Genomic DNA, 72,089 nt, shown 5'->3' on the forward strand with positions numbered 1-72,089 from the left:
CGGAGGAGGGTTTTGTTTGGGTGGTGGAGCTTGGGGATTATAGGAAGTTTCCCCTTGATAGTATTGGGTAATGGGGAAGCTCATTGATGGACCAGTGGGAGGGTGTTCCGGAGTCCGAGCCGGTGAGAGGGTAGGAGTAGGGGGAAGGATTGGTGATGTTTGTCCCCTAGCCCAGGCTAGGTGCATCCCAGCTATCTCTTGTCTCAACCTGTCTACTTCCTCCTTCATCATTTGCATCTCCATCTTTTTCTCCTCAACACTTTTGTCCGAACCAGACATGCTTTTTGGAATGGGCCCTTTAGATCTTGTGTGGTAATGATAATCTGCCAGAACGTTCTAACGAGCTAACTGTTTCGAAATCTTTCTCTGGATAAACAACAAACTTGTTAGCATTAGAGTTTAACACATATTGCAATTTCACGTTGGGGAATGCAATGTTCCTAGGCAGTTTAACCATTTCTAACATGTCTTTGCTTCGACTGCATGCGTCATTCCGGCTTACTTTCTTTATCTCTCTTTTTATGTCCCTTTTTTTTCCTTTTCTTTTATTCACTTTGCCTTTTCTTTTCTTTTTTTCTTTTTAGTGGTGGTCGAATCTTATGTGGATTTCCTACGTATCATGTCCCTGCATGAATCAGACCGGGCGTAGTTCTGCCCTATAAGTGCAAAAAGCAAAAAGATAAATTTTTGGAAATTTTCGATTTTTCATTAACAAACATTCTATTACAAACCAGACGCTTCTTAGAAAGGAAAATAACATACTCGAAACCAAACCAAGTACAAACTCAATAACTACCGACAGACTCTGATGCGAAATAAAGACAGACTCTAAGAGAAAGAAAATGCAGATTCAAACTATGAACTCATTAAGGTTTTGAATTTGGGTGCCCGCGGGGCGTCATTCGGCCTCGCTGCAGGTTTAGGGGTAAGGTTCCTTTCCAGCTGCTCCAATTCATGCATGATTTGCTTCACAAATATCATCACCGCCGAGAAAAAGGTAGTGCGGGTCATGTTTTCACACACTCGACATTTCTTGGTGATAGCACGAACAATAGTCAGAATCTTGTTCCTGGTCCGGTGTTTCTCTAGGAGTAGGCGTTCTATCTGATCCCCTCTAGCCTTCAAAACCCGAGAATCATACAGATGTTGTTTCCGTAACTGCTGTATTTCATCTTCCATTGAGGCCATCAGATAACAGCAGTGTTTACTCTCGGTTTCAAAAGCCTTGGCTTGTTGAGCCGCCTTGCTCTCTAGGGTGGTCACCTTCCCTTTTAGACTGACAATGGTCTTTTCATGATCTTTCCTTGCTTGCTGTAAGCACTGTGTGCACTCTTTCGTTCTCTTTGCCTATTGTGCCCCGAGTTGTGCTATGGTATCCTCAGATTGCTTCAAATCATCTCGGCACCCACCAATTTCCTTTTTCAACCCTTTTATTAACCGCTCATCCGACCGACTCCTTTGTTGTTTGTCAGCATCTCTCCTCATTTGTTGGATTTGGGCTTTTAGCGCCTCGTTTTCTTGGGCCAATTTGCTCTTTTTTTCTCCCCGATCGGCATCTACTTGCAGACTATTTTCAAATTCTAGGTCTCTAATCTGCTGCCTCAGCTTGCCTACTTCGGCCCTGTAACTCTCTTCTTTAGCCAACCAATCCCACTGTTCTTGTGACGCCTGGACGAACTCTTGGAGATGGGGCCTTTTGGCCGGTCTCCCAAACTCGATTTATTTCCTAAACCAAGCAAGGTATCTTGGTGAAACTTCACCCTTGGACTGATCACGTACACATGTATTGGCTGTTAAGTATTGACACTCACTCCAGATTTGTCGGACGACTGCTTCAAGAAACTGTCCGTTGGGCCCGATCTCGACTACTCGGCCACTAAGATCTTCATCTTTTGGAACTATTTGGCATCTCCCCAACTGTCTCAAGACTCGATACGGGGCATAGGGCTGAATACTCCGGAGTCCCATCAAAAGGAAATGGGGTCCAATGGCTGGCATATGTATGATTTCATCCGTAGGCAACCATCCAAATGTCCATTCTATTTGGCCCGCAGTGACAGAACGGAGGCGTGCTATCCATTATGCGACCCCTTCTGGTAAGTTGATTCCGTCAATCCTTGTGGAAAATTCCTCTATGCATGTTTTCTCTGTCGACCCATAGCTCATAAATTGAGGACGACGACATAGGTGTTCAATCATCCACATCTGCAGCAACACATTACATCCCTCAAAAAGGTTTCCCCCGGCTTTGCAGGCTGTGAGAGCGCGGAAGATTTCAGCTACTATCATGGGTGCGAGGGTGTTGTTGGCCTGAGTGAGTAAAGTGCCGACAACCCCGGATACTCGTATGTCAATGTTCCTGTCTTTTCTAGGAAACACCAGGAGTCCCAGAAAGGCTACCATGAATGCAAAACACCTATGTTCTTCCCACTTAAGGCGGTTTCCTTTGCTACAGATTTTGTTTTCCGGCTTGTTGAACCCCCTATGTGGCCATACCTGTTGTATATAAACCGCATAGTACAAAAACCAGTTGCCAAGTCTGGATTGTGGACCCCCTGCTTATTTTCAAAGAGTCTAGGAACCTGTGTACGGCTACGGCCCTTGGAGCAATCAGGTACTGGTGTCTCAAAGGAATTTTGGGAGATGTATCCGGCTATTTCTTCCAATGTTGGGGTAAGTTCAAAATCGGAGAAGTGAAATACGTTGCGAGCCGGGTCCCAGAACGCGGCCAAGGCCTTTATGATATCCCCTCTAGGATTAATCTTCAGCAACCCAGTGAGGCCTCCCAGGTATAGATTGAATGTGTCGTGCCCTAATTCGCCCAAGTCTTCCCACCACATGTGCAACTCCAAAGGGATCTTGTTCACAATTATTACGTGCAAATTCTGACTTGTGCTGATTCTGCACATTTATTAGGGTGGTTAAGCAAAATTGACTCAAAGATAACATGGACACTTTTCTCTTTTTTTTCATTTAAACTAAGAGATGGTCTTGCCAATACGGCCTTTCATCACCTCGGGATCGAAGATTTTAAGGTTGTGTCAACTAACCAGTGAAAGCCTAAAACATGACCACAGGCGGCTGTTCTTGCAAAAATAGCCTTCCGGCGCCCTTTTAGGGACATTCGGCTATTCCTAACAAGAATGGCACCATCCTAATTATTATTAATTTTTTTAAAAAAAAAAACTTTGTTCTTTTGGCTATTTTCACAAAAAGTGGAGTTGGACCTGATGGGAGTTGCCTACGTATCTCACACACTGTGAGAATCAAACTGTCGTAGTTCGGGCCGATAAAACAAACTTCTTTTGAAAACGAAACTCCTTTTTATTGGCAAATAAAACTATTTTTCTCTTTTTGTCTTTTCTTTTCATTTTCTCAAAAATTCGACAGAGTTTCGACACGATTAATTCTCTTTAACCCTCGTACCTCTATCTCTCTTTCCTCAAAATATTCAAAAGCCGGTCAGCATGCAAGTCCGAAGCAAACAAATGCACAAGTAGCAAATAAGATGCATCAGGATGGTCTTTTGTCATTTTTTGGTACACCTGTCCTAGACAGACCCAACCCCTGTGTTGAGCCTCCAAAGTCAAATGCGCGTGATGCAAACAAACGTTCCTACTAGGGATCCGGCATGAAGCTGAGTTATTCTAGGTTTATAACCTGGGTATTTGTTCTAGACTGTGTACCTGAGCGGACAACTCGAGTTGAGGAGGGGGGCTACGTACCAGGAACCAAAAGACCATCCGGCTTAGTAACTTGTCCGGCCTCTTTCTTATTTCAGGGTATGACACTAATAGAATAGGGAGTCTCAACTAGTAAGCACATCCCCGGAGGTAAGAAGAGAAAGGTTCGGCACAGTTTATACACAGTTTGGATAATATCAAAGCGGTAAAAGCATCATTTAGCACAATAGGCCCAAACATGTAACAAAATCAGATAAAGCCAAATATAACAATTTATCTAAGCTCGAATTTTGAACCCTGAACCAGAGATTCTGGGTTCGGTCCCCAGCAGAGTCGCCAGAGCTGTCACACCTCCTTTTTATCCGCGCCCGCAGGGGCGCAGAGGGGGTTTTTCCAATTAAAGGACAATCGAAACGGGATTTATTTATTAAGATTCAGAGTCGCCACTTGGGAGATTTATGGTGTCCCAAGTCACCGGTTTAGAATCCCGAATCGAGGAAAAGAATGACTCTGTTTAACAGTCCACGAACCAGAAATCTGAGTAAGGAATTCTGTTAACCTGGGAGAAAGTGTTAGGCATTCCTGAGTTCCGTGGTTCTAGCACGGTCGTTCAACTGTCATATTCGGCTTGATTATCTGATTTTATACAATTATGAACCTACGTGTAAATTTTAACTGTTTACCGCTTTTGTTATTATTTATTCAATGAATTGCAACATCGTGAGAATGCATCTCGATTTGCACCACATAAATGTACCTGCAATTTTCGATACGTTCCAACTTCATTGAGATTTGGATTTGGGTCACATAAATGTGCACCCGAGTTTGGGAAGATAATATTATTAAATACACGCCTAAAGATACTAACGTGTTGTTATTTTGAGAAAAGCCGTAAAGTTCGTTATGCGGCCTGTCTCGAAATCTAAGCATTTGAAATAACTGTCCGTTGAGGGCCCCGCAGTTTGTGTATTTTTGTTTGTCGAGGCTCGTCTCATTCATTATTTTTTTAAAAGGAATTTGCAACCTCATGGAAATGCATCTCAAACCATGTCACAATTAATGTACCCGTGATTAACGACACATTTCGACTTCGTTGAGATTTGGACTTGGGTCACATAAATGTGCACCCGAGTTTAAGAAAGTAATGTTATTAAAGTACGCGCCTAACCGTGACTAACACGTTATTACTTTGGGGAAGGCCGTGAAATTTGCTAAACGGCCCATTCCGAATTCTATGCATTCATGATATCCATTTGTTGAGGGCCCCGCAGCTTGTGCGTTTTATTTGGCGAGGCTCGTCTCATTTTATTTTATTTTAAAGGGTAAACCTAAAGCAACTATGATTTGCTATTTTTATTGTCTCTAAAGTAAAAGAAGAACCTAATTAATTACAAGCGTGCAATGTCCCAACTTTTGTTGTTCGAACCAACAACTTAACGGTGACGCACCTCAACGACAATACATACCTTTATTTTAATTGACAGACGTGAACTCCCAAACTTCCTAAACTAATTTATCATACTCATTAACTATCACGAACTATGGGTTTTAATGAACCGATTTAGTGTAAATGATCCTTTCTTTTCCTGACTTTTCACTGTTTTCAACACTAATCTACCAACAATTTTTCAGGTTTTGCTTACTATCGAATTCAGAAACTATTATTCAACGAAGACATCCTAATACACTGGCATGATTAATGATAAAATTACTAGCGAGTAGGGTGAATATTACTAGATCAACTCATGAATTGGAATCCTATTACAAGTTCATTACCCTTTAAACTGACCTTAATCTAGGCCCGCTTATTACTGATGACACTCGAGTTCCTCCAAACTGACTCAACAATACCATTTTTACAAACCTGTTGAACTGACTACACTTTATGCCATTCCAAGGATTCAATTTAACATTTCAATGTTATACAATGCTTAACAGATAACCCACCTTAAAACAGTTTTGATTATACATATAACTACTATCTATATAACAAGAAAACATCTAAACTAACATCAATTAAAATGCAGACAGTCCTCAGTTGATCAATAAATGTGTTCACACATTTCCTTTCAAACTTCAACGAGCTTACATCAATGTGGTTCAGGGTAGTGTACCTGGTATTGGAATACAAGAAGAAGAAGATCAGCAAAGTAGTATGTAACCCAGCAACAACAACAACCAGCAACAATCAGTAAACAGAATGCCCAGTGACAGATTTTAAAACCAACAGTGGAGTCCCAAGATTACTCAATGAAACAATACCAATACAAAACAATGCAGACCGGAAATAACCACTCAAGAAACCACTTCAAACCTTAGTGAAACCCCAGAAATACCCAACAATCAGAACAGAACCAGAATGTATTCAGAAGTGCAAAAGATGCAAGGAACAGTCCTGATTTTTTTTTCAACACTCAAAATAGAACATTCTCAAACAAACTCTCAAACTACTGGTCTCAGGACAAAGACAGCCTGTTTTCGCTCTCTAAAACTGAACTTTTTTTTTTTTTATTCCAAAAGCCCCTCTCCTCTGTCCAAAACTCAGCCCCCGCTAATACTAAACAATTCATTAGTTTAGTGGTACATTACTATTTTACTGACAGCCCACTTAACTACCCATTTCTTCCTGTTTTCAATTTCCAAATTACCCCCTAAAGTCCTGAAATTACTGCTATAGCCAATTCTCCTAAGTTCTGAATGCAACTTTATGACTCACTACTATCTAGTTGACATTATCATACTAACACTGAATTCAAACCAATTGTCAGATTCATTTCAGACCCTAAACAGTAGGATTCGATTCATCAATTGCTTAAGCTTGAATCAAATAGCAACAAAATAAAGGCCAAGGCTATTAATGACTCAGAACACCCTTACAGGGCATGACACAGCAGGTTTAGGTGACAACCAAAATAGCAGTTGTGATGAAGTAGTTCGATTGACCAAGCAATTCAGAACATTTCAAATGACCAAGCAAAACAATGTGATGAACTGAATATACCCACAGGCTCAGTACTAAGTTCAACTATACCAACAGGCTCATTTCAACACAACATTTAGGACAGAAACGAAGCAGGAGGGGAAACAGACTAGAATGAACCATGAAATCAAAACCAACATTACACTACTATCATGTTAAACTAACACTCAAACCTACCGGACTAATCGACGACGCTTATACAAATTATAACATATAACAATCGACAATAAACAAAAGCAATGATGAAATTGGACCAAATAAAAGGTCTGATGAAGAAGGACAGAATCAATCGACAAAAACTGAAAAGTCAATAAAGCTACATTTAAACAAAGTAAACTGAACAAACAAACACAAAAAGGGAAACAAACAGGAAAAGGGAAAATACCTCAAGAACTCAGAAACTGGACGAACCTGACTTGGACTCTGACTCGGACCTTTAATTAAGGTCAAACAGACCTTAATCGAATGTTCTCAACTGAGAACACTTCGACTAAGGTCCACTAGACACCCAACTTCCTTTGATTTGGACAGATTTAAACCTTTGATTTTCTAGGGTTCTTGGGGTTTCGATTTGGGGTTCGAATGGTTCTGGTCAGATTCAAACCAAACCAAGTGTGTTTTAGGCAAGAGAGAGGTCAGGGGTGCCAGGGTGTGAGTTCAAAGATGATTGGGGTAGGTCCAGGTTTTGCTCGAATCTTCAAATGAAGATTCGATGAGTTTGAGGATGATTCAAAGCAAACGGGTACTGGATTTGCAATGAGGGTGGTCAGATGGCTTAGGGGTGTTAATTTGGTAGTCATCGGAGGAGGTGAGGTTTTAGGCTGATTCTTCGATTGAAGATTCGAGATGTTGGGTACTGATTCAAGGGAAACCGATATAGGATTTGGAAAGAGGATGTCGTGGGGAGGCTATGGTGTAATTTTGGGGCTGTTTGGACCATTGGAACCGCCGTGAGGCGATTTCCGGTGGGCGGCGGACATGTTTGGTCTCTAAAGCTCAGAGACGAAGGTGGAAGGGGGGTTTGGTCTAGGGGGCGTGGGTAAGGAATTAAGGCTATATATACGGGGGGAGGGGGTATTTTAATCTCGGCCGTTAGATCAATTAAGATCAACGACCAGGATCAAGGAAGTTAAATCATACGGCGTCGTTTGGTTTAAGTAGGGGGTCGGTCTGAACCGGGTAATGGGTCGGGCCAAGGGATGGGTAAGGAGATTGAATCTCAGCCGTTGGATCGATTTAATTCAACGGCCTTGATTAAAAGTGACCAAATGACGTCGTTTTAAGACGCCTCTGGCCAGGCCAGACTGGACCTGGTCCATGGGTGATTTGGGCTTGATTTTTTGCACAGGAAACCGGCGCAAATTTCACTTCTTTCTTCTTTTCTTTTATTTTTCTTTTAATTCCTTTTCAACTAAAAATCCTAATTAAATTATAGAATTGACAATTAACTAAAACATTAACTCCTAACAATAGCTACCACGCAAAATTAAACATCAAATAAAGATAAAATTACACAATTCGGACACTAAGTGCTAAAAATGCAAAGCATATATTTTTTGTGATTTTTCTATTTTTGTAAAACAAACTTGCTTAATTAAATCCTAAATTGTAAAATTAAATCCTAATTTGCAAAATCAAATCCTAAATGCACATGCAACACATATACATTTTTTTTCCAGTAGTAAACATAGAATAAACATACACAGACAAATACAAATAAATCACAAGTAACACACAACTATTTTATTTTGAATTTTTGTGGGAGTAGTTCTTGTAGGGCAAAAATCACGTGCTCACAGGGGTTGATGCAACTTTTTTTGCACTGTTGTGTATCACAATTCTAGTTTCTGGAATTTGACTGGGAAGAAACTTGTCGTCCAACTCAAATTGAGATACATAGTAATCTGTAGATACACCCTCTTGGCCTATAGGTGGTAAGTTGCACGGCACCTCTGATGTAGTATTCCCCTCCACTCTTGTCTCCATACAAGGAGCATTAACCACTACATTATGTTAGTCATATGCAGCATTGTTAGAAGTATGTTCAAAGACAACAGAATACAGCTGAATACAATTGAATAATACAGATAAATACAGAAAAATACATCTGAATTTGATGTACTACAACAGAAATTACAACAAAAAACATATGCATATATGATTAATATAATTTAAAATACTGAATTATTCTGTATATACTTGTATTTCACAATGTTAAAAAATTGTTTTATATATGATTAATCAGAACAAGAGCAAACAGGAGATCTAAATATATACTAAAGAGGTTAAAAAATGTTAAACCTCAATATTATCGCCGACTAGTGTATCAGTCTATTTGTGACCTTTTGGAATATCTTGCAAGTTGGCTTCATATGACATTTTAATACCATCATCACGTGTCCCTGTGGTTTCCTTTCTCTGGTGTAAGCTTTCTTTTTGTTGATTGTGTTGAAGATGGTCAGCAAGCATTTAAAACTTATCACTGATCAGTGATCTCAGAGACTTGAACTCGCCCACAACCTTAGCAAGACAGAAATAATTAGAAGGGTGCATTTGTACACACACGAATGTTAAGCACTAAACTATAATGTTTAATATGATAAAAAACTCACATATTCTTTAAATGAATTTAGGTCTTTCCTCAAAGAAGATACTTCATCATTTTTGGAATCTGCTAGCTGATTGTGATGCAAAACATTTTGTGCAATTTCAGATACACCAACTGGAGCTGTATTTGAGGGATGAATATTCTGTTCCTTGCGCTTTTATGGGGCGGTGATAAAGATGGACCAACACTTGTAGCATGTTTCTTCTTACACTGGAGATCAGGTTTAGGAGAAAAGTCATCTTAATCCTCTGTCGACTTGTCTGAATGAGTAGGAGTAGGATTGTTCTCAACAGCAACGCCTAGTGAAGGAATCTAAATAACGGCAAGCTCTATATCGGTTGGATGTATGCCCTTGTAAACAATCTGGAAAATGAAATACAATCAAAGTTTTACTACAGTGGATGTATTTTAATACTGGAATCAAAATGTAATTTGTATTCAAATGAAGGCAGCAATAATGATTAGTAAATCATATGCAACTGTATTCAACTGTATTAATGAAGGCAACAACAACTGTATTGAAGTTTCAATTAACCAAATATGCAGCAGTATTAATGAGAATAACAGCAACTGTATTCAGCTGTATGCAGATGTTGTAGCAACTGTATGCAACTGTATGCAGCATTAATGATTAGTAAATTGTAAAGTAGCCACGACAAATTGTATATACCATGTTTCTCTTGTCATTGAACATGTTGTTCATCAGATAAGCAAAGTTTGGTTGATTTTCGGTGGTTGTCCAATTGAGTATTCTGGGGACCACGTTATCAACTCGGAGTGCAATTTTGGGATCAACATTTGAACAGCACTTATAAAACCACACTTGCATAGCTAGGGGCATCCCAGCTATCCTGTAATACTTCTTCTGAGCAACCATCTTCTTGCTACTAGATTTTGTCAGCGTTTCAAATGTTTTTAAACCCCATGGATATTTAGAATAGCGCCCACTCTCGACCAAGTCAAAATGTAGCCTGGGTATGGTTGTGATGTTCTTCTCGGATGAAAAAAATGAAGGTGTGTATGAAATACAACAAAGCTATATTCAATGCATCACCATCGTTGTCGTGACCCCAGTTCTTGTCAGCAAAGCATTTCATCAAATATTTCTTCTTGACAAGATTTGCACCTCCAAAGTAAGTCTAAATAAGCCAGTTAGGAACATCTTCACTGAACTCAAAATCAGCATTGTTACCAACACATTTGAGGCCAGTCACAAGCGCAAACTCCCTTATTGAGAAAGATAATGAAGTACTATTGACGTGTATAGCAAATACATTGTCAGGAGTTCCTTCTAACTGGAGAGCCATGAAGCATCTGAAGAGTTGATGTTGGACTTCACAACACTTCATTTGAAGGAAATTTCCAAAACAAGTATTACCCAATTGGTTGTACTGCTCTGGAGAAAGATTTTCTTTTAGCTCAGAGAATATGTCAGTGTTAGTATATACACTGATATGCGGTGTAAATATAGGTTGTTTTTCACAAACAACTTAATTCCCTGCATTAAACAAATGTAAAATACATATAAATACAACATATATTTCATATATACAACTGACATGAATAGATATGAATAGAACTAAAATCAACTTAATACAACACATATTTTCATAGTAAACTGAATACAACACATATGTCATAATACAACTGAAATGAATACAACACATTTTTCATAAGCCAACTTACATGAATACATCTGAATACAACTGACAACTATAAATATATATGAATATAACTGACAACTATAAATACATATGAATACAATTGACAACTATAAATACATATGAATACAACTAACATGAAAATCCTTATAAATACAACTATAAGAATACATCATAATAGAATTGACAAATCTGTATTATTAATTTCTATAAGTACAAAAATACATTGAATACTCTTTTTGAATAGAGAACTCAACCGTTGTATACATATAAATACATATGAATACATCAATAATACAGATGAATACTTCATAAAATACCTTTTTTCAAGTGTATCCGAGCTTTTACTTGCTTCAACCTCCTTCCCCTTGACAGATAAAGCTGGAGAAATATGTTTTTTCCTCTTTTCCGCAATGCGAAGTCTTGTTTCCTTCAATGATTTCTCGACTTGGATTTGTTTGAAATTGTCATGTCGAGATTTTGTTCTCTTCTCCAATGCCAAATTTTTTGGCTATACCTGCATCCAATTCCCCTTGAGTGATTTTCAAGGAGAAAGAGGGCCCATCGAAATTGAGAATTTTAGTGGGTATACCTCTAGTAATCAACTTGCTGGGTGTATTCTCAAACATTGTGAGAATACGCTTGGATACTGTTGATTAGAGAAAATTTGGTGAGTAGAGATGTGAAAAAGCAAACACAGCAAAAATCAAAAAAATTAAATACTTATCACACTAAATATAGAAACAAATTAGTAGAATCTAGGGTTTACGCCGAGATTGGGGGAAGGAGAAAGCAGCGGTGCGGGTGAGGAGGTTTCTCTGATTTTGAGCGTGATTTTGAACGTGTGTTTAGAAGTTGTATGAAAATCGGTAAGTCTGAGAGAGAAAAATCGGAGGATGGAGAGAGAAAATAAAACATAGCGTATTAAGTGGCTTAAGTGTAGGATAAAACCAAAATTAGAAAATTTGCTATAACCCATAAAAGGTATCTATATGAGGTAATTTATTTAAATGATATTTATTTTAAATAAATAGGGGGTTAACCTTTGCTATATGAGGTAAAAATTCCATAAATTTATACCTTTTTCGGCAAAGAATTTGGACATGTGGAATCCATTTATTTCAGAGCAAAGTTCATTTATAGCCATTCGGGCCAAACTTTTAACACCCAATAGCCTAAAATTACAATATTCATTTTATAACCCAAAAGTAATTCAAGTGGCTAGCCGAAAAACTTAACTAAGAGGGTCAGATCTGCAAAAGACAGATCGCGGAAAGAGAGGCGACCACGCCATGGCTGCAAAGACAGACCTCACCGCCGATCCTCGTAGATGCTCCGCTGCTTCAATCACCGCCATCATCGACTGTTTCAAACCATCAATTATAGTTTCCAATTATGAAGCTTCCCCAATTTGTGTCACCAATTTGATGTTGCTGCTTCTTCATTGAAAACATAATATGAGGCTGAGACATTGGCATAAACATGAGTAAGAAGATGGAGATGCGTCATCGGATGGATGTTCTCCGACCGAACTCCAGCAAAGTTTTTTACTGTTTTTGGGACTGATGAGAAGGGTTGTTTTGTGGAGGAGAGAGGCTATGGAGTAAAGAATAGAAAGAAACAAATTGCAGGATATGATGATATATATATATTCATACATCTTATATGATGATATATATTCAGGTCTTGGTTGAGATCCAAAAAATGGAAGTCAAACCAATCTGGAATTTTCTAAAATGGACCGCAAGCTTATACCAAGAATGCAAGTTTCATATGTGGTCACACTCTCAACTCTCTAGCTGGAAATCAGACATTTCATTTCAGTTGCAATAATTTGCATGTTCATGGTCTATATATTTGTAACTTTTACTACTTTAAGTCTTACCTCGGCAACATGTATAGTTGTTTGTCGGTCTGAGACCTTAATGGCTTTTAATTTCTACATGTTATGGTCACTGGTCATAGAAATCTTTTATATTGCGCGAGTTCAATTCTGTGCAATATAAAAGAGAACAATTGGTAGAGAGTTCAATACTTCAATATATTTCAGCATTTTGGGAAGTGAACAATTCTGCGCAAGCTTGTTATATGAGTTATTTTCATATCTGCATCTATTTTAATGCAGAAATAACAGCAAATCCGTTAGCCGGGTTCACTTTATATATACAAAATTTATACATTGTAGAACAGTCTATACACTTTGGATACACAAAAGTACTCGGGATACATTAATGATATATTATGGATACATTGCAAGATGCACGATACACTCTATATACAAATTTTATGCAATGTATATACTAAATAGACTGTTACTATACAAAAAAATACTAAAATAGACTGTCACTATACAATTTATATACAATAGACTGTCACTATACAAAATATATACAAAATAGACTGTCACTATACAAAAATATACTAAATAGACTGTCATTATACAATTTATAAATACTAGACTGTCATTATACAAAATATATACAAAATAGACTGTCAATATATTAAATAGACTGTCACTATATAAAAAATATACAAAATAGACATTTCGGGCTATTAGATGTAATATGTTTGGGCCGAAGGGTCATTTCATGTAAGTGGGAAAAAACGTGGGCTATTAAAATTTTGAGGGGCTATAGAGGGTAGTTTTCTTTTTATTTCATATTGGAACTCTGATAATGGCATGGAAAATACGAGACGATTTGTTAACAGCAAAGATATGAGTAGACCAAAAGTGTAAGGGGTCGTTTGGTAGGATGCATTAGATAAAATAATGCATGCATTAGCTTTGTGTATTAATAATACATTGTTTGGTAGACATTTTGAACATATGCATTAGTTATGCAAGCATTAGTTATACATCTTATTTGGTATTATCCTATGCATAACTAATATATAGAAAACAATGGTATTAGCAATGCAATGGGTTTTAATGCATGCATTAGCTTAGTTAAAGACAAAATTGTCCTTCAACATTTATGCTTGATTAAAATATGCTAGTTATTATATTGATGGAAGTTTAAAATAATCCAAATAGTGAGAAATAAAATTATAGCCCTAGTAAATAAATAAATACTTACCATATTTCCTTTTTTATAATTAAATATTTAGTTCTATTTTACAATATAGGTAGACAAATTAAATAATTTTTTTAAAACTTTTTCATATAAAAATATTTCTCAACATATGTTTCATTTAGAAAGTTGAAGTGATGGATTGGTTTTGAGGGCATTTTTGTAAACAAACAATTCTTTTAGAAATTGCACAATGCTTTAATACGTCAAACCAAATAATGGATAAGAAATATGTCAGCATAACTAATATCAGCATAACTAATGCAAACATAACTAATACCAGCATTACTAATACACCATATTCAGCATTATTCTTATGCACCCTACCAAACGACCTCTAACAGAGAAAAAAATTGTGCATTGTAGATAGTACAAGGACAAATTTTGACCTTTAACCTAGAATTAATGATTAGTTAAAGAATTTAAGGTATGTGTACTAAAAGTGTTATAATATCCTTATACGTTGGTTAAGTTACCTGCAATAACAAGTAATTGTTTATAACAAACATGATATGACAAGCCGAAAAATAAACTAGATAAGCCTGGAACAACATGTTAAACTACACAAATATAGTAAAACTTTCATTACACTGCCCTCTATATAACTTAAATTCTTATGTAATGAAACTAAAAATTGAATCACTTCCACTCATAGATACATAGTTCAAGAAACTTCTCACAATACTATATTCATACAACAACATCCCCAGTATAATCCCACAAGTGGAGTCTGGAGAGGGTAGTGTGTAGGCCTTACCCCTACCTCGTGGAGGTAGAGAGGACAGTACTATATTCATAGTCTCTCAAAATTTACACCAAGAACATAAAGAAAGGGGGCTATAGAACTTTAACTAGTTGTACTAGTTATATCAGAGCAAGTAAACCAATTATCAGTCAAAGAATTTGGTGAAGGTAGTGATTTGACTTGCTTCAACAATAACAAATTTTCTGATTCAGGGAAAGGAGGAGCTGTTGCTACTTTAGCTCTCTTCTCATTGTCAAATTCACTAGTCTGAATCTCCTTTAGAATATCCAAAACTTCAACCATACTAGGCCTCACATCCCTATCTGTCTGCAAGCATAGAAAAGCCAGTTCTGCCACTGAAGTTGCCATTTCCCAAATCTTGGTATCTGAATCGAACCCCAGAGATGGATCGATCAGCTCGTTAAATGCAGATTTTATAATCTTGTTTATTGCGAAGTTAGCCAAATTAATCTCTTGGCTATGCCTACTCATATCCACAGCTGGCATGGATGAAATGAGTTCAACAAGAACCACCCCGAAGCTATAAACATCGCTTTTAGTAGTCAGCTGGTAACATTCGTGATACTTTGGATCAATATAGCCAGGGGTCCCCCGCGGTGCAGTTGAAATATGAGAGACATCATTTGGGAAGAGCCTTGAAATCCCAAAATCTGCAACTTTAACACTAAAGTTGTGATCAAGAAGTATGTTATTAGTCTTGACATCACAGTGTATTATGTCAGAAGCATGCAGGTAAGCCAATGCACCAGCAGTTTCTATGGCGATGTTCATGCGGATTGGCCACGTGAGTGATCCGTCCTTCGCTCTGTCACCATGGAGGTGATCAGCAAGAGTTCCATTAGGAATGTATTCATAGACAAGGAGTAGTTCACGGCTTCGCCTTGAAGTGCAGCCATAGAGGGTGACAAGATTGTTGTGCCTTAGTCTAGTAAGGATCTCAATTTCATTTACAAACTGCTCCATTCGCTTGCAGTTGTGCTCGTAGAGGCGCTTCACAGCAACCTCTCGACCATCCTTAAGTTTTCCTGTTCATTGATGGACAAGAATTAGCCACAAGAAGAAATAGTTGATGCATAGCTTAGTTGGACTAGGAAGTTTCTTACCATAGTAAACAGTTCCATAACCTCCATCTCCAAGTACTCTCGAGGAATTGAAATCATTTGTGGCCTCTTCAAGTTCTGAATAAGGGAAGACTGGGACACCGAAGAATATACTGCCTCCCTCAACATCGTGATTAAAAATATCTGATAGTTTCTTTGTCGAGAGGAAGTGGGATGGACTAAATTTACTCTTCTTGTAACGCCAGATAAAGTATACAACTGCACAAGTTATCATCACCGATCCTACTCCACCAAAAACTGGAAGAGAAGTCAGTAATTCCATGTCTTTGGACAAGAAAAAAGAAATAGCAAGGAGAAGGAATTTTCCCTCAACTCCAGTATCCATACGTTTTGTGTTACCTAAATAATTTAAGTCTCTTCTTTATGTTTCTTTATCGCGAGATAAAGGTTTTGAGCTTATACAAAATGATGAAAATTTAAATGATATGCATGAAAATTCTGTAATAAAAATAACATGGCAGCTATTAAATATATTTTACTACCTGTACCCAGAATCAGCTCCACTGTATTTCTTCGAGTTGATTCTTTTCTTTGATCAGTACTACCCCTAGTTGTGTTTGTATCTACAAAAGAGGGACAAGAAAGAGACTAAGGAAACATGTACTTGGCCTAGAAAGTATAAATTATTTTGGAGATGTCTACCTTCGTGACAATAAAATCTGTTGGTTTTATCAGTCTGGCATTGACCTCCACCATAGTGGCATCGGCTACAGTCCTCAGAGAGTTTCCATTCTACATGAATTTCGGGACCTAACAAGTCAAACAAATCACCATCTCCGGATACAGAGTGAAATGGCAATCTGATAAGTGAACAGTTGGTAGGAAGATTGTCTGCTGGAATGTCTTTAACATCATCATCTCCGGGAAGCTTGTAGTATATGCTAAAGCCTTTACAGCCATCGTACATTTTATAACCAGCAAAATGATCGTTCTTCTTCTGGGTAATGCTCGGGGTATTATTAGTGGTGCTGTTGCATTTGAAGAAGTTGTAAAGATTAAGTATAGGGAAAGAAACAGAAGGAGAGATTGGAAGGAAGAAATCTTTGTTAAAAGCCTGGCACTTGTGTTGATTCAATGTCGTTTGAAACTTCGCGTCCCCAAGCCAAATTGATGAATATTGCTTCTCTAAAGCATAGTACCAATCTCCTCCAGGAAGCAGTTGGATTCTGGGATGAGGTTTAGCATCACAACCAGATAGAGGGATTATTCCACAATCAGGTTGTGTGGAAAGAGAGAAAGGAAAGCTCAGGTCAGTAAGATTCCCACAAGAAAAGGACTTTGGACAACTAGAATCGTTTCTGCCATTTGCCTGAACTAAGATCAGAAGAAAAGATAAAAGGAAGCAAATAAAAGAAGCAGCCAAAGCCATATTGAATCCTACTGCAAGAAGAGGAAAGCTAGCTGAAGTTTTGTGAATTGTAACTCTGGTTAGCTCACCAGATATCTTATATGATCAAGTTTCATAACTTCTAAATACTTTCTATATTACTAGTCTTTAGCTTATTGGTAAAATTTGCCAAAAAGAAACAATATGTGAAACAAATTAACGTATAAGAAGGGTCGGATTTATTAGGGAAAAGAAAGGTGAAGAAAAAAAGTAATGTTCACATTAGCTTTTGCAGCATTGACACCAGTAGAAAGACTTGACTTCTTGACTCTGCATAGTAACAGCAACTTCTGACAATTTTCAGGACCAAATTCTCCAAAAATGATGACTAAAATTGTAGAAATAGAAGCTATACATCCAAAGGTGAAAAACAAAAGAAAAGGTTCTTGTTACACCCTAAAAGGCACATAAAGATAGTCTGAAAATGTCAAAATAACATTGCATACTTAGCTTCAAATCTTGTTCTTCTTATGGTTAAAACTCCATTTGCTCCTTTTGTCACTAGAAATTACCAATAAATTTTCTCAAGATTAACGGAGAACATACGGAGTAAAGTAGAAATATTTGCTACTATGTTCCAAGCCATCTTCTTTAAAAAGTTGAAAAGGAATCAATCATTAATTTTAATCCCTAGCAGTGTTGTCAAAGGCGCGCTTAAGCACTAAAGTGAGGCTCAAAACATGTTGAGCGCTTCGCATCGCTTAGCGGGCGCTTTAGTCTTGTCATCAAGGCTCTAAGGCATACTTTTCCTTGCCAATGAGCATAGTGCTGAAAAGGCAAACCTAAACAATTGATATTTCACTTTATTGTAAAAAAAAAAAATCAATTTCTTTATCCATATATTTGTTATGTATGCTTATAACTATTAGTCTTAGACTACACATACATATTTATATTTTTTTTCTCCATTTGCGTCTTTCTTCATTAAAGCCCACACTTTATTTGCGCTTAAAACCTCGATGTACCTTAGAGTTTTTTTCCGCTTTTGATAACACTGATCCCTAGCTTAATGCAACACTTGACCCAGAATCCAAGACACTAAGGGGTCGTTTGGTATGAGGTATAAGAAGGTATAAGGGTGGTATAAAAATTTAATATCACCTTAATACTATGTTTGGTTAGCAAACCAGGTATAAGTTATCCTGGTGTTATTTTTAACACCAGGATAATTTATACCTTATAGAAGGTGGGGTAATTAGCACCAGTATAACTTATAACTTCTTCTTAGAAATTATGCAATTGTCATTCTTAATACAACATACCAAACAATGAATAAACAACAATCTCAGCATAACTAATCCCGGCATAACTTATCCCAATATAACTTCTACCGGCATAACTTATACCGGTATAAATCGTATTCCAACCAAACGACCCCTAAGAGTTTATGACTAAGATTGAAACAATAGTGCATATCAGTATGACTATACACTCAAATTGAAACCATACTAGCACAAATTCCTAATGGATGTGCCCTCTAATTCCTACGAGTTCTCAAATAGATACCTCAATTTGTAAAAAGTAAATGTTTTGAACACTTCAAACCATGCACATTCTTCAATTGCTCTGATGCGGATAAAACAACCATCTTCCATTCTTGTGGGAGATTTGGTTTTGTAGTCTATTATTGTTATTATAGTTACATGATCTATCAGTGAAAAATTAACACAGGAGATGAAAATCATTGTAGGGTCATGTACTTCCATTCAAAATTTAGGTAGGCATAGAAAATTATTTCATCTGTTCTTTTTCTTTCTTTTTCTTTTTCATTATCTCTAATTACTTGTCTGTTTCACCAGTTTCAAACCCCAAGCCTCCTTGCCGGAAGCAAAACTCCGGCGAGCCTCACATTCTCTAATAAGAGTCATGTCTAGGACACCCTTTTTTTTCCGGTGAGTCGTTGGTTATTTCGCTCCCAGCGTTTGCTACTGTTGCTACATTCATAGTTGCCGGAACACAGGATTTGATGATTGCTTTAGAAAATCTTCTTACCATAGTTCACTGTTCCATATCCTCCACCTCCAAGTTCTCTGTAGGAATCAAAATTCATGGTAGCTTGCCGGAGTTCAGCCCCCCCCCCCCCCCCCCAAAAAAAAAACCTGCCGTCAATCTCGAAGCTTCGTGTTGAGGGCTCAGAAGGGGTGCTTCATGGAGAATATTAAAAAAACTTCTATTTTCCTTCTTGCAACAGTAGTTTATGAGGATCACTATGCAGATTGCTATGATCAGAAAACCATCAAGAACTGCAAAGCACTTGAGATATTAAACAGGTTACGTTTTATGGTTATGGTATTGACATAGTTGCCCCTCAACTTATATAAGAATTCTAAGTTTGAGCAGAACAACAGAATATTTTTGTGCAAGTCTAGTTACAGATAAAAGTTACTGCTAATTATAGACATGTACCTGTGACTAGAGGTTGTGAGTTCCACCTTGACAAGGTAGGTTGCTCTGGTGGTAAGCACCCTCCACTTTCAATCAAGAGGTTGTGAGTTCGAGTCACCCCAAGAGGAAGGTGGGGAGTTCTTGGAGGGAAGGATGCCGAGGGTATATTGGAAACAGACTCTCTACCCCATGGTAGGGATAAGATCTGCGTACACACTGTTGGGAATAAATCCCGTAAAAATAATATTGATAAATGCAGAACACTAAGTTATGGTTAAATCAACAAGAATAGAAATGCAGCAATAATGACACTAAGATTTTACGTGGAAACCCTTCTGAATAAGGGAAAAACCACGGCCAAGAAGAGCAACTGATATCACTATAGCAAGGAATTTTATATTGTGTAGTAACGAGTAAAAATACTCTTAAGACCACTACAACCTCAAAAGAAATAAACACTCTTTTGCTTTTTTCAAAAGTAGTCCCAAGTTTCTTTTGCTGCAGCAAGAACACACAAATGATCGATTAGTTAGCCACAATAAGACTGAACGCAATGCACTTCCATTCACATTGATATATTAAACATCTTGGAAGGAACCAACCAACACAGAATTAAAGCTTTTCCACTGCCAGTGTATATAACTTGAACTCTTATAAAATGAGATTAAAAATGGAATCACCTTCATTCATAGATACATAGCTCAAGAAACTTCTCTATGTAGTACATTCATAGTCTCTCAAAATTTACATCAAGAACATAAAGAAAGGGGGTATACAACTTGAACTACTTTGTATTATTTATATCATAGCAAGTAATCCATTTATCAGTTACAAAATTTGGTGAAGGTAGTGATTTGACTTGCTTCAATAATAAAATATCTTCTGATTCAGGGAAAGGAGGAGCTGCTACTACTTTAGCTTTCTTCTCATCATCAAATTCACTAGTCTGAATCTCCTTTAGAGTATCCAAAACTTCAACCATAGTAGGCCTCATGTCCCTATCTGTCTGCAAGCATAGAAAAGCCAACTCTGCCACAGAAGTAGTCATTTCCCAAATCTTGGTGTCTGAATCGAACCCCAGGGATGGATCGATCAACTCGTTAAATGCACATTTTACAATCTTGTTTATTGCAAAGTTAGCCAAATTAATCTCTTGGTTATGCCTATTCATGTCCACAGCTGGCATTGATGAAATGAGCTCGACAAGGACCACCCCTAAGCTATAAACATCACTTTTACTAGTCAGCTGGTAACATTCATGATACTTTGGATCAATATAGCCAGGGGTTCCACGGGGTGCAGTTGAAATATGAGAGACATCATCTGGGAAGAGCCTTGAAATCCCAAAATCTGCAACTTTAACACTAAAATTGTGATCAAGGAGTATGTTATTAGTCTTGACATCGCAGTGTATTACGTCAGATGCATGCAAGTAAGCCAATGCACCAGCAGTTTCTACAGCAATGTTCATGCGGATTGGCCACGCGAGTGATCGTTGCTTCGCTCTGCGACCATGGAGATGATCAGCAAGAGTTCCATTAAGAATATATTCATAGACAAGGAGTAGTTCACGGCTTCGGCTTGAAGTGCAGCCATAGAGGGTGACTAGATTGTTGTGCCTTAGTCTAGTAAGGATCTCAATTTCATTTACAAACTGCTCCATTCGCTTGCAGTTGTGCTCGTAAAGGCGCTTTACAGCAACCTCTCTTCCATCCTTAAGTTTTCCTGTTCAGTGAAGGACAAGAATTAGCCAAAAAAAAAATGAAATTGTTGAAGCATAAATCAGTTGGATTAGGAAGTTCCTCACCATAGTAAACAGTTCCAAAACCTCCATCTCCAAGTACTCTAGAGGAATTGAAATCATTTGTGGCTTCTTCAAGTTCTGAATAAGAGAAGACTGGAACACCAAAGAATATACTGCCTCCTTCGAAATCATGCTTAAATATATCTGAGAATTTCTTTGTTGAGAGGAAGCACGATGGACTAAATTTCCTCTTCTTGTAACGCAAGATAAGGTAGACAACTAAACAAGTTATCATCACCAATCCTACTCCACCAAAAACTGAAAGAGAAGTCAGTAATCCAGTTCTTTGGAAAAGAAAAAAAAAGAAATAGCAAGGAGAAAGCATTTTCCCTTAACTCCACCATCCGTACACTTTGTGTAATTTAAATAATTAGAGAAAGGTTTTGAGCTTTTACCACTATGAAAATGAAATTTAAATGATATGGATGGAATCTCTAAAAAAGTAATTAAATTGCAGCTATAAACTATATTTAACTACCTGCTGCCAGAATCAGCCCCATCATACTTCTTCTAGTTGTGTTTGCATCTGAAAAGGGGACAATACACTAAATATGTTATCGATATGTGATACGAAAACAAGAAAAGGCCCTAAGAATATGCAATTGACCTTGAACACGTAGATTATTTGGAGACGTCTACCTTTGTGACAACAAAAGTTGTTGGTAATATCAGTCTGGCATTGACCTCCACTATAGTGACATTGGTAACAGTCATCAGACAGTTCCCATTCTACTAGAACTTCGGGACCTAACAAGTGGAACAAATCTCCATCACTTGATAGTGAGTGAATTGGCAATCTGATAAGTGAACAGTTGGCAGGAAGATTGTCAGCTCGAATGTCTTTAACTTTATCATCTCCGAGACGCTTGTAGTATATGCTAAAGCCTTCACATCCATTGTACATTTTATAACCAGCGAAAGTGTCATTCTTCTTCTGGGTAATATTTGGCGTATTATTGCTGGTGCTGTTGCATTTGAAGAAGTTATAAAGCGTAAGCATAGTAAAAGAAATAGAAGGAGAGTTCGGAAGGGAGAAATTGTTGTTAAAAGCCTGGCACTTGTGTTGTGTCAACGTCATTTGAAGCTTCGGGTCGCTAAGCCAAACTGATGAATTATTCTTCCCTAAAACATAGTACCAATCTCCTCCAGGAAGCAGTTGGATTATTGGAAATGATTTAGCATCACAGCCAGAAATAGAAATTATTCCACAGTCCGGTTGTGTGGAAAGAGAGAAAGGAAAGCTCAGGTCAGTAAGATTTTCACCACATGAAAAGGACTTTGGACAAATAGAATCATTTCTGCCCGTTGCCTGAACTAAGATCAGAAGAAGAGATAAAAGGAGGCAAATAAAAGAATAAGCCAAAGTCATATTGTGAATCCTACAGCCAGAAGAGGAAGGCTAGCTGAAGTTTTGTGAGTTACAAATCTAACTAGCTCACAAGACTTCCTTACAAGATCAAAATTGTCGTAAATTTGTCAAAAAGAAACACTATGTGGAACCAAACGTATAACATGGGCCAGACTTATTAGGGAAAAGGAAGGTGAAGAAAAAAAAAAGGAAATGTTCACATTAGCCTCTCTTAGTCATTGACAGCACTAGAAAAACTTGACTTCTTGACTCTGCATATCAACAGCAACTTCACATCATTTTCAGAACCAAAGTCTCCAAAATGGATGACCTAAACTGTAGAAATAGAAGCTATATTCAGCTGTGGATCTACAACATAACGAGCAGCTTCAACCGAATCCAATAGCTTCGGCTCAAACCCTATAGGTACAAAAAATATGTTCTGAACCTAGAAAATCAAATAAATTGTGGGTTAAGAAACTTACGAACCCATAAAGTTAAAATCTTTGATCCGCCCCCGGCTATATTCATTTTCAGTTATCTAAAGATAAATTTAAATGGTTTGCACATACATCCAAAGGTGAAAGCGAAAAAGGAAATGGTTCTAGTCACACCCTAAAAAGCACTTAAATAGTATTATAAAATATAAATCAAACCTTCCATTTGCTCACTTTCTCATTGGAAACTACCAAGAAAGTTTTTCAAGTTTGTCAATATATAGAAAGCTAGAAATTATTGCTATGTTCCAAGCCATCTTCTTCAAAAATATGAGAAAGAATCAATCATTAATTTTTATTGCTAGCTTGTGAAACAAACCCAGGGGCGGATTCGGCACGGATTTATTCGAAGCCAGTAATTTCGACCCGTCGTATAGATTTATTATGTGAAAGCACTAAAATGTCAACAAATATTATATTTGAATCCATAATTTTAAATGCAATAACTTCAGTACTACAACAACAACGACCCAGTGTATTTCCACAAGTGGGGCATTGGGAGGGTGAGATGTTCGCAGTCTTACCCCTACCCTGACGGTCAGAGAGGTTATTTTCGACCCTCAGCTAAAGAAACAACTTCAGTACTAACAACCTTAAAAATCCAGTACATTATACTAAAATCCTAAATCCAACTCTGGACAAGAGTGCATATAACCATGGCTTAATACTCAAATTGACACCAATATTTGCACAGATTTTTAAAGTAAAAAGTTCTTAATTGCATGAGTACTCAAATAGATACCTCAACTTCTAAAAATCAAGCCGTGTGTTCTTCAATTGTGCTTCCTTTTCAGTTTCACAAGTTTTTGAGCCTAAGAAAAAAGAGAGGGACTTTGAACGGAGAAACCGCTGCTTTTTCGGGAAATCAATTCTTCGCCGGAAGATTACTCCGGTGAGCCCCTTTACATTTTCCGACCAGCTAGGGTTCAACAAACCCTTCCCCATTTTCCATTCCTCTTCCTCTTCCTCTTCCTCCTCATTCGTTAAACCCATTTTCATCTTCAAACCCTAACCTACCTCGCCGGGAAAGTAATCTCCGGCTAGCCTCACGTAAGAGCTGGTCGGAAATGGTATTTTGTCTTTTTATTTTTATTTTTATTTTATGATTTTAGTCCCTTGTTTAACAAAATCACCAAAGACATTAAACATAAGTTGAGGTAGACATTATACATAACACCTTTAAACTAAATATAGTCGCGAATATATAATGTACATATAATTTATGTATATATATGGATATAGTTGCGTATGGAGATTCTCGTAAGAATAAAGAATTAAAATATAATTTATACACCGATTAAAAAAAATAAACAATTTATATGATCGACTATATATGCAGAACTCTTAAAGTTAAGAGTTGCGATGTAGGCAAGACCTGGCCACGAAGGCATGGCGAGCAGAAGGGACGAAATGATCGGTGCACACACAAGGCGGACTAATCAGTCCACTCCATAAATGTAGGAAATTGACTGGAAAATGTTTATGTTTTTCTTTTATAAATATATTATTGTTAGTTTGACATTTCGTCCTACATCATGATACTAACAAATTTTTAAGGTAATGTATTAGGAAATTAATGTAAGAATATAATATGGTTTAATACATGTACAAAGGGAAGAGTCCACAATTAAATTATGATACATATACTAGATATTTTACATGGTAGAATGGTAATACTCACTAAGTACTATAGCTATTTAATTTGAACCAAATTGAAAGAAGTAAAGAAGTATATTTTCCTCCACTTGGTATGAAAAAATTTTTGGTAAGGAGCGTTTTCCTCCAAATGAAACATATGCGATGCGAATCTGGATATAGTCGGGCTCCAATGCAGATACCGAACACCGGGTAGAAAATAAAATAAAAATATTTTCCTCCACTTAGACTTCAAAGAAAATGATTGATCTTCCCAAATTTTCTAACACTCTCAGCTTGACTTGGAACTTATTAGTAAAGTCTTGAAGAAGCAGACATCAAAAAAGAGGGACCTTCTGTATAGACAAGAAATTGGAGAAAATTTTCCACTCATCTTATCATTTGACTAGGTCTTATTAGAAAGGATAGAAAATAGCAGTTCTCTATCATTTTCACTCATGTGAACAAAACATGTCTATCTTTATCTTTGCATTGATTATATGTAGTGATATATTTCCACAATTATTATTTTCCATAGAAGTTGTAGAACTGGTCTCTCTGCTTCTTGGGTAGGGGTAAGGGTTGCGTGCACACTATCCTTCCCAATAGTGGCGACACTAGGAATTTTACTAAAGGTATTCAAATTTGAAAGAACTAAAAAAAAATTCCCGACAAAGGATGTTCAATATGTGTTATATACCTCTAAAACGTAGTACAACTTTTCGACGAAGGGTGATCAACCTTGTGACCATGTGGTTTCGCCACTGCTCCCCAGACCCCACTTGTGGGATTTTAGTGGGTCGTTATTGTTGTTGTTGTAAGATGCAGAAGTGGAGATAATTTATGTCTTTTCCGTTTATATGACATTATTTCTTTATTAGTACGTTCAGAAAAGATTGACACGTTTATATATGTGGAACAATTTAATTTTGAACTTGTCACTTTACCCTTATTGAACACGGTTAAGACCAAGTTTCATTAATCCGGACAATGTTATGACATGTTTATTATCACAAGTTTCAAAAATCTTCTTTTTTTGTTGATTTTGTGCTAGATAAACTACGTCATATGAATTGAAACAGATGTAGTAGTATTTATGTTTCCTTGATATTTCTGTGGATTCTTTTAGACGAATTATATACGTCAAAATGTCTCATCACTTTCAAGTTCCTAGTGACTTGACTGCTAAATGAAGCTTGTGGCATCAGGTTTTCTGTCCACAAAACTGATGAATGCATCAATGAGAGTTAAAATGAACAATAATTATGAAAATGTGTTTTGTTAAGTGACCCTCATAGGTTTGGTTGATGGAGTGGATTGTTGTCTCCGGGGCGAGTTAGGTGGGCAGAAAGGGGTTCGGCTGAACCCTTTTCGTCGAAAATTACACTTACTAAATAAAGTTAATATTTTTCATGTATAATAGTAAGCGTTAAATCCCTTTAGTTTCTTTGCGTGTTTACTTTTTAAATTTTTTGAATCCCCTTGGTGGAAATCTTACTTCCGCCATCTAGTTATATGATCTTAGGTAATTCTCATATCACAAGTTTAGTTTTTTCGATTGAATTAATCCTAATGTCCATTGTATTCAACATGATATTAGAGTCAGGCTCATATCTATTTTTGGTTTACCAAATGTTGGACCCCTAATTACTGTACACGTTTTAAATGTCGATCCCTTGACATGCAAAAATGTTAAAACGTCCTACGTTAATTGAGAGAATGAGTTGTTGTGTCCTTGTTTTTGGCCTTTTGATGAATATAGCCTACTATATCTAAGGAATTTCTCCTATTATAAATAACCAAGTTTGAGTTTAACTAAGGCCACTAAACACAATTTGATGGTTGCTTTTTTTCCCCTCTACTTTTTGTTGCTCCCTCATAAGAGAATTTGTCACTCACTCACTATTCTTGAGCCGAGGCTCTATCGGAAACAATCTCTCTACCTTCTTAAAGTAGAGGTAAGGTCTGCGTACATATTACCCTCCTCAGACCCCACTTGTGGGATTCCACTGAGTTTGTTGATTTATCGTCGCTAATGTTTGCTTTGTTAGATTCCGCATGCATGCTTTGTTATTTTTGATCCCAACATTTTCCTCAGTTTTTCCAACTTTTAACTTGGAAGCCAGTAGTTTGTGTTAAGGCACAGGAACAAGACAAAAAACACATTGATGTTTTAGAAAGGAAATAATTTCAGGAACATTGAAAGTTAAAAAGCAAAAGTAGCATAACATATTTATTATATGTACATTGCCTATAGTAGATTCTGAAGTCTGAAAATACATTCTTTTGTAAATTCTTAAGATATTCACTCACCAGTGCTAGTTGTAGTAGAGCCACTAATCCATATCTCACTATTAGTATCTGATGGACTTAAGAACTTAACTTTCTTGAGCAGTGCAACTTCATCTGATTCAGGCGAAAAAGGAGGGATATTAACACTCTTAGACGGTTTCTTTTTTTGATTTGCACTGGGTGTCCGAGTCTCTTCGAGCCCCGACTAATCCTGGGGTGCACAGGCCCTCGGCAAGGAGTTTCCCGCAAGTGCACCACGGTTAATTCAGGTTTTACCCAGTCCGATGGCCCTCAAAAATTGTTTGCATCCAATGAGTTTCGAACTTGAGACCTTGAAAGAGAGCAAACCCTTAGACTTGATTAAGTTAAAACTAGCACTAGTCTCTAATGTCTTCTCATTTTGGAATTTTCCACTCTGAATATTTCTCAAAATGTCCAATACTTTAGCTTCGCGACAGACATGATCATTCTCTTAACAAGTGTATCTGATGTAAACCTGAGCAATGGATCAATCAGTTCATCAAATGCACATCTTTGTATCCTGTTTATCGCCAAGTTAGCCAAATTGATCTCGTGCTTATGCCTAGTTATGTCCACAGCTGGCATTGATGATATCAGCTCGATAAGGACAACCCTGAAACTATAAACATCACTTTTGTCAGTAAGTTGATAACATTCATGATACTCAGGATGGACGCATCCAGGAGTCCCTTGAGGAGCAGTGGATATGTGAGAAACGTCATTAGGGAAAAGTCTTTACAGCCCAAAATCTGCAACTTTGACACGAAAGTTGTCGTCAAGAAGAATGTTATTAGTCTTCACATCGCGGTGTATTACATCAGAAGCATGCAGGTAGGCCAATGCACTGGCTGTTTCTACTGCAATACTCATACGGATGGGCCACGTGAGCGATCCCTCTACTGCTCCTTCGCCGTTGAGATGATCAGCAACTGTTCCATTAGGAATGTATTCATAAACAAGGAGAAGTTCACGGCTTCGTCTTGATGTGCAGCCGAGTAAGAATTTCAATTTCATTTATGAACTGCTGCATTCTCTTGCAGTTGTGCTCATATAGGCATTTTACTGCAACTTCTCTTCCATCATATAGTTTTCCTAATTCATAACATGCAACAACAGTGAGATACTGAGTTTTTTTTGTCTTTTTAGCATAAGTCTTACATTTAAAGTTATACTTACCATAATATACAGTCCCAAAACCTCCATCTCCAAGCTCATTAGAGGAATCAAAATTATTGGTGGCTTCTTTAAGTTCAGCATAGGAAAAAACTGGAACCTGAAATCCAAAATATCTGCTCTCTACCTCAAGCTCCCGACGAAGTTGTGTAGAATCATTCTTCCTTCTCTTGCGACGCCATATAGAAAGGATGACAATGGAAGATACTAGGATCAAACCAACTCCACTAAAAACTAGAAAACATAAGACAAAGTAATCAGAGTCTGATTCTTTTGAAATGTACTATGCTAAACTACAAATGTGGTTATTGGTAACAAATATTGTTAATAACAGGCAACTACCTGCAGCCAGAATCATTCTCAGCTTACTTTTTTCTTTTTTTCCTGAAGTAAAAAAAGAAGCTATTTTAGATAAACCTCAATAGAAAACAAGCAGAACAATAGTTTTTTTCCCACAAGTTTCAGTTGCATATACCTTTGGAACAATGAAATTTGTGTTCGCGACCGATCAGGCATTTCCCTCCTTTCTCAAGACAGTGATGACAATCATTGGACAACTCCCATTCTAGCAGAATATTAGAAGTCAACAGTTCAAACAAGTCACTAGCATATAGTTTAGATGGTGTAGGCAAAGGAATTGGCAATTGTATTATTGAACAGTGATCTGGAAGTTTGACACTTATCTTAGCACTAGAATTTCCCAATGTTTTACTGGGATGGTGATAATAGACATTGAAATCTTTACACATTGTATTTCTCAAAATCATGAAAAAAGGCATCAGTTTTCTTCTGCATGATGTCCTGACTGTAAAGAAAGGGGCTATAGAACTTTAACTAGTTGTACTAGTTATATCAGAGCAAGTAAACCATTTATCACTCAAAGAATTTGGTGAAGGTAGGGATTTGACTTGCTTCAACAATAACAAATTTTCTGATTCAGGGAAAGGAGGAACTGCTACTATTTTAGCTCTCTTCTCATTGTCAAGTTCACTAGTCTGAATCTCCTTTAGAATATCCAGAACTTCAACCATAGTAGGCCTCACATCCCTATCTGTCTGCAAGCATAGAAAAGCCAGCTCTGCCACTGAAGTCGCCATTTCCCAAATCTTGGTATCTGAATCGAACCCCAGGGATGGATCGATCAACTCGTTAAATGCACATTTTACTATCTTGTTTATTGCAAAGTTAGCCAAATTAATCTCTTGGCTATGCCTATTCATGTCCACAGCTGGCATTGATGAAATGAGCTCGACAAGGACCACCCCGAAGCTATAAACATCGCTTTTACTAGTCAGCTGGTAACATTCGTGATACTTTGGATCAATATAGCCAGGGGTTCCCCGCGGTGCAGTTGAAATATGAGAGACATCATTTGGGAAGAGCCTTGAAATCCCAAAATCTGCAACTTTAACACTAAAATTGTGATCAAGGAGTATGTTACTAGTCTTGACATCGCAGTGTATTACGTCAGAAGCATGCAAGTAAGCCAATGCACCAGCAGTTTCTATAGCAATGTTCATGCGGATTGGCCACGCGAGTGATAGCTGCTTCGCTCTGCGACCATGGAGATGATCAGCATGAGTTCCATTAAGAATATATTCATAGACAAGGAGTAGTTCACGGCTTCGGCTTGAAGTGCAGCCATAGAGGGTGACAAGATTGTTGTGCCTTAGTCTAGTAAGGATCTCAATTTCATTTACAAACTGCTCCATTCGCTTGCAGTTGTGCTCGTAAAGGCGCTTTACAGCAACGTCTCTTCCATCCTTAAGTTTTCCTGTTCATCGATGGACAAGAATTAGCCAAAAGAAGAAATTATTGAAGCATAAGTTAGTTGGATTAGGAAGATCCTCACCATAGTAAACAGTTCCAAAACCTCCATCTCCAAGTACTCTAGAGCAATTGAAATCATTTGTAGCTTCTTCAAGTTCTGAATAAGAGAAGACTGGGACACAAAAGTATATACTGCCTATTTCAACATCATGTTTAAATATATCTGACAATTTCTTTGTTGAGAGAAAGCGTGATGGACTGAATTTCCTCTTCTGGTAACACCAGATAAAGTACACAACTAAGCAAGTTATCAGCGCCAACCCAACTCCACCAAAACCTGGAATAGAAGTCAATAATCCAGCCATTAGGTCTTTGAAAAAATAAAAAGGAGAAGGCCTTTTTCCTTAACTCCGTTATCCATACATTTTGTATAACCTAAACAATTAGAGAAAGGTTCTGAGACTACCTGCTGCCAGAAACAGCCACACTGCACGTCTTTTAGTTGTTTTTGCATCTACGAGAGGGGAACAATGTAACGAGATATATTATCAATATGTGACATGAAACAAGAAAGGGACTAAAGAAACATGAACTTGACCCTTGAAAGTATATATTATTTTGGAGATGTTTACCTTTGTGACAATAAAATTTGTTGGTTTTATCAGTGTGGCATTGACCTCCATCTCCACCATAGTGGCAGTGGTAACAGTCATCAGATAGTTTCCATTCTACTAGAAAATAGGGAACTAACAAGTTGAACAAATCACCATCATATGATCTCGGGTCAATTGACAATTTAATAAGCAAACAGTTAGCAGTAAGATCGTCTGCTAGAATGTCTTCTTCATCAGCTCCATCAAGCTTGTAGTATATGGTGAAGCCATCACAGCTATCGTACACTTCATAATCATTAAAATGAGCACTCATTTTCTGGGTAATGTATGGGGTATTATTACTGTTGCTACTGCATTTGAAGAAGTTGTGAAGCGAAAGCGTAGTGAAAGAAATAGAAGGGGAGTCTGGAAGGGAGAATTTATTGTTAAACGCCTGGCACTTGTGTTGCGTCAACATAACGGCTTCTGTAAAGCATAGTACCAATCGCCTCCAGGAAGCAGTTGGATTCTTGGAAATGGTTTAGCATCACAACCAGAAATGGACATTATTCCACAGTCAGATTGTGTGGAAAGAGAGAAAGGAAAGCTCAGGTCAGTAAGATTTCCGCATGAAAAGGACTTTCGACAAGTAGAGTTAGTTAAACCATTTGCCTGAACAAAGATCAGAAGAAGAGATAGAAAAAAGCAAACAAAAGAAGAAGCCAAAGCCATACTGAATCCTTTTCCAAGAAGAGGAAAGCTAGCTAAAGGTTTGTGAATTATAAGTCTAACTAGCTCACAAGTCTCTCTTTATAATATCAAAAGTGTATAAATTTGTCAAAAAGAAACACTATGTGGAACCAAACGTATAACATGGGTCAGACTTATTAGGGAAAAGGAAGGTGAAGAAAAAAAGGAAATGTTCACATTAGCCTCTCTAGTCATTGACAGCACTAGAAAGACTTGACTTCTTGACTCTGCATTCTAACAGCAACTTCTCATCATTTTCAGGACCAAAGTCTCTGGAAATGGATGAGTTGAACTGTAGAAATAGAAGCTATATTCAGGGGCAGATCTACAATATAACGAGCAGGTTCAACCGAATCCAATAGCTTCGGCGCAGAACCTATAGGTACAAAAAATATGTTCTGAACCCAGAAAATCAAATGAATTGTGGGTTAAGAAAATTACGAACCTATAAAGTTAAAATCTTTGATCCATCCCTTGCTATATTCTCAGTTATCTACAGATAAATGGTTTATAGATACATCCAAAGGTGAAAGAGAAAAAGGAAATGGTTCTAGTCACACCCTAAAAGATACTTCAATAATATTAAAAAAAAAAAATCAAACCTTCCATTTGCTCACTTTCTCATTGGAAACTACCAAGAAAATTTTTCAAGTTTGTCAATATATAGAAAGCTAGAAATTATTGCTATGTTCCAAGCCATCTTCTTCAAAATATGAGAAAGAATCAATCATTAATTTTTATTGCTAGCTTATGAAACAAGCCCAGGGGCGGATTCGGTATGTATTTATTCGAAGCCAGTATTTTCGACCCGGAATTGTGAAAGCACTAAAATGTCAACAAATATTAGATTTGAATCCATAATTTAAATGCAATAACTTCAGTACAACAACAACAAAAACTATCCAATGTATTTCCACAAGTGGGATCTGGGGAGGGTGAGATGTACGCAGCATTACCCCTACTCTGAACGGGCAAAGAGGTTGTTTCCTACGGACCCTCACCTAAAGAAATAACTTCAGTACTAATAACCTTAAAAATCGAGTACATTATACTAAAATCCTAAATCCAACTCTGGATAAGAGTGCATATAACTATGGCTTAATACTCAAATTGACACTTATATTTGCACAGATTTTTAAAGTAAAAGCACCTTAATTCCATGAGTACTCAAATAGATACCTCAACTTCTAAAAATCAAGCCGTGTATTCTTCAATTGTGCTTCCTTTTCTGTTTCACAAGTTTTTGAGCCTAAGAAAAAAGAGAGGGACTTTGAACGGAGAAACTACTGCTTTTTCGGAAAATCAATGCTTGCCGGAAAATTACTCCGGTGATCCCCTTTACATTTTCCGACCAGCTAGGTTCAACAAACCCTTCCCCATTTTCCATGCCTCTTCCTCTTCCTCCTCATTCGTTAAACCCATTTTCATCTTCAAACCCTAACCTACCCCGCCGGGAAAGTAATCTTCGGCTAGCCTCACGTAAGAGCTGGTCGGAAATGGTGTTTTGTCTTTTATTTTTATTTTTCTGACTTTAGTCCCTTTAACAAACAAACAAAAAAATTACTCTTATAAAATAAAGACAGTAAAAGAGATAAACTGATATATTATTCGAATTCTTATATCAACTCAAATTTAATTGATATATTATTCGAATTCAAACTGATATACATAGTGAACTGAATTTTTTTTTATTTATAGAAGAAAGAAAGTTGCTACTGCAAGCTGCGGTGTAAGGTGCAGTGTAAGCTGTTACTGCAAGCTGCGATTGTGAGCTGCTATTATACCAATTATGGATAATCTTCTACTGAGAGTAATGTTTATCCATAACGGAGTACTGAAAGAATAAGCTCATTGTATTAGGTATAGATAATCTTCTACTGGGGTAATGTTTATCCATAACGAAGTACTGAGAGAATAAGCTCATTGTACCAGGTATAGATAATCTTCTACTGGGGGTAATGTTTATCCATAATGGAGTACTGAAAGAATAAGCTCATTGTACCCGGTATGGATAATCTTCTACCGGGGTAATGTTTATCCATAACGGAATATCGAAAGGATAAGCTTATTATATCATGTATGAATAATCTTCTATCGGGGTAATGTTTATCAATAACGGAGTATCGAAAGGATAAGCTTATTATACCTGATATGGATAATCTTCTACTGGGGGTAATATTTATCCATAACCGGGTATCGAAGTGATAAGCTTCTTCAGGAGGCTTATTTCCAATAGAGTACTAAATAGATAAATATATTTACGGCGGAGTCCCATATTGATATAATATAATATTCATATGTGCCAAAATGAACATCCATAATATAATATATTTATAACACTCCCCATTGGATGTTCATTAAAAGATAATGTGCCTCATTAAAACCTTACTAGGAAAAACCACGTGGAAAAAAAATCCTAGTGAAGGAAAAAGACTACACATATTTAGTAATATGCATTGCTAAGTGCCTCATTAAAAACCTTATAAGGAAAACCCTGTGGGAAAAAACCTTAGTAAGAAACGAGTGCATCGCGTATTTTACTACCCCTGATGAAAACCTTGTTTCGAATATTTGAGTCCCCGCATTCTAATCTTGTATCTGCATAACCAATACAATCTGCACAACCTATAAATGCATAACAATTACACTAAGATAGAGTATTTCAGGACCAAGGAGTTCATCATCCTCTTCTGGAGGTCGGAACGGATCCTTATTCACTTCAAGTGATCGAACACCCATTGATGTACTTAATGGGTGCGCTTTGTCCATGAAAAAACGTTTAAAGACCCTTTCTGTATAGGCAAATTGATGGATAAAGATCTCGTCTGCTAAATATTCAATTTGCAAACCAAAAACAAATTTTTATTTTTCCAAGATCTTTCATCTCAAATTCTTTCTTAAGATATTTAATTGCCTTTTGGAGCTCTTCTGAATTTCCAACAAATTTTATGTCATCAACATAAACAGCAAGTATAACAAATTCTGATGACATGTTCTTTATAAAAATACATGGACAAATAACATTATTTATGTAATCTTCTTTCAGCAAATATTTACTGAGGCGATTATATCACACGCGCACTGATTGCTTTAAACCGTACAAAGATCTTTATAATTTGATCGAGTACATTTCTCAAGACTTTGAATTATATGCTTCATGCATTTTCAATCGTTCAAGGATCTTCATATAGATTTAATCAAATAAGTCATATAGGTTAAGATTTGTATCTAAATTATATGACATCTTCAAGTGTCTGGACTGCTGGTCCGATCCTCACAATCTTTTATAATATTGTGCACTATATTGTATCAAATATATCGTCAACGGTCATTTTGTGTCAGTTCTTAAGCGACATAACTTGTTGAGATCTCATCACTTTCTTTATTTTCAGGTATCTGAGCTTATTCGAGAGTTTCATGAAATGTTATTTCGTGGGCTCTTCTAAAGCTTATTTCCTCCTCATTATGATCATTTTGATCATTAGCTCCTACCATTTTTCAAGGATTGTTACCTTTGGAATCAATTGGTCTACCACGCTTCATGCGTACAGTAAATTCTATCCTTCAGGGACTTTAATTTTAATAGGAGCAGTTGTAGCTGAAATATGATATTAAAATTTGGATCAGCAAATGCTTCTGGCATTTGACTTGAATTATCTTCTAAGTGAGGATCATATTAATGATAATTCGATTCATATAGCATATCTTTCAGCTGTTTATTCCATCTCCCAAATGTTAGAAAAATTAACATATATCCCCAATCTTTTTTGGGAAACATATCTTTATGTATTGTGGTAGAGAAATTAATCATATACCACACATCAAAAGATAGTAAAAATATTTGATTTCTGATCCTAAACCAATTGTGAGGGGAGAACTTTATCATATATTGTTGGTCGGATGCATACAAGTGTTGCTGTATGCAATTTAGAATATCTTAGACCAACACATGAAATTTTGTTCTCATAAGCAATAGTTTAGCCATTAGTAGGAGGTATTCAATGCTAAACCAGCTTGGATATAAACCACCATTGTCAAGATGAATTGTCTTGATTTCATAATCTGAAAGTTATACTCTTAATTGAGAAAAGCAATCTCAAATGTCAAACTGCAGGTTGACAATAAATATACATGTAACCATCTTATATATGTATCTATAAGTGGTTCACATGGCAGGTGAATGGACTCATATTCACCTTTTAGTTGGTATAATCAATTTATTATGAGAACAAGCAACACAAGAGAATTCTTGAAGAATCTTCTAGTTCTTCAATATATGCTTATCGGAATTCTTAAATAGCTCATTCAAAAATGGCAAATGAAAACTTCAAGTTTATCATGGCATGTTGTAACGACCCGGCCGGTCGTTTTGAGCTCTAGCGCGTCGTTCAGCAGTTGGAAGTCACGAACAACTACATTTCAGGTATATTGACTTGTACGTATGGTCAGAGTTGAATTTCGGAAAATTCAGAGTCAAATTGGAAAGAAACTTTTCATTGCGGCAACCTTAAGTTGAAGAAAATGGCTAAGATTGGAATTTTGAGTAAACGACCTCAGAATTGGGATCTAAAAGTTCCAGCATGTTCGTATGATGATTTCGGACTTGGGCGTATGTCCGTATTTGGTTTTGGATAACCCGTGAGCATTTCGGCGTATATTGTGGAAGTTAGTATTTTAGAAGAATTTCATAAATTTGGGTTGGAAGGCATTTTAGAGTTATAGATGTCCGTTTGGGATTCCGAGTCTGGGAATAGCTCCGTATGGTGATTCTGGAGTTGGGAGCGCGATCGGAAGTGAATTTGGATGTCCGGAGGTCATTTTGAAGTCATTTGGCTGAATATAGAAATTTGAAGGTTTTTGAGAAAATTCGACCGAAAGTGGAAATTTTGATATCGGGGTCGGAATGCGATTCAGAAAGTTGGTGCAAGTCCGTAATGTCGAATGTGACTTGTGTCCAAAATTTGAAGTCATTCGGACTAGTTTTGGTAAGGTTTGAGACACTTAGTCTCTTTTAAGGAAGCTTAAGTTGGAAAAGTCAATCGGATATTGACTTATGTGTTAGAGGGCTCGAAATGCGAATTTTATGGTTCGTATAGCTTCGTTAGGTGATTTGGGACTTAAGAGTGTGTCCGGAATATTTTTGTGATGACCGGTGTAGAATTAAGCTTGAATTGGCAAAGTTAGTATTTTGGCGAATTCCGGTTGATAGATGAGATTTTGATCCGAGGGTCGGAATGGAATTCCGAGAGTTTCTGTAGCTTCGTTATGTCATTTTGGACTTGTGTGCAAAATTTGAAGTCAATCGGACGTGATTTGATAGGTTTCGACATCGGAAATAGAAGTTGGAAATTCTAAAGTTCATAAAACTTGGATTGGAGGTTGATTCATGATTTTAGCGTTGTTTGATGTGATTTGAGGCCTCGAGCAAGTCCGTAATGTATTTTGGGACTGGTTGGTATTATTGGTCGGGGTCCCGGGGGCCTCGGGTGTGTTTCGGATGCCCAACGGGTCATTTTTGGAAGATTTTTGCCGTTTTGAGCATAAATGTAATGATCTAAAGGTTCATTTTTAGTTCTAGAGATCCAAATTTGATTTCGAGACTTCCAAAATTTATATCATGAATTATAGGACTGATCTGGAAATTTTGGTTTAATTTCATCAAGACGCGATTGGGTTTTTGACGTGAAATGTGAGTTAATTGTTTAACGAGCGAAATGGGTATTAAACTGGGCAAACAAGCTCCGAATTGAGTTTTGATTAAAGGGTTGTGTTCGTATTATTATTTGTGACTCATAAAAACAAGAATCGTCTAATTCTGAGTTCGTATGATGGAGTTAGACCCATTTTAGTGAAAAATGGTTGTGCTGCAAATTTCTTAAAAGCTACTGTATTTTCTGCAGCAGTGAACAGTACCCGCGGTGAACAGTGAACAGTGACCTCACGCGCATGAACAGTACCCCGCGTGAACAGTACCGAAAATTTCTGGACAGATTTAATGTCCAGCAGTCCGAGTTTGGTCATTTTTTTTGACTTCCAAGCTCGGATTTTGGGCGATTTTTAGCAAGAAATCTTGGGAAATCTTGAGGTAAGTCACTTGTGATTATTTCTACTCCATAATATTGAATTATCATCGAATAATCCGACTAGATTACATGTTTTTGAGGAGTAAATTGAAGATTTAGGCCTAGGGATTTGAAAATAAGATTTGAAGATTTGAGGGGTCATTTGAACTCCGATTTTGGTAAATTTTATATGTACGGACTCGTGGCGAGACGAGGAATCCGGTGATGTGACTTTCGTAATTTTTCGAGAAGTGGGCCCGGGGCTCGGGTTTTGCGAATTTCGTGAATTTCGATATTTTTCGAGTCTTTTCGATTGGGTTATATTCCCTTAGCCTATTGTAATGTATTCGTTGTGGTTTTGACCAGATTCGACGCGCGAAGAGGTAAATTCGAGAGGCAAGGGCATAGCGGAGTAGACGTTGGACCGTCTTGAGGTGAGTAATGATTTTAAATGATGCACTGAGGGTTTGAAACCCCGGATTGCACAACATACTGCTATGTTGAGATGAGACACGCGTTGTATGACGAGCGCGGGGTCATTTACTATTGGGGATTGTGACTTGGTCCATCCCAGTTGATATTTTTACCGCGTAATTGATAAAGATTTATTGTTTTTCACTATGATTGGGCTTATTGCCATATTTGGGCTTCGTGCCAATTATCTGAAATCTTTTGTGAATTTACATCACTATTTTCCTCACGAATTGAAATATTATTTGAACTCAGTCCAATTGAATTATATTATTTTGTGAACTCAGCTACATTTATACTCAACTCGAGATTTAATGATATTTATAATGTTGTTGAGCTGAGCACTATTGTTTTACTGATGCCCAAGAGGCTTATGATTATTTTCTGGACTGATTGAGGCCGAGGGCCATACGTGAGGATATGTTGAGTGATGTGAGGAGGCTTTCAGGCCTCGAGTGTTATATGAGGAGGCTTTCAGGCCTCGTGTGTGATGTGTGAAGGCTTTCAGGCCTATTGATATTGCGCTTGGGCTGTAGGAGCCCCTCCGGAGTCTGTACACACCCCCAGTGAGCGCAGGGTACCCAGGTGAGTTGGGAGTGGGCCCGAGAGGCCGTTGCTTGTGTGTGGTGAGTTGGGAGTGAGCCCGAGGGGCTGATGTTGTGTGCTGGTGAGTTGGGAGTGAGCCCGAGGGGCTGATACTATACTGAGATTTACATATTGAGCCCGAGGGGCAAGCTTTTGATTTATCCTTACTGTGGAAATTATTTGTCTTTACTGTTTTAAAAGAAGAATTATCTGATACTCACTATTTTACTGTATAACTGATTTTACTGCTTGGGATAGCGCTATATTATGTCGTTATGAGATTTCATGTTTTCAGTCGTTATTTATTTTTATTACTCACTGGGTCAGAGTACTCACATTACTCCCTGCACCATGTGTGCAGATACAGGCAGAGCTGAGTTCGCTCCTGAGCGCTGATTCTTTCCAGACCAGGCGGTGACTAGGAGTAACGAGGTAGTTGTTGACGTCCGCAACCCTGTTTTCTCCCTTATCTTTGTTATTTATGATAATTCTAGACCGTATAAAATATTAGTAAACTCTGTAGTAGCTCATGACTTGTGACACCCCGATTTCGGGCTGAGTTTGGAGGGTTTTCCTTGTTCTATCACGTTTATTTCGCATTTAAGATTATATTGCCCATGATTTAGACTTATTCATGCTAAGTAATTATAAAGAGATGTACTGTTTTGTTGATTGGCTGGCATCGTCCTCTCGAGAGGCGCCATCACGACCGGGTTGGGATTTTGGGTCGTGACACATGTGCTATCTCTTAGTAAACTTCTGGTTTACTATGGCATAAACTTTTACATTAGTAAACTTCTAGTTTACCGTGATTGCTTTTGCATTAGTAAACTTTTGATTTATTGTGATACATGATATAATATAAATTGAAGAATAAGGTGGGTAACTTCTCACATATATATTATTTTACCCCCTATGATTGTGAAAACATGAAGATTTTCAATCTTCCAGTCATTTGTAGTCTCAATATGACAGTCATTTGTATTAGTAACATTTAGGTTTAATACAATATATGTTTTGACCAACATCAACAACCTAGTATAATCTTACTAGTGGGATTTGTGGAGGGTAGTGTGTATGCAGACCTTACCCTTACCCTGGGGTAGAGAGGCTGTTTCCAAATAGACCTTCGGCATCCTTCCCTCCAAGAACTACCCATCTTGCTCTTGGGGTGACTCGAACTCACAACCTCTTGGTTGGAAGTGGAGGTTGCTTACCATCAAAGCAACCCCTATTGTCTATACAATATATGTTTTGACCATAATCATATAATATGAATAACATATTTGTATATAAGATCTTGGAGAGCCTTCATTTATTATCCACAATCTAATATTTATCGGACATTACTAGTGTCATATATCTTTTAGGTAAAAAGTTAGCTCTTCAGGAGTTGTTGATACATTTTGTACTATCAAATATTTCTCATACACTTCTCGTATCATGAGAGAAAATCACAATCAAATAAACAATGTAAAACAATTGTTTAAGCACAAGAAAACTCTTCTTCATTATATTTTCCTACTTCAGGAGGCAATTTCAATTGTGTTACTTCTTCATGAGCAAATTTAAAATACGAAATATTGAGTATATATTCTCTCAATTATATTACCTCTTCTGGAGGTGAATTGTAATATATTCACATCAAGAGCGCGTTCATATTTACCAGATTTATTAATATTGTCACATTCACTTCAGGGAATGGATTAATATTATAAAAAATTCTCATCATTCAGGAAATCGAACATAATTATCTGAATGCGCATTAATCACATCAAATTGTGATGCCTCAACCTCTTTTAAAATATTTACTTACTTCAAGAGCAAATCGAGGCGTGCATTTAATATAGAGAATATTTATGTAGCTTATCTTCAATTGTAACCATAGAAAGCCTAAATTATCACTTCTGGTGATCATAGGTATATACCACTTCTGGTGGTTAACAAAATATAATTACAATGAGATATACGAAATATAACCACTTCTGGTGGTTGTATATTTCTTGCAAACTCTGCTAGAGTTTAAGTTGATCTAATAATGTTATCTATATTCTTCAAAATGACATAAATAAGATATATTATATTAAACATCTTTATCAAATCATAATTTTTCTTTATGTACAACAATTACATAACCATATTATCTATTACATACAACAAAAATTAAAATATTTACATTTCTACAGATTCACCACCGATTACATGACTTGTTTCTCCTTCTGGGAGTGCAAAGTAATCAGCTACATCCAAATGCATGAAGTCTAAATTATCTTCAGAAATAAAATTTGCTTCAGCATTTTTCTCTGTCTTCTTCAGGGAGGCTTGATAAAGCTCAACCAGGTGCTTTGGCGTACGACAAGTACGTGACCAGTGCCCTTTTCCTCCACATCTATAGCATGCATTTTCTGCATTTGGCGCTTGCACCGCTTCATGCTTTTGTTCCTTCCTTTTCCACTGCTGGTGGTGAGGAGGCTTCTTTGGTGCATTATTATTACCATGATTGGGGTTTCTTCCCCGACCACGGCCATGACCACGACTGGGGCCACGACCTCTTCCACGTTTAGCTTGGTGGAAGTTCGTCTCATTCACTTCAGGGAATGGACAAGAACCAATAGGTCGGCTTTCATGATTTTTCATTAATAGCCCATTATGTTGCTCTGCTATAAGAAGATGTGAGATAAGTTCAGAATACTTTTTAAATCCCATCTCTCGATATTGCTGCTGCAGGAGCATATTCGAGGCATGAAAAGTGGTGAAAGTTTTCTCCAACATATCATGATCAGTAATATTATCACCACATAATTTCAATTGGGAAATAATTCTGAACATAGCAGAATTATATTCACTTATAGATTTAAAATCTTGTAGGCTTAGATGAGTCCAATCATAACGTGCCTGTGGAAGAACGACCATCTTCAGGCGGTCATATCTATCTTTCAAATTATTCTATAGTATGATTGGATCTTTAATAGTGAGATCTTCCATTTTCAGGCCCTCATCAAGGTGATGGCGTAGGAATATCATTGTTTTGGCACGGTCTTGGTTTGATGCCTGATTTTTATCCTTGATGGTATCTGCCAGACCCATCGCATCAAGATGAATTTCAGCATCAAGCACCCAAGACATGTAGCTTTTGCCCGATATATCCATGGCTACAAATTCAAGTTTAGAAAGATTTGACATTATATAGAAAAAGAAAGTTCGTACCTCCGATACTTTTAAAGTATTTGCTCGAGATGGCAGAGTCTCGTGCTGATAACGTGTTATAAAATAAAGACTGTAAAGTAAAGACGAGTATAGAGAGAAACTGATATATTATTCGAATTCAAACTGATGTATTTAATGAACTGAAATCTCTTCTATTTATAGAAGAAATGAAGCTGTTGTGTAAGCTGCTACTGCAAGCTGTTGTTTAAGCTGCTACTATACCAGATATGGATAATCTTCTATTGAGAGTAATGTTTAGCCATAACGAAGTATTGAAAGGATAAACTCATTCTACCAGGTATAGATAATCTTCTACTGGGGGTAATGTTTATCCATAACGGAGTACTGAAAGAATAAGTTCATTGTACCAGGTATAGATAATCTTCTATTGGGGATAATGTTTATCCATAACGGAGTACTGAAAGAATAAGCTCATTGTACCCAGTATGAAAAATCTTCTACTGGGGGTAATGTTTATCCATAACGGAGTATCGAAAGGATAAACTTATTATACCAGGTATGGATAATCTTCTACCAGGGGTAATGTTTATCCATAACGGAGTATCGAAAGGATAAACTTATTATACCCGGTATAGATAATCTTCTATCGGGGTTATGTTTATCCATAATCGGGTACCGAAGTGATAAGCTTCTTCAGGAGGCTTATTTCCAATAGAGTACTAAATAGATAAACATATTTACGACGGAGTCCCATATGGATAAGCTTCTTCATGAAGCTTATTTACAACTGAGTACTAAATGAAGATCCATAATATAATATATTTATAACAATCACCATATTCTCGCTCATTCAGTGTCCCATAAGTTTACTTGATGACCAAAGACATTAAAAATAAGTCGTTTCAACCAAAAATAGTCGTGGATGTATACTATTTGCATAATTCACACACACACACACACACACACACACATATATATATATATATATATATATATATATATATATATATATATATATATATATATATATATATATCGTGTATAATCAATGCCTAATTATAATGGTCTTACGAATGGTTCGGGTGGGGGATTCTCGTAAGAATAAAGAATTAGAATAGAATCTATACACCAACTAGAAAAAGTAAACAGTTAATCCGATCGGTTATCTATGTAGAACTCTTAAATTAGGAGCTATGATGTTAAATTAAGTACTACCTTCGTTCACTTTTATTTGTCCACTTTGAACTTTTCACGTTTCTTAAGAAATAATAATCGTAGCATGTATTTTTAAAAGTCTTGAGAAATAACCCTAGTAATGATAGCATTTTAAAAAGTCTTCAGAAATAATTTTGAAACTGAGCAATTAATGATAAGGGTAAAATATGGAAAAAAAAAGTTGTATTTATCTTGATTTAGTATAGTGGACAAGTAAAAGTGAAAATATATTTTTAGTATAATAGACAAATAAAAGTGAACGAAGGAAGCGTATGTTTATTGAGCATAGTGTTGTATTCTGGGCCAGCCCCGGGCTTAAATGGGCCAAACGAGCCGGGCTTAACGGGCCTGGGCTCTGGCGGTCCTGGGCCTCACGGTCCCGGGCTTCGTGGGCTCAACGGGTGGAACCAGCCCGTGACGGGCCTAAGCCCATATGGTCTTGGGCTTAGCGGGTCGGGCTCGTGGGCTTAGCGGGCCTAACAGGCTTTTTTATTTCCGGACTTTTTTTTAATTTTTTTTTGTTTAAGGCAATTTCTTGTAAACCATATCATGGCTATATAAATAATATATATGTAATATATATGTAGAAATCTAATTATTAAAGTGCTTGACGAAAAAGTAAAATAACAAAACAATAGTAAAACTAAATTGCCATGCATAATAAATTAATAAGAAAGTACAACATGAAGCATAAATACGTCTAATAATTTTAAACCTATATGAGAATTACTCCCAAAAAATTCAAAAATAAAATAATTTTTCTTGGTGTGCCATTTTTGTGATATTTTGTGACATTTTGAATAATTATTTGTATTTGTTTGTGCATGTTTATTTGCTAAATTAATAAAAAATACAAAAAATATGTCGCATTTTGCATATAGGATTTAATTCTACAATTGTTAGTAATTAAAATTGTTTTACAAAAATTAAAAATTACAAAAATAGGCATCGTTTGCATTTTTAGCATTTAATGACCAAATATACAATTTTATGCTTAATTAATACTTAATTGTGCGTTAATTATTATTGGGAGTTAATTTGCGCTTAATTTAGTTCTTAATAATAGTTTAAGTATTTTTATAATTTAGTTTTAGAAAAATAAAAGAAGAAAAGAGAGCGAAAATATAAAGAAAGTCGGAATTAGGCCTCTTCTTCAACTTCAAGCTACAGGCCCAAAAAATGGCCCAATCTTCCCTACGACCCAGTCCATTTCGAACTGGGTCAACCCGGTCCATAACCCAACACCCTATTATCTTGCATTTCAAAAAATAAAACAAAGAAAAACAAAAAAAAATAGTAAGAAAACCCTAAAAACCTAAACTAGCCTACCCGCCCCCTCCATCTTCATCTTCCCCAACACTCTCAAAAAACCCAACGTCCATGGCTGCTTCCCTCACCAAGCTTCATCATCCTCCACCTCCAAGCTCCTCATCGACGCACACACAGCTGCGTCAACACCTTCACACGAGCACATCCTCCCTCACCAAGCTTCATCGTCCCCGTTCGAGCTTTCGCCATGCCCAACCATGGCTGAGCTTCGATGTTCTCACATGGTAGCTGTCGCTGTTTCGACACCACCCAAACTAGTCTGGCAGTCCACACGCACGTACAGTTTTCTGCGTCATTTCCGAGTTACTGCTGTCCGCCATGGCAGCTCCCCGTCGTCTTCCCGTCATCCTCCTCGATGGACTGCCGCTGCCAAGATCGACCAGCTGTTGCTGCTTCTGTCTCAACCAAACGAACACAGCCATGGACGAGCTTCGACGTCGACCATGTCGTCGTCCACGGCTGTCCGCGATGTGCTGCTGCCTGTCGTCGCCGGACTGCTACTGCCTGTCGCCGTGACCGCTGTCTTGACGTCGTGTTGCTGCTCGCCGCTTCGTACTGTTGTTGACGACACAAGACAGTCCGGTTAAAGTCCGGCAAAGGTCGAGGGTTTTTCGTCAAGTGAAGATACTATACGTCGTAAGTTCATCGTCAAGTTCGTTGTTTGTTTGGTCGTTGTTCGTCTTTCGATCCGGTTAGTAGTTTTTGAGTTTTATTTTGTCCATATTTTGTTTTGATATTTTCGAATCTAAAATCAACAAATGTTTGTTTTGTTTATCGTTTGAATTAATTTTTAGTTCATGTTCATGTGTTATTTGTTAAATCAATTTTCAGATTTTAAAATGGAAGTTTAATTAGTTGTTTTCATGTTTATTTCATGTTTGTTGTATTGTTTAAGTAAGAATTTGTTAGTTTAATGTTTGTTAGATTCAAATTGAAATTTAATTAATTGTTTCTTCAATTTGTTTCATGTATTTGATGTATTTTTCCGGAAATTGTTAGTATTGTTAAAGTTCAAGTTTAAATTCATAATTGTTTCTTCTTAGTTTTGTTTTGTCATTTGCCTAAAAGAATTTAGTTGCAATAAGGGAAGTATGTTGGTTTTAGTCATTTGAATCCGTCGTTTTTATTTTTAGATTTAATTCATGTTCATATTATGTTTGTTTGATTTTGAATCCGAAATGTGTATAGTTTGATTTCTTGTTTACCATTTGTGATTATTTCTTGAATTAGTCTCATAATCTTGTTTAAAGTTTAATATAAGAATTGTTTGTTATAATGTTGTTAGAGTTGATTTTAAGTTCAATATGATTGAATTTAGAAATCTTCATACTTTGTTTGTTGTTGGTTTGAATCCGAAAATAGGATTGTTTGTTGCTAAAATATTGTTCAATCAAATTTTAGTTGTTCTTGGTTGTTCAATTTGTGTTCATGTGATTTGTTGTTGAAATGTTGTTAAAATCATGTTCATATGATATTGTTGTTATGATGTTCATCCGTGTTCATATTGTTGTTTGAACATTGTTAGAAATTGATCATATTGTCTATATTTTGGTTAAGTTTGATTAATTGATGTGTTATAGCTGATGGGTAGTTTGGTAAATTTGTAATACGTTCAGGGGTAGTTTGGTAATTTCAGTAAGGTCGAAAGGGGTAGTTTAGGAATTGTACATTTTGTAATTGTTTATTTGAAGCATGGGGGACAAAATGAAATGGGGTGGGTTGTGATATGATTATTTAATATAAAGGGGGGACAAGATTTAAATTAAAGGGGAATCTTGCATTATTTTAAATAAAGCATGGGGGACAAAATATAATGGGGTGGTGTGATATATTTATTTAATGTAATGGGGATGAGTGGGAAGATAATGGGTTTGGTAGAGAAAGGGATTGATTTTAATTGATTAAAGGGATGAGATATATATATGTGAAGTCTGGACACAAGAGGGGGGAAATAATACAGACAGAAAAAAAAGAGATTGAAAAAAAGCTGAACATTTATTCCGAAAAAAAAATTGAAACTCTCAAGAAAAGAAAAACATACAAAGAAAAAAAATTGAAAATTAGAAGAGAAAGTAGTACACACCTGATAAATATTCTGGTATACAGGTGTAGAAATTAAGGGTTGAAGATTAACTAGCCTTTCAAAAATCTGAAAATTTCCCTTGGTTTCTGTCCGTTATTTTCGGCATTCCTGGATTTTATTTTGAATTTTTCAAAGCTGTCACTGGGATTTTCGTTGACTGGTTATTGCTGGTTATTGTTGCTGTTGCTGTGTTACGTATTACGTTGCTGACTTTCTTCTTCTTATATTGACAATATCAGGTACACAACTGTAATTTTGGCATTTTGTAAGCTGAAATGAAGAATGGAGTGTTAAATTTTTAATTTAGTTTAATTTAATTTTTTGTATTGTATTTAGGTTATTCATGTATTATTATTCCGTAAATCACTGTCATCGGCATAACTAGGCATATTATAGCGACATATTAAATAACGTCTTTACCAGATTATTAGGAAATATATTTAAACCTGATTATTAATTAAAATTGTTTAAATAAAAAAATAGAAGAAATAACGTAAAAATGGCGTTATTGAATCAGTTTGGCAAAAATTAACTAAGTTCCTTATTCATAAGGTTTTTCGTCAACGATAAGTTAATCCGAATCATGTAGTCAATTTCAGTTATAACATGAATTAGTTTGCAAACAAGTATTAGGACATGATGAATTAAAACAAAGTTAGTTAATGTTAAATTGTTTAAATTTTTAGAAATATGATTTAGTACTCAAGTTTTTATTTTTATTTCTTTCAATTTTCAGTATTTGTAAATAATTAGTTTCAATAAGCTTAAGTCTTACTAACAATTTGAATTTTAATCCAACTATGGGATAATTATTTTTTTTTTATTTTTTTACTTTTCGATAATTCCATGTTGTATTTATGATTATAATTTTATTACTTTCTGTTAATATTTGTTTTTCTCTTCTATTTAATATGTCATTTTCAAGAATGTAGATATTGATTTTATATTTATAAAAAACTTAGTAATAATAAAAAGGTTGTCATTAAAGGATATTCTTAAAGGATTTCGCTAAAAATAAATAGATAGTCTTACTAACAATTTGAATTTTAATCCAACTATGGGATAATTAGTTTTTTTTTATTTTTATTTTTTACTTTTCGATAATTCCATGTTGTATCTATGATTATAATTTTATTACTTTCTGCTAATATTTGTTTTTTCTTCTATTTAATATGTCATTTTCAAGAATGTAGATATTGATTTTATATTTATAAAAAATTTAGTAATAATAAAAAGGTAGTCATTAAAGGATATTATTAAAGGATTTCGCTAAAAATAAATAGATGTAAATAATACAAATGTATAGGATTCTCCAATCTCATTTATTTATTTAATTATTTTAAAAAAAATTACTTAGAATTTGGGATGGATTGTTTAGTGAATTTCACTTCCTTCCCAAAAGATAATGACGCGTTAGACTCTTTAGGCGCGATTTAATTAATTTTACCTTCTTAAACTCGGATGCGCATTTCATGCGACCCAAATCTAAATCCTAAAACATCAAATAAAATATGTTTCGTATTGTGGGTGCATTTCATGTGACACAATCCAAAGATATGTTTTAAGCGATGTTCACATTCCTAAAAAATAATAATTATAATAATAAAGCGGTAAAAGATAAAATTTGCACATGGTTCATAATTGTATTAAAAATCAGATAAATAAGCCGAATATAACAGTTGAGCGACCGTGCTAGAACCACGGAACTCGGGAATGCCTAACACCTTCTCCCGGGTTAACAGAATTCCTTATCCGGATTTCTGGTACGCAGACTGTAATATAGAGTCATTCTTTTCCTCGATTCGGGATTAAAATTGGTGACTTGGGACACCCTAAATCTCCCAAGTGGCGACTCTGAAATAATTAAACCAATCCCGTTTCGACTGTCCTTTAATTGGAAAAAACTCCCTACGCACCTCGCGGTGCCGGAAAAAGGAGGTGTGACAGCTCTGGCGACTCTGCTGGGGAACTTAACCCAGAACCAGTGGTTCAGGGTTAGAAATTCGAGCTCATATAAATTGTTATATTTGGTTTTATCTGATTTTTACATGTTTGAGCCTAATATGCTAAATGCTGCTTTTACCGCTTTGATATTACATGAACTGTGTATAAACTGTGCCGAAACCCATCTCCTCTCTGAGTCTTCTAAATCATGAAGAAGGGTGTACTTCGTACGACTTCTTTTCTGTATAGTGTAAAATCCCAATTTAGAACGAGGTTCGGACAAGTTGCTAAGCCGGTGAAGCTTCTGTATTCCCGGTACGCTACCCCCCCTCGGCTCGAGCTGTCCGCTCGGGTAAGCCAGGTCTAGAACAAACACCCAGGTTCTGAACCTAGTATAACAAAGCCACATGTCGGATCCCTAGTAGGAACGTTTGTTTGCATCACGTGCATCTGACTTTGGAGGCTCAACACAGGGGTTGGGTCTGTCTAGGACAGGTGCACCAAAAATGAAAATGACCATCCTGATGCATCTTATTTGTTTTATGTGCATTTATTTGCTCGGTCTTGCATGTTGACCGGCTTCTGAGTCTCGGGAGTGTAAAGAATAAAATAAAATAAAAATAGCAAGTGGAAAGTTAGATGATTAATTTAGAAAAATCAGTGTCCAAGTACTGTCGAAATGCTGCCGAATTTTTTTTAAAAAAAACATATATATTTTTACTTTTAATTGTTTGTTTGCTTAGAAAGCAGAAAGTGTGTAGGAATAAGTCTTTTATTTTAATTTGCTTTATTTTCAAAAAAAAAAAAAAAAAAAAAAAATAGTTTTTTTTGCTATAAAAGAAAAAGGAAAAAATTGTTTGTTTTCAAAAATTAGTTAGTTTATAGCCTGAACTACGCGGGTCATTCTCACCGGATGTGAGATCAGAGGCAAACCTCTTTGGTTTCGGCTCACTGTATTCAAAAAAAAAATCCAAAAATATTTAACATTACTCACTTCTTTAGAAAGTTTTTCTTTTAGACCTCAAATTATTTTTTTTTAAAAAAAAATATATTTCCTTTTAATTTCAAAATCCCATTTATTTGTTTAAAAGATATTCAAAATAAAATTCAAAAAAATATTTTTTTTCTGTAGTATTTCTTTCATAAATTCAGAATATTAGTTCAAAAATATTTCCTTTCTCCTTAAAAGTTTTTTTTTCAAAAATTAAAAATAGAAAAAAGATTTTAAGTCCAAAAAAAATATTTCTTTAGAATATAGATAGTTTTTTAAGTCAAATAAAAGTTTTTCCTTCTTTAATCACTATAATAAATGTGCAGGATGAACACAAGTCAAAATGAATCATTCTCAGTGTGTAGCGAGGTCCCTTCACAACTCCACATGTGGTGGAATGATATGGGAAAGGATAGTATAAAGATAGTGGAAAGAGTTTTGGGAGGTTTTGTCGATCTGTTGAATATCAAGCCAAGGACAGATATCATCGAGGCTCTAATACCGTTCTGGGACCCAACCCGCAACGTGTTTCGTTTTGCTGACTTTGAACTTTCACCTACACTAGAGGAAGTCGCCGGATATGCGGGGTTGAATGGGAAACTAAGAGGGCAGTATTTACTTTCACCAAGACCAGTATCTCCGCACGCGTTCTTGGATTTGCTAAGCATTAGTCGGAAGGTACAGAATGATGATTTGTCGAAGGGATGTTGTACTCTCCAATTCTTGTATCAACGGTACGGAATTCCTCAGGGTTTGGAAGAACCAAACCTCGGATTAATTCACACTGGGAACAGAATCAAGTGGGAAGCAAGACGTACTTTGGCATTTATCACAGCATTTCTGGGAGTTGTGGTCTGTCCCCGCAAAGATAAAAAAATAGAGATAGGCCTTGTAGGGATGGCCGATGTTGCAATCAAAAGAACCGACAGTACTGTGGTTCCTTTGATTTTGTCCGAAATCTACCGAGCTTTAACTATATGCCGAGAAGGAGGCAAGTTCTTTCAGGGATGCAATCTGTTACTCCAGCTGTGGATGCAAGAACACCTCCATCACCGAGTGGGATACATGAACCACGGGTTGACTGAGAGAAACTGCATTAGCGGCTTTGAGAAACGAATGACAGGCGTCATATTTCCCGAAGGCGTCGAAGCATGGCTTGCACAATTGAGGTCAACAACAGCCGACCAAGTTGAATGGGCATTTGGGTGGTTGAATGATACTGAGGTAATATACATGGCGGCCGAGGAATGTCATGTTCTTTTGATGGGACTTCGTAGCATCCAACCATATGCTCCTCATCGGGTACTGCGCCAACTAGGAAGATTTCAGGTAATTCCCACTGATGAGGATCTAAGCAAGCACGCCATTGAGTTGAGTCCAGGAGTCGTGTTCCCCGAAGGAAAAATTAGAAAGCTGTGGCACGAATGTAGATTCCTTGAACCCAAGACTATGGTTCGAGAGCTGGCTAAGGGTGAGGTAGACCCAAAATACGATGTTTGGTTCGGGAAAAGGTTCCAGATTCGTCAGAGGCCTGCCAAAAGAGCTCACGTCCAACAATTTACGGATGATTCGCAGGAACAGTGGGGCTGGTTAGTGAGAGAGGAAGGCTACCGGGTTGAAATCGGGAAGCTGAAGCGACAAATTGAAAGGCTTATGTTTGAAAACAACGTTCAAGTAGCCTCAGAGCAGGGTGAGAAGAACAAATTAGCCAAAGAAAACCAGGCACTGAAAGCCCGAATTCGCCAAGTCAGTAAGAGTGATAGCGACCGACAGAAACGTCGCTCTGATGAAAGGTTGATAGCGGAATTGAGAAATCAAGTCAGCCAAAGCCGAGAAGACTTGGAGAGATCCCAGGCTTGTATAACAAGAATGCGGGTCAGGTGGGCTACAGTTACAACATCACGGAGAGAGCACCTATGGCAAGTAAAAAGGGACTACGAAATGAGTGTTGCGACATTGAGAGAGATAAACTCCATTCTCAATAATCGGGTCCTCAAACAAGCCCAGGATGCTAGAACATATAGAGAACACTACCATGAGTCGATAGCCCGGATGGAAGAACAAATGGAGAGGTTCCAAGAGCAGCTCATTGACAATACTCGAATATTGGGACTAAAGAATCAACGGATAGAACAGCTGTGCATAGAGAGGGATAGAATTCAGGGGTAGGATCAATGATATAGGGCGCTATATCACCACAAAGTGCCTAACATGTGAAGAGATGCCTCGTGATGTCCTATTTGCCTCAATCATGGGTTATGTCCATCAGATCATGGAGGAACTAAAAAGCTTGCAAAGAAGCCTGGCCCCCAAGCCCGCGGAAAGGCCGAATGATGCCTCGCGGGCACCAAAATTCAAAGCTTTAATGTATCCCTAGTTCAATCTTGCACTTGTTTGTTTTTCGAGTCTGTTGTCTACCCATATGTTTTTTTTTCCTTTTCTTCAAACATTCTCAAAAATATATATATATATATATATATATATATATATATATATATATATAAAGTCTGTATTTTTGTTTTTTTGTGATGGCTTGTAATAGCATTATTTTGAGTAATAAAAAAAATATTTGGTCTTATGGCACGAACTACGCTTGGTCTGATTCGTGCGGGGTCACGATACGTAGGCAATCTATAGGATTCGACCGTAAAAAGAATATATATTTGTCAGAGCAAAAAAGAATAATAAAAAAAAGAATATATATTTGTCAGAGCAAAAAATAAGCCGGGATGATGCATGCGGTCAGAGCAAAAGCATGTTAGAAATGATTAACTGCCTAGGAGCATTGCATCCCCCTAACGTGCAATTACAATATCTGTTAAGACTCTAACACTGACAAGTTTGTTGTTTTTCCAATCAATATCAGTTAGTTGTTAGAGCGTACTGGCACCGTACCATTATCAGACAAGATCAAAAGGTCCTATACCAGAAAGCATGACTGGGTCAGACAACAGCGTTGAGTCAGAAAAAACGGCCAATCAGATGCTGAAGGAAGCCCTGGAGAAAATGGAAAAAATGAGGCTAGAAATGAATGAAATGCAGATAGCCTTAGCTAGAGCCCAGAAGGGGCAAGAACTACCCGTTACTCCTACCCTCCAACCAACACACACGCCGGAATACCCCTCTCCCGGTCCTTCAACAAGTTTCCCAAGCCATCACTATTATCAGGGAAGAGAGGCTTATGATTCCCAAGCTCCACCACCCACTCAAAACCCTCCTCCACCAAATGTTCCCGTCTTTGTGGCACCTCCCCCAGCCCCATTGCACAGATCATCTAGTGAGCCACTGTTTCAGGCTCACGATACACAATACTACCCCCCTGAACTCACATTCAAAGCACCCGAGCCACATACCTATAATCCCCACTTTGAGGTCCCGGCGGAGATTGAAAAGCCGGCTAAGAGCCCAGAGCAGGACGAGGTGATGCGGAAATTTAAAAGCCTGGAGCAATCCTTCAGGAACATACACGGGTTAGGTAACCAAGTCAGCGTGGCTTACAAGGATCTATGCCCTTTCCCTGACGTTCAATTACCAGCAGGGTTCAAAATGCCCAAGTTCGATTTATACGAAGGGCATGGTGATCCTATGGCACATCTACGAGGTTTTTGTAGCAAAATGAGGGGAGCAGGGGGCAAAGATGAGCTATTAATAGCTTACTTTGGCCAGAGTTTGAGCGGGTCGGCGTTAGAGTGGTATACAAGACAAGATCCGAGCAGGTGGTACACCTGGGATGACTTGGCACAGGCTTTCGCAGGACATTTCCAATACAACCTTGAGATAGTCCCAGACCGTCTCACATTGCTAAAGCTCGAGAAGAAACCCGGAGAGAGCTTCCGGGAATTTGGGTTCCGATGGAGAGAACAGGCAGCCAGAGTTGATCCCCCAATGAGAGAAGGAGAAATGGTGGATTACTTCTTACAAACTCTCGAGCCAACTTACTTTGGTCACTTGGTGACGTCAGTTGGCAAATCATTTAATGAAGTTGTGAAAATGGGAGGTATGATAGAAGAGGGACTTAAGTCCAATAAGATCCTGAGTTATTCGGCAATTAAGGCAACAACTCAGGCCATTCAGAGCGGCACGGGAGGTGCGCTAGGGAAGAAAAGGAGAGAGGAGGTCACGACATTAGAGGCCGACAATTGGTCCAGATCTAGAGGTCCTTCCCCTCATTACCAACCCAGACCCCATCGTCTAAACTACCCACACATTCCAAATTACCCTCCACAACCCTACTACCAACCACAAGAACAACATTTCACCGTCCATCAAGCCCAGACATACACCCAACCTCCGGTTCGCCCACAATGGCGCGCGCCGGTTCCCCACAATACATACCCACCTCCACATAACACATACCCACCACCACAAAACACCTATCCACCACCAAGAGCCTACAGGAACCCTCCAGGGATGGGTTTCAGGGGAAATCCGGCCGCCAGAAATGAAAGATTGCAGAGGCAAAGAACTTTTACTGAGTTGGGGGAAACTTATATTGCCTTGTTCCACAAATTGAGGCAGTTGGGTTTATTAAATCCTGTTGAGCCTAGATTACCAAATCCCTTACCCCAAAATATGGATCACTCGGTAAGATGTGAATATTGTTCGGGAGCTCCCGGACATGATACCGAGAAATGTTGGAGGCTGAAACATGCAATACAAGATCTTATTGATACCAACAAGATCGAGGTACAGGCACCGGAGGCACCCAACATTAACCAGAACCCATTGCCAAAGCACCCTGAAGCCCACATGATCGAACTTGTGCACGAAGGAGGGGAGCCGAAGAAACCCTCACAAACAGTGATGATGATCCGTGCCACTCCGAAAGAAAAATCGATCAATAAGGAAGCAGGGGTACAGTTGAAGGGGGAAGATGTCAAGCCAGTGGTGATATTGGGGAAGAATCCATCTGCCGCTACAAGGAAACCAGAACTAGCCAAGTTGGTAATAACGGGAGCATCATCTGCACCCATGGTTGTTGTGAAAGGGGTCTGCAGGGAACCGGTCATCATAAAACCAGTAGTCCAAACACCAGTGATTGATAGCAAGGCTGTGCCTTGGAAGTATGAGAAGGCAGTGGTGATGTACAAGGGACAACAAGTGGAGGAGAATAGTTGTGAGGCGCAGGGACTGACTCGATCAGGACGGTGTTTTGCTCCGGCGGAGTTGAGAAGACCCAATCCAGCTGCAATAAAGAAACCTGTGTCAGAAGAAGAAGCTGAGGATTTCTTAAAGAAGATGAAAGTGCAGGATTACTCCGTGGTCGAACAGTTGAAGAAAACACCGGCCCAGATCTCACTGCTATCATTATTAATCCATTCGGATGAACATCGTCGGGCCCTGATGAAGATACTGAATGAAGCTCATGTGCCCAATGAGATTTCTGTAAATCACCTGGAAACGATTGCCAACAAAATTTTCGAGGTGAACAGGGTAACATTTTCAGATGATGATCTGCCAGTGGAGGGCACGGAGCATAATAAAGCTCTCTACCTAACTGTCAAATGTGAAGATTCGGCAGTTACTCGGGCATTAGTGGATAACGGCTCAAGTGCCAATATTTGTCCATTATCCACCCTGAACCAATTGAAGATCGACCACGGAAGAATCCAAAAGAATAGCATTTGCGTCCGAGGATTTGACGGAAATGGAACAGCCACCGTGGGGGATATTATACTTGAGTTGACCATCGGTCCAGTCCAGTTTACCATGGAATTCCAGGTATTAGATGCTACGGTATCTTATAACTTTCTGTTGGGACGACCGTGGATCCATGCAGCCAAAGCAGTGCCATCCACCTTGCATCAGATGGTCAAGTTCGAGTGGGATAGACAAGAGGTCGTGTTGCACGGCGAGGACACTGCGTGCACCGTAGGAGGCGCCATTGTACCCTTCATAGAGACCAATGATGACAAAGGTCCCTGGGTCTACCAGATTTTTGATGCAGTGTCGGCAAACAAGTTCCCCGAGGGTGAAATCATTCAGCATCCTAGGATAGCTTCCGCAACGGTTATGATGGTTTCAGAAATGCTGGGTAATGGGTTTATGCCAGGAAAAGGCTTGGGAGCTGAACTTCAGGGAATTGTTCAACCTGTTTCCTTGCCCAAGAATTTGGAGACCTTTGGGTTGGGGTTCAAACCGACTGCGGCAGATGTAAAACGAGCTCGGAAAATGAAGAAGAAAGTTTGGTTTCTTCCCAAACCTGTGCCACGTCTCTCAAGATCTTTTGTTAGAGCAAGCGCCAAGGGGTCACCAGTCCCGAAAGTTCTCGGGCGATTGATTGGGATTGACGGGGATCTGAATCAGAGCTTCGAAAGATTGTTCACTAATGTCAATATGGTAGAAGTCGGAGAGGGTTCCAGCGGAACAGACATACAGTTTATGGGGCCTGAGGCCAAAACCAACAATTGGACGGTTACTCCTCTTCCTACTCGGGGAGAGTCCTGGTAGTAGGCTTTGATTTTTGCTTTCTTATTTTTCGGATTATTCAGGGTGTAATCCAAATCTTATTTTATCTTGTAAAAGTGTGAACCCTGTTATCCCGCATTTTAATAAAATTCTTTTCTTGTCTCATTTTAATTTTGTTTTATTCTTTTCTCTTTCTGAACAGTTCTCTTTTTACTGGTTCTAATGACATGGCATGCACGACGGATCTTCGACCTAGTCTAATAAATCAATCTGACTCTGATTTAATGATACAAGAGATCGATTATGACGATGAGTCTGAATATGATGAGGATAAAGCCTTCGAAGAAATAAACCGAGAACTATGCCAATTTGAAGAGAAACCCAAGCCTAATATGAATGACACCGAGGCTGTAAATCTAGGGGATGCGGATAATGTCCGAGAAACCAAAATCAGCATCCACATTGAGCCTAGCATCAGGGAAGAATTAATCAAAGCACTCATTGAGTTTAAAGATGTTTTTGCATGGTCGTATGACGACATGCCGGGTTTAAGCACCAAGCTAGTGGTTCACAAATTACCCATTGACCCGACATGCCTCCCCGTCAAGCAGAAACTGAGGAAGTTCAAGACAGATATGAGTGTGAAGATTAAAGAAGAAGTAACCAAGCAACTGCAAGCAAAGGTTATTCGGGTCTCTCGATATCCTGATTGGTTGGCTAATGTAGTGCCAGTACCAAAGAAAGATGGGAAGATCAGGGTATGCGTCGACTACCGTAATCTGAACAGGGCAAGCCCAAAGGATAACTTTCCATTGCCCAATATCCATATCTTGATCGACAATTGCGCCGGGCGAGAAATCGGCTCCTTTGTGGATTGCTACGCTGGGTATCATCAGATTTTGATGGATGAAGAAGATGCAGAGAAAACAGCTTTCATTACGCCATGGGGGACTTATTGTTATCGGGTAATGCCATTCGGTTTGAAGAACGCTGGGGCAACATACATGAGAGCAATGACTACTGTGTTCCATGATATGATACACAAAGAGATCGAAGTGTACGTAGATGATGTGATCATCAAATCCAAGCGTCAGGAAGACCACGTAGCAGACCTTAGGAAGTTTTTCCAAAGACTTCGAAGGTACGACATTAAGCTCAACCCAGCCAAATGTGCATTTGGTGTTCCATCTGGAAAGCTGTTAGGATTTATCGTCAGTCGGCGAGGCATTGAGTTGGATCCGTCAAAGATCAAATCCATCCAGGAATTGCCGCCACCAAGGAACAAAACAGAAGTAATGAGTCTGTTGGGAAGATTGAACTATATCAGCAGATTCATCGCTCAGCTCACAACAACTTGTGAACCCATCTTTCGATTGCTGAGGAAAGATGCCGCGATAGAATGGACGGCAGAATGTCAGGAGGCATTTGACCAGATCAAAGGTTATTTATCCAATCCACCTGTATTGGTTCCACCTGAGTCGGGGAGGCCATTAATCCTTTATCTAACGGTCCTGGATCATTCGTTTGGTTGCGTGTTGGGTCAACACGACATCACAGGAAGAAAAGAGCAAGCCATCTATTATCTCAGCAAGAAGTTTACAGTCTATGAGAATAAGTACACTCAACTTGAGAAGACATGTTGTGCTCTAACTTGGGTAGCACAGAAGTTTAAGCATTATCTGTCGTCACATACTACTTACCTTATTTCACGTCTGGATCCATTAAAGTATATTTTCCAGAAGCCTATGCCCACAGGAAGATTGGCAAAATGGCAGATATTACTCACAGAGTTCGACATTGTCTATGTGACGAGGACGGCCATGAAAGCTCAAGCATTGGCCGATCACTTGGCTGAGAATCCTATTGATGAAGAATACGAGCCTTTGAGGACGTATTTTCCTGATGAAGAAGTGATACATATAGAGGAGTTAGAACTGAATGAGGAGCCAGGGTGGAAGCTTTTCTTTGACGGGGCTGCTAATGCAAAAGGAGTTGGAGTAGGAGCAGTACTTATTTCAGAAACAGGACATCACTATCCTGTTACAGCTCAGCTACGTTTCTATTGTACTAACAACATGGCTGAATATGAGGCATGTATTTTGGGCCTACGATTGGCTGCAGACATGGATGTTCAGGACGTCTTGGTCTTGGGAGACTCGGACCTCCTAGTACATCAGATCCAGGGTGAATGGGAAACACGGGATTTGAAGCTTATACCATATCGACAATGTTTGCACGATCTGAGCAAGCGATTTCGATCAGTGGAGTTCAGACACATCCCGAGAGTTCACAATGAGGTTGCCGATGCTTTGGCCACTTTAGCATCGATGTTGCACCATCCAGACAAAATCCATGTTGACCCATTGTATATTCAGGTTCGTGATCAGCATGCCTACTGCAACATAATAGAAGAAGAAATGGATGGCGAGCCATGGTTTTATGATATCAAGGAATACCTCAGGATGGGGATATACCCGGAGCAGGCAACCGGAGATCAAAAGAGAGCCATTCGACGACTGGCAAATGGATTTTTCCTCAGTGGAGGAATGTTGTACAAAAGAACCCCAGATCTGGGATTGCTGAGATGTATTGATGCAGGTCAAGCCACGATAGTGATGACAGAGGTACATGCTGGAGTCTGTGGGCCCCATATGAGCGGATATGTGTTGGCAAAGAAGATTCTGCGAGCGGGATATTATTGGCTCACTATGGAGCATGATTGTATCAGTTTCGTACGAAAATGCCATCAGTGTCAGATACACGGAGATCTGATTCATTCTCCACCAACGGAATTGCACACAATGTCCGCACCATGGCCATTTGTAGCATGGGGCATGGATGTCATTGGGCCTATCGAGCCGGCAGCTTCGAACGGTCACAGGTTCATTCTGGTAGCCATCGATTATTTCACTAAGTGGGTTGAAGCCAAAACTTTTAAGTCTGTAACCAAGAAGGCAGTGGTGGATTTCGTCCATTCCCATATCATTTGTAGATTTGGGATCCCAAATATAATAATCACGGACAATGGTGCTAATCTTAACAGCAACTTGATGAGAGAAGTATGTGAACAGTTTAAGATTACACACCGTAATTCCACCCCGTATCGGCCCAAGGCGAATGGAGCAGTTGAGGCAGCCAACAAAAATATAAAGAAGATATTGAGGAAAATGATTGAAGGATCCAGACAATGGCATGAAAAGCTACCATTTGCGTTGTTAGGATACCGCACTACTGTTCGTACTTCAATAGGTGCGACTCCTTATTTGTTGGTATACGGAACCGAAGCAGTAATACCAGCGGAAGTTGAAATTCCTTCCCTTCGAATTATCGCTGAGGCCGGGATTGACGATGATGAATGGGTCAAAACCCGACTAGAGCAGCTGAGTTTAATGGATGAAAAAAGATTGGCAGCAGTATGTCATGGCCAGTTGTATCAAAAGAGAATGGCAAGAGCATACAATAAGAAGGTGCGCCCCAGAAAATTTGAAGTAGGGCAACAAGTATTGAAACGGATCCTCCCACATCAGATTGAGGCAAAAGGCAAGTTCGCCCCGAATTGGCAAGGGCCGTATATTGTGACCAGAGTATTATCCAATGGCGCTTTACGTCTGACGGATGTTGAAGGAAGATGCGTCGACATGGCTATCAATTCTGATGCAGTCAAAAGATATTATGTGTAATTTCTTTTGTTGTTTATTTGTTTGTTTGTACTTAGTGCTTATCGGATAATGAAATGACGGAGGCAATTCTTTCTTCTATCCAAACACTTTTAACCTTTGCTTTACCCCTTTGAGCCATACTTATCTTTTTTTTACCCCTCTCTTGGAATCATTAATGAAAAATGTATGAAAAAAAAACTTTTTGAAGGTCGCAAGAAAACAAAGGAGAAGTGAACTACGTTCGACCTGATTCCTCAAAGAGGATACGTAGGCGCCTCACGGCTCGGTCATAAGGTAATAAAAAAAAAGAAAAAAAAATCAAAAAAAAATCCCCAAGTAAGAAAACTGGGGCAGAAATTATGTTTCTAAATTTTGAAAAAAAAAGAAAAAAAAGAGTTTGATTCCAAGAGTTGTAATACTTTACCCATCAAAGTTATTTTGAATTTTATATCCTTTTCTTCTAAAACCTATATTGATATCCAAAAAAGACCTCCCGATCAGTATCCGAGAGGTGTTAAGATAGGCAAATGAAAACCAAGAATAAAACATCGGTCCCTGACTGAATGAGGATCATGAATTGAAAGAATTTATAGCCAAAAGAATTCCCGGCAGAGATAAATCTTATCGGCAACACTCCAATCCCAAGCTGAGAAAATAAGATGAGAGAGTCTTATCGGCGAAAACCTTCACAGGCGCCATAAGGCGACGTAAGCTGAGAAATACAAAATGAGAGAGTCTTATCGGTGAAAACCTTCACAGGCACCATAAGGCGACGGGAGTTGTGAGAAATGAGAGAGCCTTGTTAGTGAAAACCCCGCGAAGGGCACTATAAGGCGACAAGATAGATTGACGGAAAAGATCCGTATTTTGCGAAGAATTGGGCACCTATTTATCCCCAGCAAGTGAAGACATCAGAAAGTTTGATCGACACAAATAGACTGGGTTGATTAATCCGGAATGCACAACATGATCATTGGAATCGGTTGTATCACCCAGATAAGTTCATTTTTTTGTTCAGAAAGATTTTCTCATTTTTCTATCTTTTCATTTCGTTGTTTAAAAGAATTTTTCTAGAAATTTATGTTTTAAGGAAGGTCTTTCAGAGCTTACTACCAGTTGCCAAAATGGTACAACATAAAAAGTGAAAAGGGCAGGCAAGAGACAAGGCAATAAGCCAAAAGACGTTGGTTGCTAGGCCGAATAATACTGTCCTAAAATGGCAAGGAAAGTACGGGAAAGAGCCGGAAAAAAAAAAACATGTTGAGGAAATTGTAAGCCAAGTTCCAAGACGATCCCCAGAGTACTCCGACCGAATATCGACCAAGCTACGAGGTGGTCGGACAACACAGAAGGGGAAGGGAAGAAAGGAAAATTCATCTTCGGCAAAATAACCTCCAGAAATTTTTGAGATACAAAATGGTGAAGGGATAAATGGAAAAACCATCCCCAGCAGAATGTTATCCCCAGCAAATAACATCATCCCCAACAAGTTTTGAGAACGCCGAACAAGAATAAGGGAAAGGGAACAATCATCCCCATCAGGAGTGACATGACCATTCGCCATATTTCAAAAAAAAAAAAAAAACTAACTAAATTTTCTTTGATTTGAACAGGAAAATAAAGTGTTGATGATGGCCTAAAGATACGCCATAAGAAAGATCGCCAGAATTGGGGCATAAAATTTTCTGCCACAAGTGGAAATTTTCTCGGAGAATCGAGGAAACAAATTCAAATTATTCTTTACCAATTAGGCGCCCACCAGTATAATGCGGGAATACATTTCTGTCTTTTCATTTCATGTTCTAGGTCACCCACCAGTATAATGCGGGTATGCATTTATGTTTTCATTTCATGCTCTAGGTCACCCACCAGTATAATGCGGGTATGCATTTATGTTTTCATTTCATGCTCTAGGTCACCCACCAGTATAATGCGGGTATGCATTTATGTTTTCATTTCATGTTCTAGGTCGCCCACCAGTAAAATGCGGGAATATATTTAAGTTCTAGGTCGCCCACCAGTATAATGCGGGAATACATTTAAGTTCTAGGTCGCCCACCAGTATAATGCGGGAATACATTTCAGTTCTAGGTCGCCCACTAGTATAATGAGGGAATACATTTTGTCTGTTCATTCCATATTCTAGGTCGCCCACCAGTATAATGCGGGCATACATTTCAGTTTTCCATTTCTAGGTCACCCACCAGTATAATGCGGGTATACATTTATGTTTTCATTTCATGTTCTAGGTCGCCCACCAGTATAATGCGGGAATACATTTCAGTTCTAGGTCGCCCACCAGTATAATGCGGGAATACATTTAGGTTCTAGGTCGCCCACCAGTATAATGCGGGAATACTTTTAAGTTCTAGGTCACCCACCAGTATAATGCGGGAATACTTTTCTGTTCTAGGTCGCCCACCAGTAAAATGCGGGAATACATTTCAGTTCTAGGTCGCCCACCAGTATAATGCGGGAATACATTTCAGTTCTAGGTCGCCCACTAGTATAATGAGGGAATACATTTTGTCTGTTCATTCCATATTCTAGGTCGCCCACCAGTATAATGCGGGCATACATTTCAGTTTTCCATTTCTAGGTCACCCACCAGTATAATGCGGGTATACATTTATGTTTTCATTTCATGTTCTAGGTCGCCCACCAGTATAATGCGGGAATACATTTCAGTTCTAGGTCGCCCACCAGTATAATGCGGGAATACATTTAGGTTCTAGGTCGCCCACCAGTATAATGCGGGAATACTTTTAAGTTCTAGGTCACCCACCAGTATAATGCGGGAATACTTTTCTGTTCTAGGTCGCCCACCAGTAAAATGCGGGAATACATTTCAGTTCTAGGTCGTCCACCAGTATAATGCGGGCATACATTTCATAATTTTGCATTGAAGCAACTTTTTAGTCTTGTATTACAGAGTTTGGAATCAGTAACCCCACCAGAAGGCGGAAGGTTACAACAGGAATCCCCAGCAGTAAACAATAAAATCCCCAGCACCGGGAAGCAGAAGGTTGCAACAAGAGGTCCCAGCATAAACTCAAGTCCATGTGTCAAAAGGAAGAAAAGCATCGGAAGAAAAGCACCGAAAGAAATGCAAGCAGACAAGGAAGCAAGGCAACAAAAACAAATTGTACTCTAGCCTAGCTTCTTGTTTTTTTAAGCACGGTGTAACAAGGAGATCGGTAAGCAATAATAATAGCATGCAACAACAGTAACATTGCAGTCCAACGGTAGTCCCAGCTACCAAAATTTCTCGAACTACATTGACCTGATTCCTGTTTAGCCCAGGATATGTAGGAAACCTTTGAAGCAAAGGTTCGGTCAAATCTTTTTCAAAAAATGCTTCAACGGAGTACTCGGATGGGCAAAAATCGCTCGCTTTATCTTTGCACGAAAACCCTTCGTGTCTTCGGGCAAAGAGGGGCAGCTGTAAGCACGTGATTTTTGCCCTATATGAGAATTACTCCCAAAAAATTCAAAAATAAAATAATTTTTCTTGGTGTGCCATTTTTGTGATATTTTGTGACATTTTGAATAATTATTTGTATTTGTTTGTGCATGTTTATTTGCTAAATTAATAAAAAATACAAAAAATATGTCGCATTTTGCATATAGGATTTAATTCTACAATTGTTAGTAATTAAAATTGTTTTACAAAAATTAAAAATTACAAAAATAGGCATCGTTTGCATTTTTAGCATTTAATGACCAAATATACAATTTTATGCTTAATTAATACTTAATTGTGCGTTAATTGTTATTGGGAGTTAATTTGCGCTTAATTTAGTTCTTAATAATAGTTTAAGTATTTTTATAATTTAGTTTTAGAAAAATAAAAGAAGAAAAGAGAGCGAAAATATAAAGAAAGTCGGAATTAGGCCTCTTCTTCAACTTCAAGCTACAGGCCCAAAAAATGGCCCAATCTTCCCTACGACCCAGTCCATTTCGAACTGGGTCAACCCGGTCCATAACCCAACACCCTATTATCTTGCATTTCAAAAAATAAAACAAAGAAAAACAAAAAAAAATAGTAAGAAAACCCTAAAAACCTAAACTAGCCTACCCGCCCCCTCCATCTTCATCTTCCCCAACACTCTCTAAAAACCCAACGTCCATGGCTGCTTCCCTCACCAAGCTTCATCATCCTCCACCTCCAAGCTCCTCATCGACGCACACACAGCTGCGTCAACACCTTCACACGAGCACATCCTCCCTCACCAAGTTTCATCGTCCCCGTTCGAGCTTTCGCCATGCCCAACCATGGCTGAGCTTCGATGTTCTCACATGGTAGCTGCCGCTGTTTCGACACCACCCAAACTAGTCCGGCAGTCCACACGCACGTACAGTTTTCTGCATCATTTTCGAGTTACTGCTGTCCGCCATGGCAGCTCCCCGTCGTCTTCCCGTCATCCTCCTCGATGGACTGCCGCTGCCAAGATCGACCAGCTGTTGCTGCTTCTGTCTCAACCAAACGAACACAGCCATGGACGAGCTTCGACGTCGACCATGTCGTCGTCCATGGTTGTCCGCGATGTGCTGCTGCCTGTCGCCGCCGGACTGCTACTGCCTGTCGCCGTGACCGCTGTCTTGACGTCGTGTTGCTGCTCGCCGCTTCGTACTGTTGTTGACGACACAAGACAGTCCGGTTAAAGTCCGGCAAAGGTCGAGGGTTTTTCGTCAAGTGAAGATACTATACGTCGTAAGTTCATCGTCAAGTTCGTTGTTTGTTTGGTCGTTGTTCGTCTTTCGATCCGGTTAGTAGTTTTTGAGTTTTATTTTGTCCATATTTTGTTTTGATATTTTCGAATCTAAAATCAACAAATGTTTGTTTTGTTTATCGTTTGAATTAATTTTTAGTTCATGTTCATGTGTTATTTGTTAAATCAATTTTCAGATTTTAAAATGGAAGTTTAATTAGTTGTTTTCATGTTTATTTCATGTTTGTTGTATTGTTTAAGTAAGAATTTGTTAGTTTAATGTTTGTTAGATTCAAATTGAAATTTAATTAATTGTTTCTTCAATTTGTTTCATGTATTTGATGTATTTTTCCGGAAATTGTTAGTATTGTTAAAGTTCAAGTTTAAATTCATAATTGTTTCTTCTTAGTTTTGTTTTGTCATTTGCCTAAAAGAATTTAGTTGCAATAAGGGAAGTATGTTGGTTTTAGTCATTTGAATCCGTCGTTTTTATTTTTAGATTTAATTCATGTTCATATTATGTTTGTTTGATTTTGAATCCGAAATGTGTATAGTTTGATTTCTTGTTTACCATTTGTGATTATTTCTTGAATTAGTCTCATAATCTTGTTTAAAGTTTAATATAAGAATTGTTTGTTATAATGTTGTTAGAGTTGATTTTAAGTTCAATATGATTGAATTTAGAAATCTTCATACTTTGTTTGTTGTTGGTTTGAATCCGAAAATAGGATTGTTTGTTGCTAAAATATTGTTCAATCAAATTTTAGTTGTTCTTGGTTGTTCAATTTGTGTTCATGTGATTTGTTGTTGAAATGTTGTTAAAATCATGTTCATATGATATTGTTGTTATGATGTTCATCCGTGTTCATATTGTTGTTTGAACATTGTTAGAAATTGATCATATTGTCTATATTTTGGTTAAGTTTGATTAATTGATGTGTTATAGCTGATGGGTAGTTTGGTAAATTTGTAATACGTTCAGGGGTAGTTTGGTAATTTCAGTAAGGTCGGAAGGGGTAGTTTAGGAATTGTACATTTTGTAATTGTTTATTTGAAGCATGGGGGACAAAATGAAATGGGGTGGGTTGTGATATGATTATTTAATATAAAGGGGGGACAAGATTTAAATTAAAGGGGAATCTTGCATTATTTTAAATAAAGCATGGGGGACAAAATATAATGGGGTGGTGTGATATATTTATTTAATGTAATGGGGATGAGTGGGAAGATAATGGGTTTGGTAGAGAAAGGGATTGATTTTAATTGATTAAAGGGATGTGATATATATATGTGAAGTCTGGACACAAGAGGGGGGAAATAATACAGACAGAAAAAAAAAAGAGATTGAAAAAAAGCTGAACATTTATTCCGAAAAAAAAAAATTGAAACTCTCAAGAAAAGAAAAACATACAAAGAAAAAAAATTGAAAATTAGAAGAGAAAGTAGTACACACCTGATAAATATTCTGGTATACAGGTGTAGAAATTAAGGGTTGAAGATTAACTAGCCTTTCAAAAATCTGAAAATTTCCCTTGGTTTCTGTCCGTTATTTTCGGCATTCCTGGATTTTATTTTGAATTTTTCAAAGCTGTCACTGGGATTTTCGTTGACTGGTTATTGCTGGTTATTGTTGCTGTTGCTGTGTTACGTATTACGTTGCTGACTTTCTTCTTCTTATATTGACAATATCAGGTACACAACTGTAATTTTGGCATTTTGTAAGCTGAAATGAAGAATGGAGTGTTAAATTTTTAATTTAGTTTAATTTAATTTTTTGTATTGTATTTAGGTTATTCATGTATTATTATTCCGTAAATCACTGTCATCGGCATAACTAGGCATATTATAGCGACATATTAAATAACGTCTTTACCAGATTATTAGGAAATATATTTAAACCTGATTATTAATTAAAATTGTTTAAATAAAAAAAAATAGAAGAAATAACGTAAAAATGGCGTTATTGAATCAGTTTGGCAAAAATTAACTAAGTTCCTTATTCATAAGGTTTTTCGTCAACGATAAGTTAATCCGAATCATGTAGTCAATTTCAGTTATAACATGAATTAGTTTGCAAACAAGTATTAGGACATGATGAATTAAAACAAAGTTAGTTAATGTTAAATTGTTTAAATTTTTAGAAATATGATTTAGTACTCAAGTTTTTATTTTTATTTCTTTCAATTTTCAGTATTTGTAAATAATTAGTTTCAATAAGCTTAAGTCTTACTAATAATTTGAATTTTAATCCAACTATGGGATAATTAGTTTTTTTTTATTTTTTTACTTTTCGATAATTCCATGTTGTATTTATGATTATAATTTTATTACTTTCTGTTAATATTTGTTTTTCTCTTCTATTTAATATGTCATTTTCAAGAATGTAGATATTGATTTTATATTTATAAAAAACTTAGTAATAATAAAAAGGTTGTCATTAAAGGATATTCTTAAAGGATTTCGCTAAAAATAAATAGATAGTCTTACTAACAATTTGAATTTTAATCCAACTATGGGATAATTAGTTTTTTTTTATTTTTATTTTTTACTTTTCGATAATTCCATGTTGTATCTATGATTATAATTTTATTACTTTCTGCTAATATTTGTTTTTTCTTCTATTTAATATGTCATTTTCAAGAATGTAGATATTGATTTTATATTTATAAAAAATTTAGTAATAATAAAAAGGTAGTCATTAAAGGATATTATTAAAGGATTTCGCTAAAAATAAATAGATGTAAATAATACAAATGTATAGGATTCTCCAATCTCATTTATTTATTTAATTATTTTAAAAAAAAATTACTTAGAATTTGGGATGGATTGTTTAGTGAATTTCACTTCCTTCCCAAAAGATAATGACGCGTTAGACTCTTTAGGCGCGATTTAATTAATTTTACCTTCTTAAACTCGGATGCGCATTTCATGCGACCCAAATCTAAATCCTAAAACATCAAATAAAATATGTTTCGTATTGTGGGTGCATTTCATGTGACACAATCCAAAGATATGTTTTAAGCGATGTTCACATTCCTAAAAAATAATAATTATAATAATAAAGCGGTAAAAGATAAAATTTGCACATGGTTCATAATTGTATTAAAAATCAGATAAATAAGCCGAATATAACAGTTGAGCGACCGTGCTAGAACCACGGAACTCGGGAATGCCTAACACCTTCTCCCGGGTTAACAGAATTCCTTATCCGGATTTCTGGTACGCAGACTGTAATATAGAGTCATTCTTTTCCTCGATTCGGGATTAAAATTGGTGACTTGGGACACCCTAAATCTCCCAAGTGGCGACTCTGAAATAATTAAACCAATCCCGTTTCGACTGTCCTTTAATTGGAAAAAACTCCCTACGCACCTCGCGGTGCCGGAAAAAGGAGGTGTGACACGTCTAATAATTTTAAAATAACACAAATTGTTGAAATATCTTAAAGACGAATTTGCGGATAAATACCATCAACACAATACGTTATATGCCTCCTTAAAATGCATGTGGTACACCCTGAACGAAAATTTAAGACTCTTCCACAGTTCTTGCATTTTAATATTTGGCCTTCTTCATTTTCTTCAAGCACTTCATAGTAGTGCGAAACAAATAAGCGCACTCTTTCCGAACGAGGCATGATGTAACTTGAAAATTAAGATTGAGACTTGAAGTCTTGAAAATTGTGAGAGATTGAGAGAAATTTAGATTGAGAAATGAGTATTGAGTATTGAAATGAAGAAGAGGGAGGGGGTATTTATAGTGTTAGAGAAGGTTAGTTTTGTAAATTGAAAAAAAATGGTTATTTGTGCAATATGGTCGTTGGTGGTCATTGGGGGTGGGGCCCTCATTTTGAATTTTGAAAAATCTTGTTTTGTAGTATATATAGTATACTAGTATAGTATATAATATATATATATATAGATTTTCTTGTAGTATATATTGTATGTTATGTATATATATTACCTTATATATTTTCTTGTAGTATATATTGTATGTTATGTATATATATTATCTTATAAATTTTCTTGTAGTATATATTGTATGTTATGTGTATATATATATATATATATATATATATATATATATATATATATATATATATATATTACCTTATATATTTTCTTGTAGTATATATTGTATGTTATGTATATATATTCCCTTATATATTTTCTTGTAGTATATATTGTATGTTATGTATATATATTATAGCTTATAAATAATTGCAAGTTAAAGACAAAAAAATATTGCAAAAAGATATTCAAGGGCATGTCTTATAATTTTTATTACCAAAAATGGTATATCTTTCTTAGTCTTCCTCCCCCAATGGAATGAGCACAACAAGGTACTAATACCACCATTAAAAGGGGAAAAACTAAAAGAAGATATGCCAAAAAGTACAAGGTACACCATAATCTAGACGAAGTAGGGGTTGGAACATTTGGCCTAGCATGCTCTAAGGCAAGTTGATAATCATTATAAATTGTTTGAGCATTAATTTTAATTGAGGTTTTTGCATCTGCAAGTGTAACAAATTCCTCATTTGAAAGATCTAAAGCCTTATAAATAAGTATGCCTATAGCACTAGTGTTACTAGAATCATTATCCATAGAAATTGCCATTATTTTATCTCTAAAGCAAAAATATCTACAAATATCTGCAACAGTGTTAGCTATAAACTCTGTGTAGGATTAAAAACTCTTCTAATATAATGCACCCAATTAGGATTAGAGGGAAAAGAATAGGGTAAGCACATAACGGTAACCATCTTTGCTAATTCTTCACGATCTCTATTTGGATCGTAATATAAAATACCTCCGGTCACAGTGTTAATTCCTGGTTGAACTAGATTTGAACTTGTACTAGGGTTAACATCAGAATCTACATGTGTTCCCTCTAGCTGCGCTTTCATTTGTAAATATCTAGCTTTATCTCTAGGGTGTGTTTTTATGTGCCTAGTCAAACTACCTGTGCCGCTACGGTCTCCAGTATATTTATGCGCCAGTAATTTCCCACATGTTTTACACTTAGCCTTATTTTGTTCTCTTACTTGAATAAAAAAATTCCAAACTAATGATGTTTCTAGGCGTTTAAGAGGTTGTCTATTAAAACTAGGGGTTTCTACAGGTGGGTCGGGCAGTACATCAGTTGGGTTATTAAAAGGACTAAAAGGTGTATCATCTAAATCCGGTTGGGTTTCATCTTCATCCTCATTTTCAAAGATAGTTTCATTAGGATAAAGAGCATTCATAGTTTCATGATCTAAATTTTCACCTGGTACAACATTATGGCAAAATTGACTATAGGAAAATTGAAAACATGGGTTATCACTATCAAGAATAATAGGAGCAGCAGGACGTCTACCAGGTCTGGATCGGGGAGCCGGGGGAAGGGTAGTAGGTTGGCCACTACTTTCACCAATTTTAGCTTTACCCTTACCACCAAAAATATTTTTCAAAGAAAATGTCATATTAATTATAATTATACTAAATAAAACTAACAAAACTATAATATTAAAACTTAAGAGTTGGAACGCGTTTACCGAATTGCCGAACAACTTCTTGAAAATTGAAAATCGTTGAAGACTTGAATACTTCAATTCACCAACTTCACAATTTTTCACGAAATTTCAACAATAAAATAAGCAATTATAGTACAGAGATTGAGAGAGATTGATGAATTGGTGAGTAAAAATAAAAGAATGAGGGGGTATTTATAGTTGAGAATTGGGAAAAAGTGTAATTATATAAAGTTTGGGGGCCAAATGGCTATTTTTTAAACTTTCAAACGGTCAAAATTGCAGCCCAACGGCTATAATTTTAATTTTTGACCGTTGCTATTTTTTTAATTTTTTTTTTAAAAAAAGTAGCTGTTAGGCCCGTTAGGCCCGGTAAGACCCCCGCCAGCAGGTCCCGGGCTTAGCGGTCCCGGGTTCGTGGGCTTTTTTACAATACCCGGCCCGCCACAGGTTTTTTGCACCATTAAGGACCGCCCCGCCAGGCCCGTTTAGCCCGTTAGGACCGCGGGCCCGGTCCGGTCCCGATACCAGCCCGGTCCACCGTACAGCTTTAATTGAGCATTCTAATTTCTTCGAAATAACAACACAAAAGGCACGACCTAGCCAGCAAGGCATCGTGCGCAAAAGGGACGAAATGATTGGTGCACATCTAAGGCGAACGAATTAGTCCACTCCATAAATGTAGGAGTGGTGTACACGTTCTCTTATCAATAAGGAACATGATATCGGTTTGTTAACCTGCGCTCTTCTGATTATTGTGAATCTTCTTCCTTACTTTGTTAACTATATGAGAAACATCCCTTTTTAATCATTCTCGCCTGCAAAACGCCGTACGCGGCGTCTCTTTTCACCGGTCAGAGCCGGAAGTGATTACTTCCAATGCTCGTCGATTTTCAAAGGCTTTTGTCTTCAAATTCAATCTACAATCTACAATTTTCAATTCTTGATTGCTTTCAAAATCTGAAATAAAGTTTTTTGTTTTAGCTAGATCTGAAAACTAGAAGCTCCTAATAAGATTTGATTTTTGTTTTTTTACATGAAAACTAGAAGCTCCTCACAGTGGTTATCACGATTCTTTATAGCAAATTAGAATCAGCTGCTGTGCTTTCTTCTTCTTCACTCGACACACACGGAACTCTCACTTAAAAAAGGAACTGATATTTGAAATAAGAGGCTCTCTATTTATTTCTGGTTTTAAAAAGAATCCATATTCAAATTGTTGTTCGATTTCTGCTGATTTTTGTTGCTGTACTGTTGATTTGCGGAGCTTTATTTCTAGCTTATACGATTTGGTCTTCTTGCTATGCATTCTCGTCAATAAATTGGTCTAAGCTTGTAGGTCGCACCTCCAAGATCTGGACAACTCCGTCTCAGCAAGAACACCGAGAAGTAGAGAAGCTAGAAATCCCTAATTTGTTCATCCTAGTATAAGTGGTAGCGGTGATAGCTCCTTCTGGTTTTTGGGTCTTGGTATTTTCTGTATTTTCAGGAATTCTCAGAGTATTGGAGACAAGTTGGGCGCACGAGCACTAGCAAAGGAGAGCAACCTGGTCGAGTGTCAGCAAAGGGCGGTAGGAAGTGGTGCGTGAGCGTACAACTACATCGAGCACAACAAATCAGCCACAAGTTTTGTTATCGGGAGTTGGTTCCTCCTATTTTACTGTTTCCCTTTTGGTGTTAGCTAAATTACGGTTACTTTACTTCGCAATAGTTAAACCTTTCAACTAGGATACTAGTTACCACTTGTTTCCTTCTAGTTTGATTTGTGTACGTTGTGCACTAGCGAGTCTTCTCTAGATTGTTGTAGGTGTAGTGGCTGCATTCTGGGATGATAGAATAAGGGCATGTCCTCGGATGGGGCAGAGTGTGGGGCTGGGATTAGGGGGTGGGTCGGGTATCAGGGGAGGTAGAGGGGGCAAGGGAGCCTATAGGTTGAAAATCAGGTCATGGAACATAGGTTCACTAACGAGTAAATCCATAGAGTTGGCAAAAATCATGCAGAAGAGGAAGATTAATATAGCGTGTCCAGGAGAATAGGTGGGTCGGATCGAGAGCGAAAAACATGGATGGGTATAAGTTGTGGTACTCTAGTGTCCTGAGGGGTAAGAATGGAGTGGGTATCCTGATAGATAGCCATCTTAGAGAGTCTGTGGTAGAGGTCAGGCGGGTGAATGATAGACTAATGACTATTAAGTTGGTGGTGGGTGAGGGTACTTTAAATGTCGTTAGCGTGTACGCACCGCAAGCAGGCTTGGATGAGGATATTAAGAGGCGCTTTTGGGAGGGGTTGGATGAGATTGTTCGTAGTATACCACCTTCTGAGAGGTTATTCATAGGAGGAGATTTCAATGGTCATATTGGTTCATCTGCAGGTGGGTACACTGAGGTGCATGGCGGCATTG

At 37.5% G+C, this 72,089-nt stretch overlaps 4 protein-coding genes across 6 annotated transcripts; all 4 read right to left on the bottom strand.

Moving 5' to 3' along the window:
* Positions 1-14,557: 14,557 nt before the first annotated feature.
* LOC104212027 (LEAF RUST 10 DISEASE-RESISTANCE LOCUS RECEPTOR-LIKE PROTEIN KINASE-like 1.1) lies at positions 14,558-17,732 on the bottom strand. 2 transcript variants are annotated; one of them, XM_009761205.2, is made up of 4 exons: positions 16,533-17,732; positions 16,373-16,453; positions 15,873-16,112; positions 14,558-15,794 (listed from the first exon to the last, which is right to left on the bottom strand). In XM_009761205.2, exons 1-4 carry the CDS (start codon positions 17,257-17,259, stop codon positions 14,851-14,853), a joined length of 1,992 nt encoding a protein of 663 aa, XP_009759507.1. In that variant the 5' UTR covers positions 17,260-17,732; the 3' UTR covers positions 14,558-14,850. The 2 variants fall into 2 exon arrangements, with proteins under 2 accessions (XP_009759507.1, XP_009759506.1); XM_009761204.2 differs by having other exon boundaries at positions 15,873-16,127; positions 16,533-17,731.
* A 2,631-nt stretch (positions 17,733-20,363) lies between these two features.
* On the bottom strand, positions 20,364-24,481 carry LOC104212026 (LEAF RUST 10 DISEASE-RESISTANCE LOCUS RECEPTOR-LIKE PROTEIN KINASE-like 1.1). 2 transcript variants are annotated; one of them, XM_009761201.2, is made up of 5 exons: positions 24,054-24,481; positions 22,106-23,150; positions 21,945-21,992; positions 21,470-21,724; positions 20,364-21,387 (listed from the first exon to the last, which is right to left on the bottom strand). In XM_009761201.2, the coding sequence occupies exons 2-5, from the start codon at positions 22,833-22,835 to the stop codon at positions 20,447-20,449; spliced, it is 1,974 nt and encodes a 657-aa protein (XP_009759503.1). In that variant the 5' UTR covers positions 22,836-23,150; positions 24,054-24,481; the 3' UTR covers positions 20,364-20,446. The 2 variants fall into 2 exon arrangements, with proteins under 2 accessions (XP_009759503.1, XP_009759504.1); XM_009761202.2 differs by lacking the exon at positions 24,054-24,481 and having other exon boundaries at positions 21,470-21,709; positions 22,106-24,045.
* Positions 24,482-27,152: 2,671 nt separating this feature from the next.
* LOC104212025 (LEAF RUST 10 DISEASE-RESISTANCE LOCUS RECEPTOR-LIKE PROTEIN KINASE-like 1.1) lies at positions 27,153-29,211 on the bottom strand. Its single transcript, XM_009761199.2, has 4 exons — positions 28,908-29,211; positions 28,775-28,816; positions 28,436-28,666; positions 27,153-28,351 (listed from the first exon to the last, which is right to left on the bottom strand). Exons 1-4 carry the CDS (start codon positions 29,209-29,211, stop codon positions 28,227-28,229), a joined length of 702 nt encoding a protein of 233 aa, XP_009759501.1. The 3' UTR covers positions 27,153-28,226.
* Positions 28,907-33,081, bottom strand: LOC104212028 (LEAF RUST 10 DISEASE-RESISTANCE LOCUS RECEPTOR-LIKE PROTEIN KINASE-like 1.1). Its single transcript, XM_070160185.1, has 4 exons — positions 30,835-33,081; positions 30,669-30,716; positions 30,285-30,539; positions 28,907-30,206 (listed from the first exon to the last, which is right to left on the bottom strand). Exons 1-4 carry the CDS (start codon positions 31,271-31,273, stop codon positions 29,263-29,265), a joined length of 1,686 nt encoding a protein of 561 aa, XP_070016286.1. The 5' UTR covers positions 31,274-33,081; the 3' UTR covers positions 28,907-29,262.
* Positions 33,082-72,089: the final 39,008 nt, after the last annotated feature.

Source organism: Nicotiana sylvestris, chromosome 10 (assembly GCF_000393655.2).
Source record: "Nicotiana sylvestris chromosome 10, ASM39365v2, whole genome shotgun sequence".
Lineage (NCBI taxonomy): Eukaryota > Viridiplantae > Streptophyta > Magnoliopsida > Solanales > Solanaceae > Nicotiana > Nicotiana sylvestris.

Bases quoted from the DNA above. Each gene is read 5' to 3' on its own strand.
- LOC104212027 (XM_009761204.2), bottom strand. From the start codon at position 17,259: ATGGCTTTGGCTGCTTCTTTTATTTGCTTCCTTTTATCTTTTCTTCTG. The intron at 16,454-16,532 runs GTAGACATCTCC...CCTCTTTTGTAG, and splicing joins CAGATTTTATTGTCACGAAG to ATACAAACACAACTAGGGGT. The intron at 15,795-15,872 runs GTAAGAAACTTC...ATCAATGAACAG, and splicing joins TTATGGAACTGTTTACTATG to GAAAACTTAAGGATGGTCGA.
- LOC104212026 (XM_009761201.2), bottom strand. From the start codon at position 22,835: ATGACTTTGGCTTATTCTTTTATTTGCCTCCTTTTATCTCTTCTTCTG. The intron at 21,993-22,105 runs GTAGACGTCTCC...TCCCCTTTTCAG, and splicing joins CAACTTTTGTTGTCACAAAG to ATGCAAACACAACTAGAAGA. The intron at 21,725-21,944 runs GTAGTTAAATAT...CTTCTCTTTCAG, and splicing joins GGGGCTGATTCTGGCAGCAG to TTTTTGGTGGAGTAGGATTG.
- LOC104212025 (XM_009761199.2), bottom strand. From the start codon at position 29,211: ATGCCTTTTTTCATGATTTTGAGAAATACAATGTGTAAAGATTTCAAT. The intron at 28,667-28,774 runs GTAGTTGCCTGT...TATGTTTTCTAG, and splicing joins GAGAATGATTCTGGCTGCAG to TTTTTAGTGGAGTTGGTTTG. The intron at 28,352-28,435 runs GTAAGTATAACT...GTTATGAATTAG, and splicing joins TTTTGGGACTGTATATTATG to GAAAACTATATGATGGAAGA.
- LOC104212028 (XM_070160185.1), bottom strand. From the start codon at position 31,273: ATGTTGACGCAACACAAGTGCCAGGCGTTTAACAATAAATTCTCCCTT. The intron at 30,717-30,834 runs GTAAACATCTCC...CCCCTCTCGTAG, and splicing joins CAAATTTTATTGTCACAAAG to ATGCAAAAACAACTAAAAGA. The intron at 30,207-30,284 runs GTGAGGATCTTC...ATCGATGAACAG, and splicing joins TTTTGGAACTGTTTACTATG to GAAAACTTAAGGATGGAAGA.